Below are 72,089 nucleotides of genomic sequence, written 5' to 3'. Positions count from 1 at the left end.
TAGAAAAGAAAATTACTAAGCAACCCTCAGCGCAAACAGTGACACTCCGCCCAGGAAATACAAAAAAGCCTTCACCAAAGGCTCAAAAAGACATAGGATACAAACAGAGTTATTTGTAAATCCACTGGCGAGTGTTAACACAAGATAAATATGACCACTTACACAATGGTACATATACTTTAGGGTAGAGCTTCCTTAGATCTAAAAGAAAACTCAAACACAGAAAGAAACCATAGTGTAGTATTGTTGAGATATGAAATGAAATGGTGCTGTTTGATCAGGTCACTCACATTTCATAAGTAAATATGCGCATATCAACAAGGTCTTTATCTCTCTCTCAATCCAACATGTTCCTCCAATTTAACGTTCCCTGGGGACTCGATAAGAAGGTATATAGTGCAACACCGTTTGTCAAAATTTAAAATAACAATTTATTAGTTACACTCACATGTGATCGATAAAAACAAGGCAAAATACCCAATCAGGGTGACAGGATCCAAATACTGTGCCGCGGAGATCACGCAAACAACCCTCTGGATATCCGACCAGCGGTCCTCAGCGGGGATGCAGCTCCTTCCAATGGCCTCAGGATAGGGTCCGTTCGGTGGTGTTCACTTAACTTATATATTTTCGTATGTAATACATTCTCTTTAGTGTATAGACAAAGATCCAAAAAACATATTTGGTCTTTACTTTGGGAGAAGGTTAACCTTATATCATAATCATTTACATTTAAGGTTTCACAGAAGGAATCTAAATCTGTACGACTACCGCTCCATAAAAATAGAACGTCGTCGATATATCTACGCCAAAGCACCAGGCCTGCCCCCAGCTCCTCCCCATGCCATACGGATTGCATCTACCAGTATGACATGAAGAGGTTTGCATAGCTAGGGGCAAACCTGGTGCCCATTGCCGTCCCAACACGCTGTATATAGTATTGACCATTAAAATAAAAGTAATTATTCTGCAAAATAAATTTAATACTGTCAATGAGGAAGTTTTTAAGATCTTCTGTATAAGAGGTCTGATTCAGGAAATATCGAACTGCCTCTACACCTTTCTCCTCTCGGATTATGGTGTAGAGGGTAGATACATCAGCCGTAACCATTGTATAATTTTCCTGCCATTGAACTTCATCCAATAATTGCAATACTTCATTTGAATCCTTGATATAAGCTCGAGTGTTTTTTACCAAAGGTTGCAGATAATGGTCAACCAGCGCTGACAGGTTTGAGGAGATACTATTTGTCCCAGATATTATGGGTCTGCCTGGCGGGTGGAGGGGGTCCTTATGGATTTTTGGGAGAACATAGATCGTTGGGGTGGATGCATCTTTTATATTGAGAAATTCAAATTCTGATTTTGTAATTACATTTTTTTCTAAGGCCTTAGTTGTTAAGGCTAATAATGACTTTGAAATTCGCATTAATGGGTCATTTTTTAATTTTTCGTACGTTTTTCCATCTCCCAACTGTCTATCTATCTCCATGATGTAGTTCTCTACATCCATAAGGACCACCCCTCCACCCTTATCGGCTGGTTTTATTATAATCTCTTTTTGTTTTTTTAGAGACTCCAAGGCCTGCCATTCCTTTTTTGTCAAATTACAATTTTTTCATTTCTTTTTCATAGTTTTTTCTACCTCATCCAATACTACTTTATTGAAGCATTCAATGAATGCTCCTTTTTGATGCGCAGGGTAAAATGTGGATTTTGGGCGAAAATTATGAGCCCGAGTATCTTGAGGTGCCTCTATTTCTGTATTATTCTTACTTAAGAAAATTTTGTATTTTTTTTTTTTTTACCCTCTACACCATAATCCGAGAGGAGAAAGGTGTAGAGGCAGTTCGATATTTCCTGAATCAGACCTCTTATACAGAAGATCTTAAAAACTTCCTCATTGACAGTATTAAATTTATTTTGCAGAATAATGACTTTTATTTTAATGGTCAATACTATATACAGCGTGTTGGGACGGCAATGGGCACCAGGTTTGCCCCTAGCTATGCAAACCTCTTCATGTCATACTGGGAGATGCAATCCGTATGGCATGGGGAGGAGCTGGGGGCAGGCCTGGTGCTTTGGCGTCGATTTATCGACGACGTTCTATTTTTATGGAGCGGTAGTCGTACAGATTTAGATTCCTTCTGTGAAACCTTAAATGTAAATGATTATGATATAAGGTTAACCTTCTCCCAAAGTAAAGACCAAATATGTTTTTTGGATCTTTGTCTATACACTAAAGAGAATGTATTACATACGAAAATATATAAGCTAAGTGAACACCACCGAACGGACCCTATCCTGAGGCCATTGGAAGGAGCTGCATCCCCGCTGAGGACCACTGGTCGGATATCCAGAGGGTTGTTTGCGTGATCTCCGCGGCACAGTATTTGGATCCTGTTGTGAGGATACGAGTTCTTCAATCACTCAGACACCGAGCAGATGAAACCAGAAGAACGGTTTATTTTCCACAGCACGCACAAATAGACAATAAACAGTGGCAAAGGTAAATTGCAGAGTAGAAAGATATTCAGGTAGCAGGCCCAAACAGACAGTCCTTGTATAGTCACAGTCCCAGATCAGTTCCACAGGGCAAACTATCACTTATCCACACAGCTGTGATAGCAGAAAACTGTATAAGTCCACAAAACACTGGCAACTCCACAGAAGCGAGGATGAGGCGTTCCACAAGACACAGGTAGAGCATACCTCTGAACCTTAAGACTGCGACTAACCTCCTTCCTCCTCTCTTCTCCTTCAGCTCTCTCTGGTCTGACCCAAAAAACACTTTTTAAAACATTTCAAATTCCCACAGTGATCGCATCATCTGTGGGGTTGCCCAAGTTCCTGATTGGTGGATTCAAGCATAAGGTATATCCCACCTTCAATCCACAGTTGTCCAACTGCTGCTCCCAACCCCTGCTGTGTCTGGTTCCACAAAGTCTGCTAGAGCCCAGAGGTTTACAAAGAATTGTAAACCCCCCTGTGGAGATGGTTCCTCTGCTATCTCTTTCCAGCACAATAGCAGGGTAATTGGATCACCCCCTGTGGAGATTGCCTTTTGGGAGGACAGTTTATGATAACCCTTTTCCTGTAAGGGCACGGGCAAATGGTATCAATGGTATAATGCTTACATGAATAAAGTCCTGGGAAATACAGACATACATAGGGAACAATAGGGCTAAAATGTACATTAATTACTGTGGAGTAGAGGATGTCACAATTCACTTTTATCGCCAATGCCATTCCTTCACATTATTCCTTCACACCTGTCACCCTGATTGGGTATTTTGCCTTGTTTTTATCGATCACATGTGAGTGTAACTAATAAATTGTTATTTTAAATTTTGACAAACGGTGTTGCACTATATACCTTCTTATCGAGTCCCCAGGGAACGTTAAATTGGAGGAACATGTTGGATTGAGAGAGAGATTAAGACCTTGTTGATATGCGCATATTTACTTATGAAATGTGAGTGACCTGATCAAACAGCACCATTTCATTTCATATCTCAACAATACTACACTATGGTTTCTTTCTGTGTTTGAGTTTTCTTTTAGATCTAAGGAAGCTCTACCCTAAAGTATATGTACCATTGTGTAAGTGGTCATATTTAGATAAGAAAATTGCAAGAATTGTATGCTACTGTCAGTGGTAAAAATCTAATACTAGGGACATCTGTAGTCCATTTTTTCAGAGTTGTTTCTCAGAGGGTTAACAGTTACATAGATAAAGATGATAACGGTCCATATAACAAGCTCATTTTATAAGGGATAGAGGAAATGATTTTAAGAAATGAGAGAAAAGTTGCTACCCTATTATCAGTAACTGGAGGGCTAGGGAGAGACTGGATATCATTTTGGAGGTACATGTAGAAATTTGGAAAGGTAAGTGGTGTGTTCTTAAGAGGACAGGAGCAGTTAGGCAGACTGGGGTGGTAAGACCCTCATCACCAGACTGGGGTGGTGAGCCCAGCATTAGCTTACATAGTCCCTCAGCACATTCCTCTGCACCTTCTCAGTATCTTCAGCCCTTTTCAGCACATTCCTTAGCCTCCACATTTTGCAATGTGACCAGGATTCCAAAATGTAAGAATTCACAGCCATTAAGAGTAGATCAAGCATTTTCTTTTACTAAACCATTTTTTGTGTAAACCACTGGCGAAATATACATTTTCTCAGTTTTCTTGCACAATCTAAAATAGAAAGAACTTTTACATCCACCTACGTAGCTGTCATGTTTAGCAATAGTTCTGTACAGTACAGCGTCCAGGCGACTCAATAATTTTACCTACAGTAAATTTATAAGAGATTTTCTCTTTAATCTTTTACCTGAATCAAGAGATAAAAATGATATACTATGTAAATGATAGTTTCCAAATATTTCTTTCATGCTGATTTCAGATGTCTAATGTGGCATTTGCCTTTCGATCTTCTTGGTGACAAATGATCAGTTGTTTTTACATCAAAAGGATATTTTGATACTATTCGACATTCATAAATGTTTCAGTTGAGTTGAAGTTCACAAATGCTTTAATGTTCCCCTACAAACTAATTCTGAATATGCTCAGAAGCCGTTTGATAACCTTTATGCAAATGTCTCTATATAACATTCTCTTTTTCATTTCCTGAGAAAATAAATGAGCTATTACCAGACTTTATTGTCAGTATTTAGAACCATTTTATTCTTAATTCTACATTTATTTATTTTATATGTTGCTAATCAGTATCAATTTTGGATGTCTGGATTACACCAGGTACTTTTTTAGCTACAGGGAAGCCAAATTATTCATATCCTGAAATGTGACTGTTTTAACACAATACACTATGGGCCAGATGTATAAAGCTTCAAAAAGTGATATAAAGGAAAAGTGATAAACAATCAGCTCTTAATTGTCATTTTCAAACCCTGACTGTAATGTGACAGTTAGGAGCTGACTGGATGGTTGTTTATCACACTCCATTTTATCACTTTTTGAAGCTTGATACATCTGGCCCATTGTTTTGATTATTTTCCTTGTGAAGCAGAGCTGTGTATTTACTTATTACAATCATGCCCTACTGTGCTTTTCTTTATGCTTAACCCTTTGGGTGCCAAGTTAATTTGTCACAATAGGTGTGAAAATTGCCAAGCAAACATTTTTAGGTACTTGTTTCCTAGCACGGCGCCCACGATATTAAGTTGTATGGCATCTTATCGCATCGCATTGCATGCGGGCATATGGCATGCGATTTTAAATTGTATAAGCCTCTATACAATTTTTAATTGTATAAGCACCCTAATGGGTGCTTACAATGTTAAATGCACCCCCACTATCAATGCCAACCCGAAGCGTGGCGAGCGCAGCGAGCCCGCGAGGGGCGGCGGTATGCGTCCTCCGACCTTTTCATACCCCCACTATCCACGTCAGCGTGGAGTTGATTTTATATAGTGTGGCGAGCGCAGCGCACCACCGAGCACGAAGCGTGGCGAGCGCAGCAAGCCCCGCGAGGGGACGCGCATCACTTCACATATATTCCGCGTCCCCTCGCGGAGCTCGCCACACTTCGGGCTCGGAGGCTCGCTGCGCTCGCCACACTATAAGCCTAAACAAGGCACCACTGAACCATCAACTGAACCCTAAGAGCCCAGTGCTGGTACTTTAAATACAGGGGAATTGCACAAAACCAGCATCTAAAAACTTAACAGCAAAATAGGAATGACTTCACTATCTAAAAAAACAAATCCTACAATCAGGACAGCTTAGTAAAATACTGGAATTCAAGGAAAAAACAGTGGATGACATGCTGCTTTCATAAATGCTGGCTGCCCCAATCCCTCCCTGTGAACTCCTCTGCCTGTCAATCAGGCATAGGTGACCGTGTTTGTATTAAAGCAAAGCGATCACAGGACCCATTATACACATGCTTATGCAATCCAACCTGAATTAGGCCTGGGTTTGATACAAAAGTTTGAGGACTTGTTAGTAGGAATGTCCACTCCAATATTTCAAAATAAAACAAGTTATTTATTAAAAGGATGTTGGATAACATATGGATTACAACAAATGCATATTGAAGCAATTCCAAGGCAGAAATGCTTCCCTCAAAATGGCATCGATGTTTTTTAGTGCTAATTAAGTCAGAGTAACCTCTGAAGAGAGCTGCCAATATTCTGTATAAATGTAAACCCATTCTCCAAATGCAAAGACATCATTAATTAACTTCCACTTGATCTTATCAGCAATCAAATATCTGAATAGCCTAAAGGTGCATACACACGGGGGAGATATATTGCTCAGCAATATATTGCTTAGTTTCTCCTTTTCATCAGCGACCAAAGATGGTCATTGATGAAAGGGAACCTCTGCCGGGGGAGCCACAGAAGGAATCAGCAAGCTCCTGCGACCAGCGATCATAAGAGTGCTAAAAACGGGAGCGCGCACCCGGCGATTTATCGCCGGTGCACACTCCAATCGCTGGCAATATAGTCGCTCAGCCCGTGTGTACGCACCTTAAGACCGTCGCCAATTTATACCTACTAATACAGGTTGAGTATCCTGTACTGTGTGTATGCACCTTTAATATAATGCAAACAAACATAAAGTGCACTATAAAGAAAGGAGCAAAACTTAAGCTGTGTACACATGGGGGAGATATATTGCTGAGAATATATTGCTCAGTGTCACCTTTTCATCAGCGACCAGAGATGGTCGCTGATGAAAGGGAACCTCTGCCAGGGGAGCCGCAGAGGGAATCAGCTGGTCGCAGGAGCAAGCTCCTGCGACCAGAGATCATAAGGGGGCTAAAAACCGGAGCGCACACCCGGTGATTTATCGCCGGTGCACATTCCAATTGCTGGCAATATGGTCGCTCAGCGACCATATTGCCAGCGATAAATGCCCGTGTGTATGTTAAGACTAGGGATGAGCGGGTTCGGATCCTAGAGATCCAAACCCCCACGAACTTACCTTATCCGAGGACAGATCTGAGGAGTTCGCCGGGTCCCGCCATTTTCAGGAGTCCAAATCGAGGCCAAAACTTCATCGTCCTGCGTCGGATTTGGATCTCTATAAAAGGTCAGGCTCCGGTGCCATCTTCATTCTGCATGTAGAAGTCAGACAGCACAGATGTTGCCGTGCTGTCTGCACAGAATATAAACCTATGGGGGACAAAAAAACACTGTGGGGGGATATACTAAGGAGGTGCAACTAATGGGGGATCAAATAGAGGCTGCATAAACTGAGTGGGGCTGCTCAAGGGGGACAACTGTAAAAGTCGGGAATCTAAAGGTACATTTACTAAGGGGGAACTAATGGTGCAGGAACTTTTGTACAAAAAGAAAAAAAAAGGTGTTTTATTTTTTATTTTTACTTCAAGGGCTGTTAAATGTGCTGTATCAGTCCAGGGGTGAGCCAAGAGTGCCGTATAATTCAAGTGGTGTTACTAAAGTCTGCCGTATTATTCCAGGTGTGCTGCTCTTTTTTTTTTTATTAAAAGAATAAAAGTTTTTCTTTTTTTTACTGCAGGAGTGTCGCCATGTCTGCCGTATAATTCCATGCCTGCCGCCATGTGTGCCGTATCAGTCCAGGGGTGCCGCCATCTGGGCCGTATAATTCCATGTGTGCTGTATCAGGTCTGGGGTGCCCGCATGTGTGACGCATAATTCCTGGAGTGAGCCAAATGTGTCATATAATTCATGGGTTGCTGCCAAGTCTTCTGTATAATTCATGGGGTGCTGCCAAGTGTGCTGTATTAGTCCAGGGGTGATGCTGTGTGCCATATCAGTCCAGGGGTGATGCTGTGTGCCATATCAGTCCAGGGGCGATGCTGTGTGCCGTATCAGTCCAGGGGTGCTATTAAGTGTGCCGTATCAGTCCAGGGGTGATGCTAAATGTGCCGTATCAGTCCAGGGGTGATGCTGTGTGCCATATCAGTCCAGGGGTGATGCTAAATGTGCCGTATCAGTCCAGGGGTGATGCTACCTGTGCCATATCAGTCCAGGGGTAATTCTAGGTGTGCAGTATCAGCCTAGAGGGGATGCTAAGTGTGCCATATCAGTCTAGTGTTTGTGCCGCACACTTGTGTGGCTTATCATAGTTATCCAGCTACCTCGGTGCAACCTTTTGCCCTAAAAACAATATTGTAAGGTGTGAGCTGTTCAGAATAGACTGGAAATGAGTGGAAATAAATGTTATTGAGGTTAATATAGCGTAGGAGCAAAAAATAAAAACCAAAATTCTGCGATTTTAGCAGTTTATGCTTTTTTAACAAAAAAATCAGAACACAAAACCCAAACACAAAACACTTAGGAGGTGTTTTGCCAAAACCCATTAGAACCCAAAACTTCAAGGTAATCAGAACCCAAAACCCAAAACGTGGCCGGTGCACATCTCTACTTAAGACCGTCACCAATTTATACCTACTAATACAGGTTGAGTATCCCATATCCAAATATCCATTATCCGAATTATTCCGAAAACCATACATTCCAGTGTATAAAAAAAATATTCTTTTTTGCTAAAAACTCACTGGGGACATTTGTAACAGCACTACTGAGGACATGATCTGTAACTGGCACTATATATGTACAAGAAAATGATTGCTTGGCATTCAAATTCAATATCTGATATAGCACACAAATTTTGTTTCATGTTTTGAAACCTTGTTTTTTGAACAAATAAAATATATTTAAGTGCATTTCATGTGTTTATACAGCATAAATGCAAGATACTTCAAAATACATCATTGAAATATTAATATATTCCGAAATACGGAATAATCCGTTATCCAAAACTCTCCTTGACCCGAGCATTTTGGATATGGGATACTCAACCTGTATTTCCAGATCATCCGTAAAGATTTTAGTAATTGAGGGTCAGATGTACTAAGCTTCAAAAAGGGATAAAGTGGACATTGATAAACCACCAGTCAATAAGCACCTAACTGTCTTGTTACATGCTGTGTTTGAACAATGGACGTTGGGGGCTGATTGGCTGATCCTTTATCACTCTCCATTTTATCACTTGATGAAGATTAGTACATCTGGCCTTTTTATCTGGAAAGCCTGCTAAAGCATTGTATAGGCATGACTAACTATTCATAGTGGCCATTTTAAATATTACATTTTACATTGTTTCCCTCCATGATTCAGATTATATGCACGCCCCAAATCTATTTTAAAGACGACAATAGTCCTCTTTCTCTAATCACTTCACTTCATAAAATCAGAGGAAGAGAGGGTTTATATATAATTGTCAATTCATTTAGATTGCTGTAGACAATACAAGGTCATGACCAGCCATCTCTCCGAATATATGTATGTATCCAGGTGATTTAGAGAATCTAATAAAAGACACATGCACATTTTTTATTATACTGTATATTTTCCAAATCCTAAGACTCAATGCTGGAACGTGAGTTTCACTTAAGGAAGTTTTGGACCAGAATTAGTTATCGGAATGGACAGGAGGCTCCTGAAAATCAGTCCCCCTCCCGGCCACCCAGAAGGTTGGGCAAGCCTCCGGCTTCCCCCACATCTTCCTACACTGCCGGTAAAATCCTGCAATTGGTGTGTGTACGCGGAGGGGAGGGGCTAAAATAACAATTTGCTAATCGTGGGATTTTATGCAATGGGGAGGGGCTTGAGGACGTAGGGCTCCCTCCCCACACCCCTTATGGCAGCTGAAAGTCTCCTCTCCAGAAGAGGAGACATTAAATGTTGGCAAATGTTGGTATATTTGTAAGACATGTAATAGCAATACTGGCGAGGATCAACATTGTTCTTCATAATTCACTTAACCTATGAGAATCACTTTCCATGCAAGCTACAGATGAGACTTGGCAGTGCACTCTCATCACTTACACAGCACGATCTTTACTGCAAATGGTACAGTACTTTGCAAAAAGATCAAGGCAATGCAATTAAGACTTGGACCTCATCTGTCTGTATACTGCATTTGTCTTCTCTCCGGGTGTGGTATGGTGGTCCAACAATCATGATCCTGACGGTCAGTATCCCAACATCCGAATCCCGACTGACGGTGCTCCAACATGAGGGCAAATGCAAAGAAGCCCATTGTGGGCTCGCTATGCTGCGGGCTCATTACAGGTTCTATTCTCCCTCTATGGGGGTCATGGACCCCCACAATGAAGAATAGTCCCTGTCAGTTGGGATCCCGATTGTCGGGCATTTAAACAGTCGGGATTCTGATGTCTGAGTATGGACCGTTGGAATCCCGACCTTTGGTCAGTCACCGGGCACCCCTTGTCTCATACCAATCTTTGCGCAAGCAAGTTGACATGTATTTTTCTCTGATGGTGCCTCAAGAGACTTGTTTTATTTGCTTGTGTATAGGCTTCATCCTTCATGGTTCTACTTTCTCCAGCAGCAAGACTGAAGATTAATTTTAAATAATGATTATATTATTATTATTATGTGAGGAATGAGTATAATTTACACCTTTCCCTAAGAATTGCTAGTATTTGTCTGCAAAAAAGTCATATGGGATGTAGTCAAGAACTTGGGGGTCAGAATCCTGATGTCAGAATTCCGACAGTGAAATATGACAGTTATAATGTAGAGTGATATCAACGGTAAGTATTAGGGTGATTGTTAAGGTTATTTTTAGGACTGGGCTTAAACACTTGGGAGTGGGTTAGGCTGCAAGAGGGAATGGGTAGGGTTAGGATACCAAGGGGATGGTTAGTATTAGGATGCAAGAGAGTTGGGTAAGGGATAGGGTTAGAAAACTCACAGGTGATCTGTCAGCATTATATTAGGAACCCTTCAGAGGAAACCGCCAAAACCTCTGACAGCGGAGAAACGCGTTAAGGATCCTAGAGTTCTTATCATCACAATTTCTATTGACTAGGCGCTCTCCCTCCCTGAAATATTGTGAGTATGGTCTCTCTCTGATACTCTCACTGGCAGCCCCACTGCAAAGGTGATTCACGGACAGCTTCACTGATGGCTCTTTGTATCCGAAGGCTACTGCTGACTCTGACTAGCAATTGCTACCTGAATACAGAGCACACATTGGAGTGAAGCTGTTAATTATCTCGGGGAGTAGCCACAGTATCATCACACAGCTTTCTGCCAGCCTTATGCTGTTTTCTATCTGTGTGAGTAACCACATCATTGCTGGCCAGCTCTCTGCCAGCCCTAAATCTACCTGAATAGGCAGCACACCATTTATTGCAACACCAGCTCCATCCTTTAGTGGTGGGAGTGTGACATTAGCACCAGGCTGTATATGCCTGAATTCATCACAGCTGCTAAGTAAGTCCAGGACTACACAGCACTTGCAATGAGTGGTGACCAGTGTAAAAATTATTGGATGGTGACCGGCTAGCGATGGGATTTGTACAAATGTTTCACTCGGCTGCAAATTCTTTGCTAGCTGTACTCATCCAATCGCACAAGTCACATTAATTCATACGGTGGGATTTCAATTTAGTGTGGTGGCAGCTACCTGTTCACTGGCCTACAGTACAATACTCTAAAGCAGTGGTTCCTAAACTTTTTCGGTTTAAGGCTCCCTTTGGGTATCCATGATTTCATCAAGGCATCCTTAATCCAAATAATTACCAAACTGTCCATTTTTTTAAGCATTTGGGTCAAAACAATGCTTTTAGTATTTAGATCAGCGAAATATTTTTGCAAGCAAGTTAACATAAATCCAAGAAAAAAATTATATATTTTATATAGTTCCTGACATATCCAGCGGCACCCCAGCTACGTGTCTGAAATGCATCACCATCCTTTAGTATGGTGAGTGCAATTCATGAAGGGATGGAAAGTTCTGCTTTGTACTTCTCCATGGCATTCAGATTCGCCATCTCAGGATGGTGGAAATCGGAACATCAGTGGGAAATTGCAAGCAAGCTAAAGATATTTCTGCAGCCTGCGCGCTATCATACTGACGTAATCCCTTACCCTGCGGCCTGCGCAATATCACACTGACATACTCCTTCACCCTGCAGCCTGTGCAATATCTCACTGACGTAATCCCTCAACGTGCAGCCTGAGCTTTATCACACTGACGCAGTCACTTACCCTGTGGCCTGTGCAATATCACACTGATGCACTCCCTGACCCCATGGCAAGCATTCTATCACATGGACACACTTCCTCACCCTGTGGCCTGCTCTCTATCACACTGATGCAATCCCTCACCCTGTGCTCTATCACACCGATGCACACCCTCACTATGCGACCTGCCCTCTATCACACTGACACAATCACTCACCCTGCAGTCTGCACCATATTACACTGACGCACTCTCTCACCATGCGACCTGCACTGTATCACACTGACACCCTCCCTCATCCTGCGGTCTGCGCTATATTACACTGACGCACACCCTTACCATGCAACCTGCACTGTATCACACTAACACTCTCCCTCATCCTGCGGTCTGCCCTCTATCTTCCTGACGCCCTCCCACACCCTGCGCCTGCCCTCTATCAGATTGATGCCCTCCCTTACCTTCAAAATAACAGTGAAGTCTGGCTGGGTGGGCAAGTAAATACAACAGCATCACCTTTCCCTTTTGCAGAAAGCAGCAGCTGCTCTGCCTGATTCATCTCTAGCTTCGCCCCGAGTCCCGCATAGCTCCGCCCCCCAAGGCCTGTGAAGGTCCGGCCCTGTGTAGCCCAGCGATTGCGAACCCAGACAAGGCATTCTTCCCCCCGCCAGGTGTTCCAGGCAGGTGACTGAGGCTGGAGGGAGGATAGTTGAGGTATTGAGTGGCGGGAGCATGCCTGCTTTGGGTGCTTCAGCTGATTCCACTCAAATCCCCTCACAGCACATCTGCCCGCCTACCTGTTACATCAAGACTCTAGTCATGTGAGTGCATCCCGCACGCACATAACCCCTGGTGCTGACCGACTCAGCTCAGTGCTGGACTGGCTCCCTCCACAGAAAAACATGTGGCTCCCAGCAGGCTGCCATGTTAGTCCAGTCAGGCGCGGCTCCCTTGTGACATCACTGCGACACCCCAGGAAGCCAAACTTCGGGAGCCACTGCTTAAGTAATGAGTATTTGGAACATGAAATTGTGATAAATATATATATATATATATATATATATATATATATATTAGGGCGAAGTGAAAAAACTGAAATTGAGAAATTCAAAATCGGCTAGTGTGGAAAAGTTGTGACTTGACTTAAATAAGAAACGTGCAAAAGCATTTTGATCTGAGTCAACATCTTCTGTTCTGGCAAGAGGCCTGAAGTTTCACTTTTTTGGTGAAAATGACGAAAACTATGAAGATGCTCCGATCTAGTTAAAATTATGTCAGGATGTCTTAGAGTGGTTTATTAATATACTTTAGCATAGTAAAAGAGAGTACGAGCTTGTCCTAGTGCATAGTGAATGACTTTGGTGGGAGAAAAAATCCCTAATAATTGACCCATTTTCATGGTCACAATTGTGAATATTGTGTGTTTTCTCCTGAACGTGTTTATAATAGAAGAAGCACAAATACTCTAAATGGAATTTCAGTGACACTGTGTGAAATATAACACTGCATAATGGCCCTTAATCAGACCTGATCCCAGTACAAATTTGTTCTCAAAATGGGCAAAACAAATGCTGCATTGCAGGTGGGGCAGATGTAACGTGCTGAGAGAGTTAAATTTGGGTGGGGTGTGTTGAAACTGAAATCTAAATTACAGTGTAAAAATAATGCAGCCGGTATTTACCTTGCACAGAAACAAAATAACTCACACAAATCTAAAGGTGGCCATACATCTACAGATTGATTGTCAGATTGGGCCGGTTGGAACAAACAGCTGGTAATATCTGAATGACAGTTTTTTAGCATTTCAAAGCAAATGGTCAACTGTCATTTGCTCTCATCTTTTACCAGTATTTTGTTCCAACCAGACAGATCGGACAATAAATCTGTAGATGTATGGCCACCTTAAATCTCTCTGCACATGTTACATCTGCCCCACCTGCAGTCCAGCATTTTTTTGCCCATTTTGAGAACAAATTTGTACTGTGATCAGGTCTGATTGAGGGCCATTATGCAGTGTTATATTTCACACAGTGTCACTGAAATACATGAAATTGGATTTATGCTGCTCTTTGCAGTGCATATACAAAGATAGACAATCCTGTGTATATAAATAAGAAATAACTGTTGCAGTCTGTTATTGAAAAACAGTAACTGTTACAATAAGTATTACAAGTAAGTGTAAACTGTCTAATGTATCATTTTACATATCACTTCTGTTTATTGACAGAAAAACAGTGTTGCATCCCCTATACTGGGTACATGATTGGGCTGCATTACAGCATATAATTATGCCAAAGATAAGCCAATATATTAACTGTTAAATACGTTGAAGTGTATTATGATGTCATAAATTGTAAGCTTGCAGCAGGGCCCTCTAACCCCCAAGTCTGTCTGTCATTACCCTGTATGTTTTATCACTGTCTACTATTGTAAAGCGTAAAGGAATCTGCTGAGCTATATAAGAAACTGTAAATAAATAAATAAACAAATACAACTAATGTTTAGGGGGAAAAAAAATAAGAACATTGATTAAAAAAATAACAGGTTAATCATTCTATGAGTGGTGTCCAGCAGTACATATATGCCAATCACTGTGTTCATTTCTACGCAGCAGGGCCGTCTTAACAGCAGTGTGGGCACCTGGGCAAAGCAATGCACTGGGGCCCTTACCCATTCTCTCCTCCTAGGGGTGGGGGGTGGTATCAGCAGCAGCTTTGATGTCCCACGGGTGGCAGGGGGTGCTCTATCTTCCATTCAACATGTAGGACCTGGAGCAGTAACTTCTGCTAATTACTCCTTTACTGCACAGGTGGTGGGAGGGAGAACACAAACGTGTGGAAGGGGGCACTGAGCTGAATGAAGGGTCCCTTGTAAATGACTTCCAGGGAGGTAGGGGGTGTTTTATACACAGGGGAGGGTTGGATAATGGAGTGGGCTTAATATCCGTCATTTTCCGGTGGAAGGGCAGCTTGTTTGACTGCAGATATCGCCATTATCTGGAAATAGATTTCTTAGCCTAGTATAAAAACCTAGAGTCCCAACTTTCAGGAGGTGCTGGGAACTTGGGTATCAGAGCTCAGGAGCCAGAGCAATCCATTGACAAAAATATAAAACTACACCAGATGTTTGGAGCTGGAGCAGGGACCGGCTGCTTGAAGGCTGATATCTCTAGTTCTGGGCATGATAGAGACAAGCCACTAGTGTCAGAGAGAACCTGAGAAATATGACTGGAAATTGTAATTAACAGGTCGGATGTGGACTGCTGGTTTGAAGTTGGATATCTGCAGTTCCCCAGGGCCGATTTTCAAAATTTTGGTATCCCTGGAAAAAGGGGATCCTCAGCTATCAACATACAGCCCTTATACGCTGGGGGCCCCTGGGCAAGTGCCCATTAAGCCCATACAAACAGACAGCCCTGCTAGGCAGGATTGATCAGCAATACTTATTACAGCATAATGCACTTTAATGTATTTAACTGTTAATATATTGGCTTATCTTTGGCATAATTATATGCTGTAATGCAGCTGCAGGTGGGGCAGATGTAACATGTGCAGAGGGAGTTAATGTGGCCATACATCTACAGATTTATTGTCCAATCTGTCTGTTTGGAACAAAATACTGGTAATGGATGAGAGCACTTTGCTTTGAAATGCTGGAAAACTGCCAAAAACTGTCATTCAGATATTACCAGGTATTTGTTCCAACCAGCCAGATCTGACAATCGATCTGTAGATGTATGGCCACCTTTAGATTTGTGTTGAGTTATTTTGTTTCTGTGCAGGGTAAATACCTGCTGCAATTTAGATTTCAGTTTCAACACACCCCACCCAAATTTAACTCTCTCAGCACGTTACATCTGCCCCACCTGCAATGCAGCATTTGTTTTGCCCATTTTGAGAACAAATTTGGGTACTTGTGAGTTATCCGGGCTGCCGATTTTTTCATCGCGCCCGAAATCGTGGGCATCGCGTCGGTCGTGGCCGTTATAAGGAGCCGCGACGCGATGCCCACGATTTCCCATAGACAGTAATGTTAAAAGACACGATGGACCCGATTTCCGACCCGATTTCCCATAGACAGTAATGTTAAAAGACGCGATGGACCCGATTTCCCATAGACAGCAATGTTAAAATAAAATGACCATGTGAAATTGGCCAATATGGCCATTTCACATTGGATATGTTTTAAAAAAAAAGGGTTTCATGGACCCCCACCACCGTTAACGCCACCCCGCTATTGACGCCAACCCGAAGCGTGGCGAGCGCAGCGAGCCCGTGAGGGGCGGCGGTACGCGTCCTCCGACCTTTTCATGCCCTACTATCCACTAGGGCGTGGAGTGAGAATAGAATAGTGTGGCGAGCGCAGCGAGCCACCGAGCCCGAAGCGTGGCGAGCGCAGCGAGCCCCGCGAGGGTACGCGGACACCTTCACAGGTATCCGCGTGCCCTTGCGGGCTTCACAGGTGTCCGCGTCCCCTCGCGGGGCTCGCTGCGCTCGCCACGCTTCGGGCTCGGTGGCTCGCTGCGCTCGCCACACTATTCTATTCTCACTCCACGCCCTAGTGGATAGTAGGGCATGAAAAGGTCGGAGGACGCGTACCGCCGCCCCTCGCGGGCTCGCTGTGCTTGCCACGCTTCGGGTTGGCGTCAATAGCGGGGTGGCGTTAACGGTGGTGGGGGGCCATGAAACATTTTTTTTAAAAACATATTGGCCAATTTCACATGGTCATTTTATTTTAACATTGCTGTCTATGGGAAATCGGGTCCATCGCGTCTTTTAACATTACTGTCTATGGGAAATCGGGTCCATCGTGTCTTTTAACATTACTGTCTATGGGAAATCGTGGGCGTCGCGGCCCCTTATAACGGCCACGACCGACGCGATGCCCCCGATTTGGGGCTAAATCGCGGGCATCGCGTCGGTCGGGTGTCCTTAAGTTAACCAAACTTAAGGACAAAATCGGCAGCCCGGATAACTCACAAGTACCCAAATTTGTACTGCGATCAGGTCTGATTAAGGGCTATTATGCACTGTTATATTTCACACAGTGTCACTGAAATTCCATTTAGAGTATTTGTGCTTCTTCTATTATAAACACGTTCAGGAGAAAACACACAATATTCACAATTGTGACCATGAAAATGGGTCAATTATTAGGGATTTTTTCTCCCGCCAGTCAGTCACTTTGCACTAGGACAAGCTCGTACTGTTTTTTACTATGCTAAAGTATATTAATGAACCACACTAAGACATCCGGACATAATTATAACTAGATTGGAGCATCTTTATAGGTTTCGACATTTTCACCTAAAAAGTGAAACTTTAGGCCTCTTGCCAGAACAGAAGATGTTAACTCAGATCAAAAAGCTTTTGCACGTTTCTTATTCAGGTCAAGTCACAACTTTCCCACACTAGCCGATTTTTAATTTCTCAATTTCAGTTTTTTCACTCCGCCCTAATATATATATATTTATGTCACCCCAAGGGCACCATGTGTAGCCTACCAAGATCTCAATTAATGAGGGTAAAAAGGATTAATTCCAATGATGTGACAGCAGAGAAACAAATGTCGAAGATGGTGGAGAAATTTAGTAAAAGAGGGTACAATAAAGAGTTGCTGAGAGAGACCAAGAACCAGGTAATGAAGCTAGATAGAAATTCTTTGGTACTTGTTTCCTAGCACGGCCACAATCTTAAGTAATCGTGTCCCTTAATTAAGGGACACGATTACCCCGATGGACCCGATTTCTTTTGAAATCAGGTCCATTTTGCCGGCTAGGAAACAAAAATCGGGTGCATCGCGTCGGTCGGGACCATTAACATTGGTCCCGACGCGACCGACGCGATGCCCCCGATATTTCCATTGACTTCAATGTTAAAAAAAATTTTAACATTGAAATCTTGTCGGGAAGTTAAAATATCGGGGGCATCGCGTCGGTCGGGACCATTAACATTGGTCCCGACGCGATGCGACGCGATGCACCCGATTTTTGCATAGGATTCAATGTTAAAAAAAATTTTAACATTGAAATGGTGTAAAAATGTCAAAAAATGTGAAATGGGTCAATATGACCCATTTCACATTATAAATGTCCCCGTCGTCGCCCCACGATACACGCCAACCCGAAGCGTGGCGAGCGCAGCGAGCCCGCGAGGGGCGGCGGTACGCGTCCTCCGACCATTTCATGCCCTACTATCCACTAGGGCGTGGAGTGAGAATAGAATAGTGTGGCGAGCGCAGCGAGCCACCGAGCCCGAAGCGTGGCGAGCGCAGCGAGCCCCGCGAGGGGACGCGGATATCTTCACAGTTATACGCGTCCCTTCGCGGGCTTCACAGGTGTCCGTGGCGACGCGGACAGCTGTGAAGCCCGCGAAGGGACGCGTTTACCTGTGAAGGTATCCGCGTCCCCTCGCGGGGCGCGCTGCGCTCGCCACGCTTCGGGCTCGGTGGCTCGCTGCGCTCGCCACACTATTCTATTCTCACTCCACGCCCTAGTGGATAGTAGGGCATGAAAAGGTCGGAGGACGCGTACCGCCGCCCCTTGCGGGCTCGCTGCGCTCGCCACGCTTCGGGTTGCCGTCTATCGTGGGGTGGGGTTTACGCGCTTGAATTTGGGGGGGTTGGGAATTTTTTTCATTCAATCCAATGTAAAATTGGGTCCCAGGGACCCAATTTACATTGGATTTAATGAAAAAATCGGGTGAAAAATCGGTCGGTCGCGTCGATCGCATCGCATGCGACCAAATCGCATGCGATGCGATCAACCCGATTTTTTTCAGCACGATCACCCCGATCTTAATCGGTGTGGCCGTGCTAGGAAACAAGTACCAATTCTTTATTATTCCTAAAAACAAACAAACTGAAGGGTCCAGTCAAAAAATCATACCTTGGGTTAGTACATATACTAACTAAAGTACAGAAATTACCAAAGTTATGAAAAATCACTGGGATATTGTTAGATCAGACCCTGATCTCAAACTATCTGATACCAAACTCTTACCATGTTACAAAAGGTTGAGAAATTTAAGAGACATGTTAGTAAAAACATATACCCCTGCAGATGTGGATGAGAACAGTAAACGTAAGATACTGGGCTGCATACGATGTACTTGTGTAACATGTAAATTCCTAATTCCAGGAGCAGTGTTTAATCACCCCCAGTCGGGGAAGCCAATTAATATTAGACACACTTTAAGTTGCAATTCTTGATTTGTCATTTATCAAATTTTTTGCCCCTGTGGAAAAAGTTATATCGGGAAGACAGAACGCGCGTTCAAGGAACGCATGAGTGCACATCGCTCAGCAATAAAGGCAGCGTTAGTGGCAGGGACTAGTCCACAACCAGTGGCCCGTCATTTTGCAATGATGGGTCACAGTTTGTTAAGTATAAAATATATCACATGATAGACCAAGTAGAGGAATCCATTCGGGGTGGCAACAGAGGGTTGCGCCTTTTACAGAGAGAAAGTAAATGGATCATGTTTCTTGACACATTGGCCCCGCGGGGTTTAAATGAATCAGCAGGGTTGGGAGTCCTGTCATAACTTTTACCTTTATTGTTTTGTGTAGGAATTTGGGTATTTACTTATTCATTATTATACAGGCAAGGTTATTAGAAGTGAGCCGCCTTGTAAGATATACAGTGGCTCCGTTTTTCTATCAGTCATTTTTCTATCAGTCATGTCTTTGTAATTATGTATTGTGCCTATGTAATGTCTTGTTAGCTGGATAGTATAGTTTAATGTAGCACTGCAAGCACTTTAAATGTTTAAGGCCATGTCACTTTAAGGAGCGTGGCCGGATAAGCACCATGACAACCGTTGTACACTGTGTTGCCGCAGCGCGGCTGATTTGAATGACGTCACTGGTGAGCGTCAGGGAATCCTGGCGTCCACGCCGTGGATGAGACACGGTTTTGTTATAAAAGGTCAGTAAGTTGTTATATTCTCTAGCCTGAGGAAAATACACCATGTATTGAAACGTTGCTGTTTGTATGCAGTGACTAAATTAAAGCACATTATTTTTCAAGGCTGGAGTGCTGCGTCTACACTAGAACTGTCTATTTAGCTGTAATTCAGCTGGGAGCAGGCACCCGCCGAGGAACTGTTTAGGAGGAGTTGCCGGACCCCCTACCCTCTCTCATTATATATATATATATATATATGTATTCTACCAGTGTGTGGACATTCGTTATTTGGAGTGCCGCCATCCCCCAGAAACATATATACAGCAGCCACAGTGCTGCATACCGGAGGGCACCCAGTTTTTTCCTTTAATAACAAGCTTTGCCAGCATTTGCATTTGCCACAGTTGGAGTGCCGCCCATCATCGCATATATATATATATATATATACTGTATATATATATATATATATATATATACATACACACATATACACACACACACACACATACAGGGGGGTATAATAGGCGGCACTCTCGGATTTCGTGATGAAAACGAACTCCTTTATTGGTCCGACATGTTTCGGGCGTCTGCCCGTCCTCAGGGATCAATATCAACACACACTTCTAAGAACCCGCCCCCAACACCTTTACATTACCTGGCGCCCGTTTCACCTGTGATTACCCGCGCGGGCTCCGTCTCCCGGCGTCCTTCCCCTCATCGCCCCGGCCGTGACGTCATCAGGCGTGTCCGCCTCTCAGCGTCCACCACCCTTCCCGTCATACGCCGCTGCTCCCCGCTGGTCAGGACTTCCGGGATCCAAGCCTCACTCTGAGCACCACTGTGTTCGGTTGCCTAGGCAATTTGTGCTGTCTAAAAATCACAAAAATATATATTAAAGAAATACATGTTAAAAAGTGCAACTTTGGGGGCGTGACCTAGACTGGAAGGAAGCAGGACGCTTCTCTGAAGGGCTCCTGCTTCTGCACTCCAAAAGTGCTAATTTTCAGAACATCCCTACACCTGCTGCCTCTCATAGTGTCCCCCTGTCCGGCGGGGACCCTCCGGTACCAGCGGGAGCGAGCTGCGGAGCCGGGGGACTGAGAAATCAGTCCCTGCAGGTTGCGGCCTAGCTCCGGCCTCAAGCCGCGGCCTCAATTAATAGCCGCACCCGGCGGCGGAGCTCCAGGGCCGACTCGCGGCCGCGAAACTACCGCAAACACGCGGTTTTTGCCCACAAATAGACCCAGCCCTGCCGCTCTGCCCACCCAGCCTGCCCTCATTACCCTCTGCTGCCCTGGAGCTGTATTAACAGCGCTGGAGCCCGGGAATCGCCCTCTCACTGCACAGACGGCGGCCATCTTGGATGTGGCATCTGATGCTGTGGCTGCTCTGCCTCTGAACAGCCTTGAAAGCACCAGTGAGGAGGGTCAGTCTCCTGCAGCTGGGCACTAGGGAATTGGGGGACCCCCACCTGGTCTGCTGATCCACCCCAAAGCTTTATTCCGGAGTGTCTCTCCTGTTTCAGGACAAAATGTACGGTTGCCATATGCAGTAATTACCTTCTCTACACCCCTCGGCCCAAGTGATTACTCGGATGGACTGATTCCAATATATATGGATCCATACTGACAGTACTCTTGATGTAATATCTTTATTGACTCCTCACGCTTCTATTGCTTTATTTCCTGGAGGGCGATCTAAAATCTCGCCGCTATGCGACCTCGAAAGAGCAAAGTCTCTAAATCGGTGTCACAAGTAGCCTTCTTCAAGCCGTCACCTAGATCCTCTACCTCCGGAGGCATTCCACCCTCTACTTCAACTTCGACACTCCCCCACGGATGTCTGCTCCTGATCCTGTCTCGGCCCCTACTTCGGGGACCCCAGCTCGGAGGGAGATTCCTGACGATGAGGCTCTAACAGTGGGCACTCCTGCAAAATCCTGCTGACGCAGATGAAAGACGAGGTTTCTGCAGAGATTCGTGCCTCCCTTCAATCGTGCCAGCGATCCATAGATGATTTGGGAGAACATACAGACGCGCTGGAGACGAAAATGGGAGAGGTGGTTGCCTCCCACAATGACCTGATCGATTCGCATGCTACCTTGGAAGGAGAGGTCGCATTGATGCTGGATAAACTGGCAGATTTGGAAGATCGTTCCCACAGGAACAACCTCAAGCTAAGGGGTATCCCCGACAATGTTTCTAACAGCAGCCTTTATGACGTGGCAATGGACATCTTCAAAAAACTCCTACCTTCGGCCTCGTCCTCGGACTTACTCCTGGACCGGATCCACAGACTGCCGAAGGCTAGGAACGCTCCTGAAGGTGTACCTAGAGATGTCCTTATGAGGGTACACTTTTACCACATTAAAGAAGCGCTATTGAAGGCTGCTAGACCTTTTTCTGAGACTGCCGATGCTCTGGGACCATATCAGTTGTTTGGTGACCTGTCACAAGCGACTCTTGCCAAACGGCGCTCCCTACAACCTATTACCGCAGCTCTAAGGAAAGCTAATATCCTTTATCGCTGGGGTTTCCCGACCCGCTTGCTGATCGTGCGTGAGGGGTCCTCCATCGCTATCTCCTCAGTTGATGAGGGCTTGAGAATCCTCCAAAAATGGAACATTTGGAACCCTCCCCCGGAGGCATCTCCAACCCGCCGGCTCCAGCAGGACTGGTCGACAGCAGAGTAGTGCCCCGTCAGCGAGGGCCCATATACATGTTATTGTCTATCTAATCCTGTTGGGATTATATCTCCTTCTTATTTTTTACTGCTCTGAGATATTACACATACCAGTAAGGTTTCTTTATATTTTGGTATACAGGTTTCTTAGAAATTAGGATAGTTTATCTCTCGATTGTTTGACACATTTTTGCTCCCACTGAATCATATATGTGTGCTGTGTGTTCCCCCTGGGTGCATCCTGGAACACCTATCGGTGCTACGGGATGATTGGTTTCTGGGTGCCGGTGGTGCGCCGGAGGGCGTGCGGCGGGATCGCTGTTAACGATGGGATTTGGAGAATAGATGCCTGTTTTTGTAGACGCTCACGATATAAGTTACAGAGTTGTTAATGTCTTCATACCGTGTCTTCTCCCTATTTTATGTTTTTTTTTGTATTCCTCTTTTCTCTTCTATGCTTCTATCATTGGTCCTGTGTAATTGCATGTTCTAGACTACAGTCCATCTGATGCTCAATACTGTCACTGTTCTTGGGCGGCTGGGGGGTGGACGGTCGCTACCCCCTCCTAGAACCCTGGGTGAGGCGCTCCGTCTATGGCGCCTCTCTACGACTCTCTTCAGAGTCGCTATCTTTCTGCTTTTTCTTTCCTTGCTTCCCCCTACTATATCCTGTCTGTCTCTCCCGTCCCAGTGTGTGAGCGCGTCTCCAGTGTGGAGCACCATTCAAGTAGAGTAGCACCCCTCCTTGACCTAGATCATGGTTAATATTATCTCACTGAATGTGAAAGGGCTGAATTCCCCCCAGAAACGTAAAGTAGCTTAAGCCTCTTTCTACAAATTGAAAGTACAAATTGAAAGCATAGTTGCGATCCAGGAAACGCACTTTAAGAAGACGTCCCCTCCAAAAAATTTTGATAACAGATTCCCCCAGTGTTACACTGCTAACGGGCCCCTTAAAAAAGCAGGTGTGGCAATATTGTTCTCGGCTAACTGCTCTTTTACAGTTACCTCCCAGCACGCGGACCCAGAAGGAAGATTTATTATTTTAGTGGGCCTACTGGATAGTGTTGAGGTCACCCTGGTCTCATGCTATGCTCCAAATACAAGACAGGTAGCGTTTTTTAGGAAACTTTGCGCATCAGTACAGAGACATGCTAGGGGAGCTCTCTTGATCATGGGGGATTTCAACATGGTTTTGGATCCTGCCGTAGACAGGTCTCGACTTGGCTCAAGTAGAGGCCCTCAAGTAATAGATCACTACCATAGATTTAGACGGATTATTAGTGAATACGACCTTCACGATGCATGGCGCGTTAGACACCCAGGGGTCCGCGATTATACATTCTTTTCACATCCACATCAGACGTACTCTAGGATAGACATGGTGCTAACCGACAAATGGACATTAGCCTCTCTACATAAAATTGCCATTTTGCCCATTACATGGTCAGACCACTACCCTATACTGTTCTCTTGGGATCAGAGTTCCTATAGGATGCCCCCGGTTCCATGGAAATTGGGCAAACTGGCTTTATCTCACCCCGAATCCCGTAAATTCATTAAAGATTCCCTTTCTTTATATGTCTCCACCAACCTACCAGAGGACACTAATGTGTTCAACCACTGGTGCTCGCTTAAGGCGGTTGTACGTGGCTCCGCAATACAAGCAGCATCCAGGTTGAGAAAGGCCCAGACAAGAGATCACCTATTGGCCGAAGAGGAATTAGCTAGATTGGAGTCTGCCCACAAGGCAGACCCCCTAGACAGAGCTTTGTTTAAATTACTTGTTCAAGCTAGGGACAAGGTCAACATGTTCTCCCTTCAGGAAGTGCAAAGGAATATAGCTAAAATGAATCAGCGCTTCTATACTTTTGGGAATAAAGCAGGCCGCCTTTTGGCTAGAAAACTGAGGGGACAAAGGGCTAGGGCAAGAGTCAGTCTTTTATATAATTCTCATGGGGCTAGGGTAGTTGATCCTTTCAGTATTGCGGACACCTTTGCGGAGTACTACTCGCAGCTATATAATCTTAACTCTGACACACTCACTCCTCAACCATCGACAGCTGACATAGACGCTTTTCTGAATAGCATTAACCTCCCGAAGCTGGATTCCGTGACCTGTCTGTCCTTGTGCTCTCCCTGGTCCATCTCTGAAATAGAGGCTGCCATTGATACATTGCCAAGTGATAAAGCCCCTGGCCCTGACGGCTATCCTTTTAATTTTTATAAATGCTTCAAGTCGGATCTAGCCCCCTTATTAGTTAACGTCTTCAATGAAGCATGAAGGGAAGGGGAGACAGGAGTTGGATCAGTGCACAGGCTGTAGAAATATAGGTAATGCGTATCAGTGTAAAGGATTCACAATTCAAGAATGGTCTAGGAGTCCTGTATGGACAGGGTCTCTTGAGATAAGTAGCGTGGAGGTGCACCCTAGAGAGTAAATGTAGATGCAAACAAGGGAAGAAAAAGACTCTCTCTGTTTTGGGGCACTCTTAGATTAAGATTACAGACTGTAATCTATTGTAACATCAGGTTAGGTATATATTAGTGAAGTATCAACGGTAAGTTGTACATGAAGACACAAGTTATAAGGGTGACAGGAATGTTTGCACCACTCTTCAGAAAAGGTTCTGACCGGGGGCCAGTGTCATTAGAATGGGATAAGCTGTAATAAGTGCTAGTTACACATGGAGAAGTGGGGTGGATGATTCCATCCCAGAGTATGAATGAAATATTAAAATTTAGCTTTTATTAATCTTCTGGTATTAGAAACAATTGTATTGAAAGTACCTACTTAGCTGGTGGCCTACGCGGCATAGATACTGTAGAAAACAGATTTATGCAATGGATACATAACAAGTGTTGTTTAGAACAAAGATTCCACAGGACTGGAATCCATCCAATACCTTTAACAGATCATACTTTCTTGGCAACTAAATAGCAAGACAAGTGTCTAGATTATACTTCTTCCTCCACAGAACTCTATTTGGCTACAATCACCTGTCACAGCAGACCCAGGATTTCACCCACAGGCGGTGAAACTCTGCAGGGAAAGTTTACCTTTGGATACACGGTTCTGTTACAATTACTTGTTTCAAGCAAACTCCAGATTTGATATATTCTGAGAGCTGAACCAGATAAATATGTACCTCCTGGTAAACTATACCCACTGCTTTGTGACAGACAGCCTACGCTTCTGAGTTAGAGGATTGTATGCCCATAGGGCAAGAGGTGCCCACAGGGCACTAACTATCCAGTGTGATACTGTATATATGTTATATGTTTGTGTGTGTGAACGCCTAAAAAACGTTCTTGTCTAGTGTTTATTTTATTGAAGATTAATAAAAGCTAAATTTTAATATTTCATTCATACTCTGGGATGGAATCATCCACCCCACTTCTCCATGTGTAACTAGCACTTATTACAGCTTATCCCATTCTAATGACACTGGCCCCCGGTCAGAACCTTTTCTGAAGAGTGGTGCAACCATTCCTGTCACCCTTATAACTTGTGTCTCCATGTACAATTTACCGTTGATACTTCACTAATATATACCTAACCTGATGTTACAATAGATTACAGTCTGTAATCTTAATCTAAGAGTGCCCCAAAACAGAGAGAGTCTTTTTCTTCCCTTGTTTGCGTCTTCAATGAAGCCTCAGAATCCACTGGATTCCCGAAGGAAATGCTTGAAGCACGAATTGTGGCGATCCCTAAGCCCGGTAAACCCTCTACATCGGTTCAGAATTTCCGCCCTATTGCCTTATTAAACACCGAACTTAAATTGTACGCAAAGCTAGTGGCTAATCGTTTAGCACCTTTACTCCCCTCCCTTGTTGCGGCAGACCAGGGATTCGTTCCGGGCAGACAGGCCCCGGATAACACGAGAAGGGTTTTCAACATTTTGGAGTACTGTGACTTCAAACAGGACCCCCTATTACTGCTTTCTCTTGATGCTGAGAAAGCGTTTGATAGGCTCCACTGGGGTTACCTTAGGGCCGTTCTGTTACGTTTTGGTATTAGTGGTAGATTCCTGGATGCTATATTTGCTATATACTCATGCCCTTCCGCGAGGGTGTTTGTAAACGGTTTCCTTTCCTCTAGTTTCCAAATTTCCAATGGTACCAGGCAGGGCTGCCCCCTGTCCCCGCTCATCTTTGTACTGGCCATAGAACCCCTAGCTGAAAAACTTAGGTCAAATAGTCAGATTAAAGAACCGATTATTAGTGGGATTCCCCATAAAATTTGTATGTTCGCAGACGACATACTCCTATGTCTATTGGATCCTGAAAATTCCCTCCCCGCTCTCCATATGATCCTCGAGGAATATTCCAGGGTTTCCTTTTATAAATTGAACACTTCTAAGACGGAAGCCCTCCCATTAAATATCCCCCCAGCAGCAGTTGCGCTATTAAAAGATAAATACCGCTATGCCTGGCAAACGAAATCATTAAAATATTTGGGGGTACATGTGACTAGAGACATCAATATAGCCGACTGTAATTTTATACCATTACTGAACTCCTTTGAAAAATTAATTCTAGAATGGTCCATCCATGAGATCTCTTGGCTGGGCAGGATTGCAGCCTCTAAGATGATCTTATTGCCTAAACTTATGTATCTTTTCAGGGCTATCCCTAGACTTCCTTCCAAGTCTCTGATATGTAAATTCAACACTTTGTTTTCTAGGTATATCCGAAAGGGTTCTAGGCCCCGAATATCCAGGGGGGTTCTCTCGCTGCCTAAAGACTTGGGCGGTACCGCCTACCCAGATATTGAGAGATATCAAATGGCGTGTATACTTAGCCAGGCCAGAGATTGGTTTGAGCTTCACTCCCCTAAGCCTTGGGTGGTGATGGAACGCTCCTTCTCCCCAAAAATTTCTCTACCTGATTTACTTTGGGTCCCTTCACATGCATCCCCATCATGGTCTGGTCCAGGCGTGGCTATCAGAGCCACTCTATCGGTCTGGTATAGAACTATATCGGATGATACTAATGTCTCCCTGCCGGGCCCCGACCTATCAATAAAATCTATAGCCAGGCTTATTCCCAACTTACAGTTGGACTCTTGGATTGAGGCAGGAATTTTATACCTGAGACAGTTGTACCTCGATAGCACCCTTTTACAATTCTCCGCTCTGCAGGCGCAGTTTGGGCTGCCCAAACAGGATTTCTACAAATACCTCCAAGTCCGCCATTGGTTATCCGCTACCTTTAAAAATGCTACAATGGGCCTATCCTTCCCTAAATACTTATTATCTTATCTGTCTTCTCAGACGCATAGAGGGGGGATATCAAAATGATACTATTACTTACTTACAAAATTGAAAAAAGGAAAACTGTCGGCGCAGCTAAAATGGGAAGTGGATCTCTCCATCACTTTCACTGAGGAGGAATGGGACTCCATTGTCTACTCTGGCTTTAAAATGTCCAAATGTCTACACCATTCTGAGATGTTTTATAAATTATGCCAGAGGGCATACTTCATCCCTCAGCGGCTACATGGGATCTGGCCTGCCGTCTCCAGGCTCTGTTGGAGAGGTTGTGGTGATGTTGGTTCAATCTACCACATTTTCTGGGATTGTGTACTGATACGTCCGCTGTGGTCTGAAGTATTCTCTCTCATCAGTGACGTCCTGAGACTACGCGTCCCTCCGGACCCGATAGTGGCGTTACTGCATCGTAACATGTTACTTTCTTGGGGGGATCTATATATACTTAGGCATATCTTGATTTCAACTAAGGCAGCCATAGGCCAACATTGGAAATCTCCAGTTGTACCTTCAATCTTGCATATTGCTAATACTACTCATAAACATTTCTTATTTGAGACAGCTAACGTTAAATACTCATCCTCAGCCTCGTCGATCCATATCAAATGGCTCAAATGGAGCGAACACAGAGAAACACGAGGCCTATCACTCTCCTATACTGAACCCTTAGATTTATCAGCCCTCTCCTCACCTCCACATTCCTCGGCTAAATAGTTTCATAATGGGTGCATGACCCCTCCTGGGGGTCAACGCAGTGTCCTTATTTACACTACAGCACACATTGGGATCCACCCCCTACCCTCCCCCATCCCTCTTGGGCCCCTTTCTATTCCTTCTCTCCTTCTTCTCACCTCTTCTTTAATAAATATTAGTCTTGCTTATTTGACTGAAATTTAGCCAATTTTTTCATAGTGTATACTTTGATGTTAAAGGTCTCCTTTTATCTGATTACTCGTATTTGTACATTAAGTTTCTACGCAAAATGTTTTCCTGTATTTTGTACTTGTGCAGGACTTAATAAAAATTTATTATTGAAAAAAAAAAAAGTGCAACTTTAAGAGGTCATTATCTAGCCATTTTAAGAGGCTCCTTGGAGCCATAAAAACGTGAACATACAAGTAAAAATCATAAAAATCACAAGTTGCCTAGGCAACCGAACACAGTGGTGCTCAGAGTGAGGCTTAGATCCCCGAAGTCCTGACCAGCGGGGAGCAGCGGCGTATGACGGGAAGGGTGGTGGACGCTGAGAGGCGGACACGCCTGATGACGTCACGGCCGGGGCGACGAGGGGAAGGACGCCGGGAGATGGAGCCCGCGCGTGTAATCACAGATGAAACGGGCGCCAGGTAATGTAAAGGTGTTGGGGGCGGGTTCTTAGAAGTGTGTAAAAAATGTATCACAGTGTGTGTTGATATTGATCCCTGAGGACGGGCAGACGCCCGAAACATGTCGGACCAATAAAGGAGTTTGTTTTCATCACGAAACCTGAGAGTGCCGCCTATTATACCCCCCTGTATATCCAAGGCTGACCAAGCACTACAGGAAGGCACCGGATACAGAACTTGCATATTCGACAGAGGAGTGCCTGGCCCAAAAGTCTATACAAAGGTACGGAGGACGGGGTGATTCCCATAAGCCAAGATACCAGCCAAGGCACCCCAAAGAATTTATTATTAACACTCAAGGGGAGAACACTGCGTCTTACTGGCAAACAGTTAACAGCTAAGGGAGCAATATAATAGCAGTATAATTGCACAGTATTGCAGAAATGGAAACCCAAATCCCGGGTGTCAACTTCTCGCAAGTCGACACGGGGGATCATTTCAGCTTCTCGGACAGTGATGCAGATACAATATTGCAAGCTGCTGTGGCACAAGCACAAGTACAAACACCAGGCATAGAAGCTGATGATATTTACAAAGATTGGTATGCCCTAAAGAAAAGGGAAGTGGACTACATGATGCACACGTCGACCCTGGCCGAATACTATAAAGAGAAGCAGATTCCAAGAGGCTTTAGGGTAAGGAATGTGCCCACTATCGGCAGACAAAATATTGCATTCTGTAAGAAGTGGGTAAGCATACTCAATAAGTGCTCCATGGACTTGCTGCTACTAGTAGTGGATGAGTCCACAAAAGAGCTGATATCAGTAAGGAGCAAAATACAAACATTTGAGCAGGCACATGCAGCGATCCTCACAGGGGAAGAAAGTGTGGACTGGAATCAAAAACTGAAAAAGCAGATTGATCAGTATCAAAAAGAATTGGTTCGATTTAAAAGGGAGAAGCGCAAAAAGGTGTCATTAGATTATGAGCAAAACCGGGTGTACCAGTGGCTCAGCACCACAGGACCCCAGGGAGCTTCATATTCAAGTAACAAGCAAAGGCGACAGAGATATAAGCATGTCGACTATGAAGCTACCAGTACCTCAGCAAGTGACACAGAAGGCCAACAAGCAACGACATCTAAAAAGGCCCTCCCTTTAGGCGTGACGACCTGGACGGGTCCAAAACCAATAAGAGGCAGAGGAGGCGGACGCGGCGAGGCGGACAAACAGAAAGGCAAAGGAAGCCAGAAAAGAGGCCGCAAATAAAGAACAATCTGGTGTTCAATCTGTCTAAAACCCCACTTGAAGAACATGAGACATCCATCCTCTCAAAGGGGCTTTCTTTCATACCCAGCCACAACACAGACAAAGTCAAATGGAAAGTGGACAGTTATAAATTTGGAAGATCCCTCCGTTTGAAAGAATTCTTCCATGGTAAACCTGTGCAGGAAACAACCAAAAAGGACATACCCATCCAAGTAAGAAAATTACAACCAAGGTCAAAATTTGACCCACCAATTGTGAACCCCTCGATAAAGACATTTTCCCAGGTGATGGAATCTGTGGAAGAACAAGATACTAAGAACATCAAGAGACCTAACAACTTGTCTAAAGAAGAACGTACCACTTTACAAAATCTGCAGAAAAGAACAGATATTATAATTCGCAAAGAGGATAAGGGGGGGGATCAGTTGTGGTGCAAGACCTCTCAGATTATTCAGCTGAATGCTACAGACAGCTTAATGACACGGAAATCTATGAACATTTATCAACGGACCCAACCACTATTTACAAAAAGGAACTGGACATGGTAATTATGAGAGCTATTAATAACAGTGTAATATCTGAGGAGCTTGGCAAGGCCCTTACTACTGACTTTCCAGTTATACCATTGTACTACACATTACCGAAAGTACACAAGCGCCTGGAGAAACCCCCTGGTAGACCCATTATATCTGCCAGGGGGTCTCTGTTTCAGGTGGTATCAACATATTTGGATGCATATCTAAATCCCTGTGTACAGTCGACACAGTCATATTTGAAGGATACTAATATGTTGTTGACTAGATTCAAGAGCATGGGAAACGTACCTGATGATGTAATTATGTGTAGTGCAGATGTTGTGGGATTGTACAAATGCATTCCCCATGAGGAGGGGATGCGAGCGGTGGAATACCTCATCAAAGATAATACAGCATACACAGGACCAGAACACTCTTTTTTCCTAGAACTCATGACACTTGTATTGCATAGAAATTACTTTTATTTCAATGGTAAGATGTATCGCCAGCGCCTTGGCGTAGCGATGGGGTCCAATGTGGCCCCATCCTACGCCAATGCGTATATGAATACGGTGGATCAAGATCTGATTTTTCAAGCACCATATGTAGCGAAGGTATTATTATACCTTCGCTACATAGATGATTTGCTCATCTTCTGGACAGGCAGTGAGCAGGAGCTGAGAACTATACTAGAAGAACATAATGCCAGCTCCAGCCCTGCCAAACTAACATATAACATGAGCAGCAAAGAAACAATTTTTTTAGATGTGAGAATAATTAAATCATAACATCCATATTTGTAAAGGAGACGGACCGCAATACCCTGTTAAGACAGGAAAGCTGTCATCCCAGGGCCTTGCGACACGGTCTCCCACATTCTCAAATGCTCAGGGTGAGAAGGATCACTAGTAATGAGGAGCAGGCAAAGGAGGATTTGGATTTGATGCAGTTAAAATTTGAAGAAAGGGGATACAGTAGAGAGGAGTTACTTGCAATAAAAAAGAAAGTAATAAATCAACCCAGAGCAGACCTGTTAAAGCCAAAGATAAAGAATAGCTCACTAGAAGAGAGAATACCATGGGTGACACAATATGCAGCCGACAGTGACAATACCACTAAACAAGTTAAATTGCTGTGGCCCATTGTGTCGACAGACGCCGATTTAAAAAGCTTAAAGAATAAAAGAATTATGCCAGCCTACAGGAAAGGGCGCAATTTGGCTGACATGTTGGTTAAAACTGACATCACTAAATTAACCAAGACAGTGGCCCCCACACATTTTATGTCGCGCCCAAAGGGTTGCCATAGATGTGTGGGGTGTACCACCTGCAGCTCGATGATGACAGGTGACACTGTAAGTCATCCGCACACAGGGCGTAAAATCCCCATAAAACACTCTGTAACATGTTCAACCAAGTATGTGGTTTATATTCTGTCTTGCCCATGTGGATTATACTACGTGGGCAAGACAGAATGCCAATTTAAAGAACGCATGGCGAACCATCGCTCTTCCATCAGGCAGGCCTTAAACACAGGAACCAGCGATCAACCAGTGGCTAGGCATTGCATACAAAAAAAGCATAGCATTGTTAGCATGAGGTCCAAGATCATAGACCATATACCCCAAAATATTAGAGGGGGCAACAGGAGTAGATTACTGTTGCAGGCAGAAGCCAGGTGGATACACATCCTGGACACTCTAGCTCCGAGGGGCTTAAATGAGCAACATGGGATGCAAAACTTTATATGAAGGATTTTCTGTAATATATAAGGATAGCATATAAGGCTTTTTTAGCATTGCTCATATGATTATAAATATCCGCTAATAGCAACAACTGACAGGAAATAAAAGATAAAAGATGATGGACCTTAACTAATACATAATAATAATATTATTAAAATACTTCAACACAGTAAAATAGTGATTGCACTATAATTATAATAACTATATATTTAGAAACTGTGTAACAAAAGAATGTATTAGAGCTTGTCCAGCGTCTATTCACATACAATGTATTGTAACGTGTTGCAATGTATCGTATTTTTATGATTTTTACTTGTATGTTCACGTTTTTATGGCTCCAAGGAGCCTCTTAAAATGGCTAGATAATGGCCTCTTAAAGTTGCACTTTTAACATGTATTTCTTTAATATATATTTTTGTGATTTTTAGACAGCACGAGTTGCCTATTCAACCGAACACAGTGGTGCTCAGAGTGAGGCTTGGATCCCGGAAGTACTGACCAGCGGGGAGCAGCGGCATATGACGGGAAGGGTGGTGGACGCTGAGAGGCGGACACGCCTGATGACGTCACGGCCGGGGCGACGAGGGGAAGGACGCCGGGAGACGGAGCCCGCGCGGGTAATCACAGGTGAAACGGGCGCCAGGTAATGTAAAGGTGTTGGGGGCGGGTTTTTAGAAGTGTGTATAAAATGTATCACAGTGTGTGTTGATATTGATCCCTGAGGACGGGCAGATGCCCGAAACATGTCGGACCAATAAAGGAGTTTGTTTTCATCACGAAATCCGAGAGTGCCGCCTATTATACCCCCCTGTATATCCAAGGCTGACCAAGCACTACAGGAAGGCACCAGGTACAGAACTTGCATATTTGACAGAGGAGTGCCGGGCCCAAAAGTCTGGCAAAACCTATAGGCTTTCAGTATTCCCTAATATTCTGGAAGCCATATATTGTACCAAAACACCGCACTTGAGGAGTTCTATGTTACTATGCATAATTACCACTCCCTCAATGTGAAAGTAAATTTCCCTAATAGTCTTTTGTGCTTCTTCAACATGAATGGTCAACTGCCACAGTATCACTTGTAAACTGTATTCTGGAGTAAATTTTGTGAATGTTATATTTTTATTTGGTTGAATCGCATCTCTTGTTTATACAAAGGTTTACATTGTCAGTTTCTATGTAACTTAATATGCAGGTATATATTTATTTGCCTATGTTTCACCTGCTGCAAGTGACCTAAATCCCAAAATACAGAAAAAGGATTCAGGGTTATGGTCACTACGACTAGTGTATATTCAATAGATATTTTTAATAAATGAAATATTTATTTTGAGTTGGCATGCTCCTTTAATCATTAAATATTCCCTTATTCATATACTGGTCAAGACTCAAAATAATAAAATACACAACACATGTTAACACAAACAATTAAACAACAATGTAATAAAAATGTATTATACTTTCTTGTATAGTATTATTTTGTTGTTTCAGTTGCTGTATAGCAGTAATTTGTAGAAAAGCACGTTCTCCCAGTTTAATGGAACGGATGTCCCAAGCCAAATAATATTAGTGTGCAAAAAGCAAAAAAATAAAACTGTTTGGTAGAGTCTTCCATTTATAACCGGCATCCCAGTATGAGAAGACTACAGATTAGTTCATTAAACTGTCACTGTATAAAATGCAAATGAACAATATGTGCGCGCATAAATGACAAATAAGCTGTTTAAGGCAATATATTATCAGTCGATCCACTAGATACAGCAAATATCTGCATTTTGATATTTTGGGCTAGTGAGTTATCTAGCAACTAAAACACAAAATAGATACTATAAAAGAAATACATTTGTATTACATTGTTGTTTAATTGTTTGTGTTAACATGTGTTGGGTATATTACTGCTATGAGTCTTAACCAGTATATGAATCATCTATAGATAGATATATATGTCTAGTGTCCATTAATCCAGGGCCAGATTAAAGCAGGGGCAAAAGGGGTCAGTACCCCTGGGCCCCCATCTAGCTAGGGCCCCCCTGTGGTTGGCATGTATTTAAAAAATATATTTTTTTTTAGCTAAAGGTTTTGTGCATGGGAGTGGGGTAGTGCTGCAGCTTCACCTATCTGCCAATGTGACAATGATTAATGGTCTTTAGCATGGGGTGCCAAGACACACTGTCTGCACAAGTGTGCAGTGCATTACTGGGAGTTGACCAAGTCCCATGACACTTTGCACAAGAGGGCAGAGGCTGAGATGGTTGTGCTGTGCTCTGATTGGTGGAGCTCATTACATGCTTCTCAGGCCCATGGAGGACAGCAGCAGCAGCCTAGTCATGGAAGGGTTTTTATTCAGAGGCAGCACTGGGACTGTGAGGTCTCCTACAGTCCTACAGAGTAAGGTGCAGTGGGACAAACACATGCTTTTCATGTGGTGTGTAAATATATATATATATAACCTGAGGGATCAATTGGTGGTAACAGATATTTCTCCAAATATCCAGAATTCCAAAACCTGGCTATCAAGAAAACCTGGAGTCTATAAGTGCTCAGGTTGTACAAACTGCAGCTTCTTAGTCACTGGGAATGAATTCGTTAACCCAGCAAATGGACAAAAATACAAGCTACACCACAGTATGGACTGCAACAGCAAATTTATTGTGTATGCTTTAACTTGCCCCTGTAATCTCGTCTATGTCGGGAAAACAACTAGAATGATCAAAGAAAGATTAGGGCAACATAGATCATCGATCAAAAAAAGCTATATAACCTCCAACGTGGACCTGGACCTCAAACACCTTCCTGTGGCCAGACATTATCTGGAAAAAGGACATAACATTGGACAACTCAAATGCCATCTTCTGGACCATATACCGCCACTTAGGCGAGGCGGAGACAGAGACAACCTTCTATTACAGCGAGAATTAAAATGGATTTACCGTCTGAACACCCTCACCCCGCATGGCCTAAATGAGGACTTTAAAATGGGGTGTTTCATTTAAGGGAACACCCTACGCACAGTACCTGAGTGTACTTATCATTCTTTGCTTTGCCACACAGACCCAGCCCCTTTTTTGCTTGTATTAATACATCACACATATGGTTAAGATCAATGCACACAAACAGTGTTGGAAACGGGCTTGATAACTTTTTTGATATCTAAGCCGGTAATCCAATACTTTTAACTGCACATCAGACATACACTATGACCCCGCCGTGGGTTCTAAATGCTGGACTTTATGTACCTCTATTCCTCTGCCTAAGCATGCACCGCCGAGTGCTATTGCCATAACTGCAAGAATTGTTTGACTTTGCTCCAAGTGTATGGACATTAGTGCTGACCTGAATTGTGATCGACACCGCCGTGTGTCTGGGTGCCATTATGATCTGATCCTTCGGTATCTATGTATCAAATCCTGTGTAAGCCTCAGCATTTATTGATATTGACACCCGCTCAGCCTTGACCTTATATTCTGTGCCCCCGTATTTAGATACATGTATAATGCATACTATGTCTTCATGCACCAGACGCCAATTAATCCATTTCCTTCACCGTTCACTAATCATTTAGTGATACGCTGTCCCAGCTAGGTAACCCCATACACTGGCACCTTACTGCTTACTATGCACGCAGTCAGCCCGCAATGTTGACTCGCTCTCCCTGCCCCGACATCAAACAGCCCTGCTGACAGCTAGCAGCAGCTGATGCCGGGATTCCCGAGTGACGCGTCACTCGACCGAACCCCCTCACCCAGTTACTTAGCAACAGGACGCTCTCGCACACCCCGTGGTGCTGAGTGACAGCGCCTGTTTGAAATCCTAAGGGCGGACTTGGCGCCTTTACCTAATGTATAAAGTAACGTCTATTGCGCACTGTCAGTACCCCTGAAGAGATCTGGATAGGATCCAGTTCGAAACAGCTGTCGGGTCAGCTGTGATGTCATGTATCTTCCATCATGCTGTAACCTTGCTGTAACCACGATGTTTTTGCTGTGAATACACGTTTTTTTCTATTTCAAACTGAGTGCTGGTCTATCTCCTTCCCGCTGCAAGGCAGGGTAAGTGCTACTTCTATATATATATATATATATATATATATATATATATATATATATATATATATATATATATATATATATATATATGTATTTTGGATGAGCGGCGCCACTTGTGCTCCTCTAGGAAACAATAATATCACCAGCAATTTTCCCTTATATTATAGAGGGTGTCTGCCAATTCTTTAAGAGTTAGTGTCGGTAGAACACTTAAAAGGTATAAAAGAAGTGGATAAAGATAGCGGCGACTAATTGCTGAGCTGGGTATAGTAATAAAATATTTATTTTAGATGACAATATAAGACAAAAAAGTATGTATAAAAAGGAGGACAATTTTTAAGATGTAAAGATAAAAAATACAAAAATACAAGGAAAAAATGGAGGAGAATAAAAACACAATCTTCCTAAAATCAAATAAAAAGTGTATAAAGATATAAAGGAGATTTGCTTAACTTAAAAAGGATGGAGATCAGAGGTTGCCCAACGCGTTTCGTCGATGTGACTTCATCAAGGGGTAACAGGCAACTGAGACCAGACCGGTATTTATACCTGTATGTCTGTCTCCTGGCTATATGACATCACTTCCTGTGATGAATTGGTATGCAGGGCTATAAGGCTATTTAAATAGTTATTTTCTTTATCAAAATGCTGTTAATATTATTAGCTATGTATAATCAGACAATCGCTATATTCAGAAAGAACAGAAAATGTACATAAACATTTATACAAGTCCCAGATGCGTATGAAACGGTAATTAGCGGCACTTCCGCCACGTTTCCGGCATCCAGGCAATCATACCGCGCATGTCCAAGTTTGTGTAAGGCTTGTTTTGACCTTCTTTGCGCATTGCGCATGCACCGACCGTCAAATGACCAGATAGAGTCTTAGGCATTCTCAGGATGTAGTGTCCGTTTCCCTGGGTGTCGGCGGCCATTTTCTAGTAGATCTTGGTAGCTTGTTAGAAAGATTGATTTTATACGGTGGCCATCTTGGTGGAGGTAGCTTGTTAAATTCCGCGATATATAAAAGCAGATAAAGGGGGACATCGTAAATATATAAAACATACTTTCATATCTGTGTATTCTGCGCTTATATGGTACACTTAATAGGGGATATTTCAAACGTTAATGTTCAGAATAAAGTGCTATAGTGCTTAAATTGATAATACAGTACATTGCGGCGGCCATCTTTGTTGAGGCACCTAATCAGAGATATATTTTACTTCTAGGTAAAAAGGGGGGACCGTGGATACTTATAATAAAATCTATATTTCAGTAGTGTTGCACATATTAGTGCCTATGAAAACAAATAAAGAGTGAGGATGCTCCAATTTAGATGGATAATTTAGACAATCTGCATATTTTTATTCTGATGCAGTGAAATTATTCTAGGTATTTATGCATGAATAACAGGATTTTTCCAAATTCATTTAAAATTAAGAGGTGTATTTGGAAAGAAAAGGAAAGTGATGTTTAAGAAGCGTGAGGACTAAACAATATTATTTATTTTGTATGTGCATATATACATGTGTTTACTAGCTGTGGTATATATAGAAATGGATGGTGCTTATATGTGAAGATAGGTTTATAAGAGTTGGTGATACTTAATAGGTGAGAGTAATTAATGGTGTAGGTTTAAAAAAGAGATAATTGGTGATACATTAGGACAGCTGATATATATTAACATCAAGGTCAGTCGTCATTTTTGTCACTACAGCACCTGGTTTTCCCAAGGGGTCTCCCTTCTTGGTACTAGCCAGGCCCAACACTGCTTAGCTTCCAAGATCGGACGAGATTGGGCGTCACATAGTGTGGTATGACTGTAGATAAATGCCATGACAATTTTTTAGATGTTTAGAGACTTTATTTTATTAATAATTTAAAAGATAGTTTTTAAAAAAAGTGTGTACAAAAGTTGTGATAGGAGAAGTGCCAGTAAGAAAGTTACGTTTTGACCTTATAAGAATGGTGCTATTTCGTAGCTGTCATTGAAACCCTGTGGATGCATGGTATCCAACTCGAAGATCCAGTACATTTCTCTCTGTGATAATCTTGTCGCCAAATCTCCACCTCTAGGTCCCATTTTGACCAGTTCGATTGCCTTAAAGGTTAGTCCATCAGGATTGGCGTTGTGGTGGCTTTCAAAATGTTTGTAAATGGCGTGGCTGTCTATCTTGTTCTTGATATTTCGGTTGTGTTCCTGGATCCTCAGTTTTAGCGGTCTCTAAGTTTTTCCAACATACTTCAGGTTACAAGGGCATTCCAGAAGATAAATTACTGAGCTTGTGTTGCAGTTGATGAAATCTTTTATGGTGTAGTCCTTTGTGTTATTGTGATTGGTGAACTTTTTTCTGTTTGGATGAACGAACTTGCATATGTTGCATTTCCCACATTTGTATGAGCCTACACACTTGATTCCTGTGTTTGTTTGTGGATTCTTTAGAAGGCTTGGTGCTAGGATATCCTTCAGGTTTTTAGATTTTCTGAATATAACTTGGGGGTTTGGTGGTAAGATGTCCTTCAAGGTGGGATCCATCAGGAGTACGTTCCAGTGTCTTTTAAGGCTCTGTTTAATCTTACATTCGTGTTGGTTATAGGTGGTGATGAAAGATACTGTTTCCTTTCTCTCTTCTTTTTTGTTATATTCCAGTAAGTCATCTCTTTGGATGTTGTTAACTTTAAATAATGCATTATTTAAAACTTCGGTGGGATATTCTTTTTCTTCAAATCTTTGTTTGTACAATTCAAGTTGGGTGGCACATTCTTCTTCCTTGTTGCAATTCCTTTTAATACGGTTAAACTGGGAGAACGGAATGTTCTCCTTCCATTTCCGTAAGTGATTACTTTTATAGTGGAGGTAGCTGTTTGTGTCAACTTGCTTGATAAAATTCTTTGTGTGCACTTCGGTACCCTCACCTACCAGTATCAGATCCAGAAACTCGATCTGGGTTTTGTTAATGCTTGACGTGAATTTGAGGTTCATTTGATTGTTACTGATGTATTTGAAAAAATCGGAAAATATAGCTTCATCGAAGTGCACACAAAGAATTTTATCAAGCAAGTTGACACAAACAGCTACCTCCACTATAAAAGTAATCACTTACGGAAATGGAAGGAGAACATTCCGTTCTCCCAGTTTAACCGTATTAAAAGGAATTGCAACAAGGAAGAAGAATGTGCCACCCAACTTGAATTGTACAAACAAAGATTTGAAGAAAAAGAATATCCCACCGAAGTTTTAAATAATGCATTATTTAAAGTTAACAACATCCAAAGAGATGACTTACTGGAATATAACAAAAAAGAAGAGAGAAAGGAAACAGTATCTTTCATCACCACCTATAACCAACACGAATGTAAGATTAAACAGAGCCTTAAAAGACACTGGAACGTACTCCTGATGGATCCCACCTTGAAGGACATCTTACCACCAAACCCCCAAGTTATATTCAGAAAATCTAAAAACCTGAAGGATATCCTAGCACCAAGCCTTCTAAAGAATCCACAAACAAACACAGGAATCAAGTGTGTAGGCTCATACAAATGTGGGAAATGCAACATATGCAAGTTCGTTCATCCAAACAGAAAAAAGTTCACCAATCACAATAACACAAAGGACTACACCATAAAAGATTTCATCAACTGCAACACAAGCTCAGTAATTTATCTTCTGGAATGCCCTTGTAACCTGAAGTATGTTGGAAAAACTAAGAGACCGCTAAAACTGAGGATCCAGGAACACAACCGAAATATCAAGAACAAGATAGACAGCCACGCCATTTACAAACATTTTGAAAGCCACCACAACGCCAATCCTGATGGACTAACCTTTAAGGCAATCGAACTGGTCAAAATGGGACCTAGAGGTGGAGATTTGGCGACAAGATTATCACAGAGAGAAATGTACTGGATCTTCGAGTTGGATACCATGCATCCACAGGGTTTCAATGACAGCTACGAAATAGCACCATTCTTATAAGGTCAAAACGTAACTTTCTTACTGGCACTTCTCCTATCACAACTTTTGTACACACTTTTTTTAAAAACTATCTTTTAAATTATTAATAAAATAAAGTCTCTAAACATCTAAAAAATTGTCATGGCATTTATCTACAGTCATACCACACTATGTGACGCCCAATCTCGTCCGATCTTGGAAGCTAAGCAGTGTTGGGCCTGGCTAGTACCAAGAAGGGAGACCCCTTGGGAAAACCAGGTGCTGTAGTGACAAAAATGACGACTGACCTTGATGTTAATATATATCAGCTGTCCTAATGTATCACCAATTATCTCTTTTTTAAACCTACACCATTAATTACTCTCACCTATTAAGTATCACCAACTCTTATAAACCTATCTTCACATATAAGCACCATCCATTTCTATATATACCACAGCTAGTAAACACATGTATATATGCACATACAAAATAAATAATATTGTTTAGTCCTCACGCTTCTTAAACATCACTTTCCTTTTCTTTCCAAATACACCTCTTAATTTTAAATGAATTTGGAAAAATCCTGTTATTCATGCATAAATACCTAGAATAATTTCACTGCATCAGAATAAAAATATGCAGATTGTCTAAATTATCCATCTAAATTGGAGCATCCTCACTCTTTATTTGTTTTCATAGGCACTAATATGTGCAACACTACTGAAATATAGATTTTATTATAAGTATCCACGGTCCCCCCTTTTTACCTAGAAGTAAAATATATCTCTGATTAGGTGCCTCAACAAAGATGGCCGCCGCAATGTACTGTATTATCAATTTAAGCACTATAGCACTTTATTCTGAACATTAACGTTTGAAATATCCCCTATTAAGTGTACCATATAAGCGCAGAATACACAGATATGAAAGTATGTTTTATATATTTACGATGTCCCCCTTTATCTGCTTTTATATATCGCGGAATTTAACAAGCTACCTCCACCAAGATGGCCACCGTATAAAATCAATCTTTCTAACAAGCTACCAAGATCTACTAGAAAATGGCCGCCGGCACCCAGGGAAACGGACACTACATCCTGAGAATGCCTAAGACTCTATCTGGTCGTTTGACGGTCGGCGCATGCGCAATGCGCAAAGAAGGTCAAAACAAGCCTTACACAAACTTGGACATGCGCGGTATGATTGCCTGGATGCCGGAAACGTGGCGGAAGTGCCGCTAATTACCGTTTCATACGCATCTGGGACTTGTATAAATGTTTATGTACATTTTCTGTTCTTTCTGAATATAGCGATTGTCTGATTATACATAGCTAATAATATTAACAGCATTTTGATAAAGAAAATAACTATTTAAATAGCCTTATAGCCCTGCATACTAATTCATCACAGGAAGTGATGTCATATAGCCAGGAGACAGACATACAGGTATAAATACCGGTCTGGTCTCAGTTGCCTGTTACCCCTTGATGAAGTCACATCGACGAAACGCGTTGGGCAACCTCTGATCTCCATCCTTTTTAAGTTAAGCAAATCTCCTTTATATCTTTATACACTTTTTATTTGATTTTAGGAAGATTGTGTTTTTATTCTCCTCCATTTTTTCCTTGTATTTTTGTATTTTTTATCTTTACATCTTAAAAATTGTCCTCCTTTTTATACGTACTTTTTTGTCTTATATTGTCATCTAAAATAAATATTTTATTACTATACCCAGCTCAGCAATTAGTCGCCGCTATCTTTATCCACTTCTTTTATACCTTTTAAGTGTTCTACCGACACTAACTCTTAAAGAATTGGCAGACACCCTCTATAATATAAGGGAAAATTGCTGGTGATATTATTGTTTCCTAGAGGAGCACAAGTGGCGCCGCTCATCCAAAATACATAGACATTTCTTCCAGGTATCTTTTGAGAGGCTGCCTGGTGCTATTTCCACTCCAAAAGAATGTTTGGAGCAAACGTACGCACCAACAAAAGACAAGATTGGTGTCAAAAGATCTTTAATGAAAATGAGGTAACAACTGCACCCTCAGACACATGTGATCTAGATGACAAATTCTGGACAATTGAACGTTTACTAGCCAAGGAAATGAAAGCATGGTGGGACATTAAGGGACTCGAACAATACATCTCAGTTGGACGCATCCCGAGAGGCCTCAGGTTGACCAAACAACCAACATTTGGCAACATGGACACTGATTTCATTGGTAAGTGGGATGCGATCCTACACAACTGTTCCATCAACCTAATGAAACTAATAGTTGATGAGAAGAAAAAAGCTCTAACAACGTTAGAAGAGGAAATAAGAAACAAAGAGGCCGCACTTGAACCATACAAGGATAAGGAAGATTACAAAATAAATGAAAAAGTCTTGAACTTAAAAATCGACAGGATGGAGGAAGAAGTGATCAAAACAAAGGAAAAGAAATTCCTAAGAGATAAACATGACTACGAACAGGGCAAGGTGAAAAATTGGAGCAGATTCTCCAATGCACCGTACCAACAAAGAAATTATCAAAGACAATCCAATCAAGTAACCAGAAACAAAATAAAAGTTTACAACTCCCCGAAAACACCACAACTCAGAACATTCAACCGGTACACACCACTACAGAGATTAAAATCCACTGGGGATGATCTTTTATCCACAGATACAGCCACCAGGATACGGGAAACCACGAGACAAAGCGTCAAGGAGGATGTAAAACTAGCATCCCCCCTCAAAAGAAGATTTGTAGAAGAAGAGGAAAGAGGGGCGGCAGGAGGGAGAGACCCCAAAAAACGAATCATTCAGTAAAATCACAACCTAAAGGAATTTTTAACCTTTCCAAGCATACACTGAGTGAGGCAGAAACAACACTTCTAAATAGGGGCTTATCCTTTGCCCCAACAGGAGGAATGAACAAATTCGAAACTTATATAGATTTGAACAAATTTGTGAGAAAATTGACATTAAAAAGACATTTTGCCAGGAAAGAAAACGCCAGCATCCAGAACTACGAGAATCAATCAAAATCAGGATTAAAACCGGTATCTAAGTACTATCCCCTAGAATCGAAAGGGAACAACATTGGGATATTCTATGATTTAGTCAAGAAGGACCTTTGTGACAAAGAAATAGAACCCATCGCACACAAGAATCTATCAAACTCAGAGAGAGAAGCATTGAAGAAACTCAAGGATAACCCTGATATTATCCTAAAACAAGCTGACAAAGGGGGAGGTTTGGTCATTATGGATCGGGAGGCCTATGTACGCGAAGCAAACAGGTTACTGAATGACAAGACTTCATACATGACTCTGAAACAGGACCCAAAAGAAGGTTTCATTGAAGAACTCAGAATACTGCTACTGCAAGGCCTACGGGACAAAATAATAACCAAAGAAGAGTATCAATACCTTATGAGGTCCAACCCCATCACCCCTATATTCTATTTCCTGCCAAAGATCCACAAATCTTTAGTCGATCCACCGGGACGTCCAATAGTGGCAGGAATAGATTCCCTGACCTCTAATCTCTCTGAGTATGTAGATATTTTTTTACGTAAATATGTGATGAACCTACCCGCATTTTTAAAAGACACAACCTCAGTTTTAAATCTTTTTAGAAGTTTCACATGGAAGGATTCTTTTTATTGGGCCACGATAGATGTCCAGTCGCTGTACACATGCATAGAACATGAAGTCGGAATCAAAGCATGCAAGGAATTCCTGGAGGAGGACGACACAATCACCCCTCAACATAAAACTTTTATATGTGACATCATGATGTTCATTTTAAGTCACAACTATTTTAAATTTTTAGACCAGTTTTTTCTACAGAGATGCGGTACAGCGATGGGCACTATCTTTGCACCAAGTTTTGCCAATCTTTTTATGGGGTACTGGGAAAAGCGTTTTATCTACACAGACCATGCTTTTAAGGACAATGTCAAGTTTTACAGAAGGTATATTGATGACATTTTAATCGTGTGGGAAGGCGATGAAGCTATATTTTCCGATTTTTTAAAATACATCAGTAACAATCAAATGAACCTCAAATTCACGTCAAGCATTAACAAAACCCAGATCGAGTTTCTGGATCTGATACTGGTAGGTGAGGGTACCGAAGTGCACACAAAGAATTTTATCAAGCAAGTTGACACAAACAGCTACCTCCACTATAAAAGTAATCACTTACGGAAATGGAAGGAGAACATTCCGTTCTCCCAGTTTAACCGTATTAAAAGGAATTGCAACAAGGAAGAAGAATGTGCCACCCAACTTGAATTGTACAAACAAAGATTTGAAGAAAAAGAATATCCCACCGAAGTTTTAAATAATGCATTATTTAAAGTTAACAACATCCAAAGAGATGACTTACTGGAATATAACAAAAAAGAAGAGAGAAAGGAAACAGTATCTTTCATCACCACCTATAACCAACACGAATGTAAGATTAAACAGAGCCTTAAAAGACACTGGAACGTACTCCTGATGGATCCCACCTTGAAGGACATCTTACCACCAAACCCCCAAGTTATATTCAGAAAATCTAAAAACCTGAAGGATATCCTAGCACCAAGCCTTCTAAAGAATCCACAAACAAACACAGGAATCAAGTGTGTAGGCTCATACAAATGTGGGAAATGCAACATATGCAAGTTCGTTCATCCAAACAGAAAAAAGTTCACCAATCACAATAACACAAAGGACTACACCATAAAAGATTTCATCAACTGCAACACAAGCTCAGTAATTTATCTTCTGGAATGCCCTTGTAACCTGAAGTATGTTGGAAAAACTAAGAGACCGCTAAAACTGAGGATCCAGGAACACAACCGAAATATCAAGAACAAGATAGACAGCCACGCCATTTACAAACATTTTGAAAGCCACCACAACGCCAATCCTGATGGACTAACCTTTAAGGCAATCGAACTGGTCAAAATGGGACCTAGAGGTGGAGATTTGGCGACAAGATTATCACAGAGAGAAATGTACTGGATCTTCGAGTTGGATACCATGCATCCACAGGGTTTCAATGACAGCTACGAAATAGCACCATTCGGTACTTGTTTCCTAGCACGGCCACACCGATTAAGATCGGGGTGGTCGTGCTGAAAAAAATCGGTCGGTCGCATCGCATGCGATTTGGTCGCATGCGATGCGACCGACCGATCCGACCGATTTTTGACCCGATTTTTTCATTAAATCCAATGTAAATTGGGTCCCTGGGACCCAATTTTACATTGGATTTAATGAAAAAAATTCCAAACCCCCCCAAATTGAAGCGTGTACACAGCGCCCCACGATAGACGGCAACCCGAAGCGTGGCGAGCGCAGCGAGCCCGCGAGGGGCGGCGGTACGCGTCCTCCGACCTTTTCATGCCCTACTATCCACTAGGGCGTGGAGTGAGAATAGAATAGTGTGGCGAGCGCAGCGAGCCACCGAGCCCGAAGCGTGGCGAGCGCAGCGAGCCCCGCGAGGGGACGCGGATACCTTCACAGGTAATCGCGTCCCTTCGCGGGCTTCACAGTTGTCGGCGTCGCCACGGACACCTGTGAAGCCCGCGAAGGGACGCGTTTACCTGTGAAGGTATCCGCGTCCGCTCGCCACGCTTCGGGCTCGGTGGCTCGCTGCGCTCGCCACACTATTCTATTCTCACTCCACGCCCTAGTGGATAGTAGGGCATGAAAAGGTCGGAGGACGCGTACCGCCGCCCCTCGCGGGCTCGCTGCGCTCGCCACGCTTCGGGTTGCCGTCTATCGTGGGGCGACGACGGGGACATTTTTAATGTGAAATGGGTCATATTGACCCATTTCACATTTTTTAACATTTTTACACCATTTCAATGTTAAAAATTTTTTTAACATTGAATCCTATGTAAAAATCGGGTGCATCGCGTCGCATCGCGTCGGGACCAATGTTAATGGTCCCGACCGACGCGATGCCCCCGATATTTTACAGTTCCCGACAAGATTTCTATGTTAAAATTTTTTTTAACATTGAAGTCAATGCAAATATCGGGGGCATCGCGTCGGTCGCGTCGGGACCAATGTTAATGGTCCCGACCGACGCGATGCCCCCGATTTTTGTTTCCTAGCCGGCAAAATGGACCTGATTTCAAAGGAAATCGGGTCCATCGGGCTAATCGTGTCCCTTAATTAAGGGACACGATTAGTTACGATTGTGGCCGTGCTAGGAAACAAGTACCCACCATTCTTATAAGGTCAAAACTTATTTTTCTTACTGGCACTTCTCCTATCACAACTTTTGTACACACTTTTTTTAAAAACTATCTTTTAAATTATTAATAAAATAAAGTCTCTAAACATCTAAAAAATTGTCATGGCATTTATCTACAGTCATACCACACTATGTGACGCCCAATCTCGTCCGATCTTGGAAGCTAAGCAGTGTTGGGCCTGGCTAGTACCAAGAAGGGAGACCCCTTGGGAAAACCAGGTGCTGTAGTGACAAAAATGACGACTGACCTTGATGTTAATATATATCAGCTGTCCTAATGTATCACCAATTATCTCTTTTTTAAACCTACACCATTAATTACTCTCACCTATTAAGTATCACCAACTCTTATAAACCTATCTTCACATATAAGCACCATCCATTTCTATATATACCACAGCTAGTAAACACATGTATATATGCACATACAAAATAAATAATATTGTTTAGTCCTCACGCTTCTTAAACATCACTTTCCTTTTCTTTCCAAATACACCTCTTAATTTTAAATGAATTTGGAAAAATCCTGTTATTCATGCATAAATACCTAGAATAATTTCACTGCATCAGAATAAAAATATGCAGATTGTCTAAATTATCCATCTAAATTGGAGCATCCTCACTCTTTATTTGTTTTCATAGGCACTAATATGTGCAACACTACTGAAATATAGATTTTATTATAAGTATCCACGGTCCCCCCTTTTTACCTAGAAGTAAAATATATCTCTGATTAGGTGCCTCAACAAAGATGGCCGCCGCAATGTACTGTATTATCAATTTAAGCACTATAGCACTTTATTCTGAACATTAACGTTTGAAATATCCCCTATTAAGTGTACCATATAAGCGCAGAATACACAGATATGAAAGTATGTTTTATATATTTACGATGTCCCCCTTTATCTGCTTTTATATATCGCGGAATTTAACAAGCTACCTCCACCAAGATGGCCACCGTATAAAATCAATCTTTCTAACAAGCTACCAAGATCTACTAGAAAATGGCCGCCGGCACCCAGGGAAACGGACACTACATCCTGAGAATGCCTAAGACTCTATCTGGTCGTTTGACGGTCGGCGCATGCGCAATGCGCAAAGAAGGTCAAAACAAGCCTTACACAAACTTGGACATGCGCGGTATGATTGCCTGGATGCCGGAAACGTGGCGGAAGTGCCGCTAATTACCGTTTCATACGCATCTGGGACTTGTATAAATGTTTATGTACATTTTCTGTTCTTTCTGAATATAGCGATTGTCTGATTATACATAGCTAATAATATTAACAGCATTTTGATAAAGAAAATAACTATTTAAATAGCCTTATAGCCCTGCATACCAATTCATCACAGGAAGTGATGTCATATAGCCAGGAGACAGACATACAGGTATAAATACCGGTCTGGTCTCAGTTGCCTGTTACCCCTTGATGAAGTCACATCGACGAAACGCGTTGGGAAACCTCTGATCTCCATCCTTTTTAAGTTAAGCAAATCTCCTTTATATCTTTATACACTTTTTATTTGATTTTAGGAAGATTGTGTTTTTATTCTCCTCCATTTTTTCCTTGTATTTTTGTATTTTTTATCTTTACATCTTAAAAATTGTCCTCCTTTTTATACGTACTTTTTTGTCTTATATTGTCATCTAAAATAAATATTTTATTACTATACCCAGCTCAGCAATTAGTCGCCGCTATCTTTATCCACTTCTTTTATATATATATATATATATAACAATATGGTCAGGAATTGCGCTAAACATGGTCTTTCGACCAGCTGCACCTCTGGAGCGACTCTCCTGTTAGTGAGAGACAGAAAATAGAATACACGGATGGGGGGTGTCCAGAGTGCGCTCAAGTGATACCACTTAGCCACAAACTAAAAGTCCTAAATAGATGTGATCCTGGAGTCACTTTTTTTCTCAGACGGAGTATTCATAAACTTCAGAAATGAAACCGAGGACCTCGGATATAAAAAGCACTTCTTTATTGGAATCCCAACGCGTTTCGTCTACACGACTTCATCAGGGGCATGGCTAAAAAGTGGTAAAAAAAGGAATGTTGGCACAAACAATGCACAAAACAAATTTCATATATATCGGATGCACAAAAGTTACATCATACACAATTTGTACATACCATGGCCTAATACGGGCCAGAAATCCAGAGAATAATGGCAGTAATGGACAATTTTCCTTTATACGTACAGTCAGTTAAAATCTGCAATAATGCATTTAAACATCAAATCAATTTAAAAATTAATTCAATTTAATAAAAAACTAGAATAGAAAAAGAGGAGCAAGCAATGAAAGATGAGTCTAAAAATACACATACCAGAATGAGTAGGGACGAAGAATAAAGCCAAGGATAAAAAATCCAAGGTTGGGTATCCAGAGACACTTCCTTCAAAGATGAACAGGAAGGTGCATATAGCCTACAGGTAATAGATATTCATACGTAAATCCCAGACATCACGGAAGATGGACTTATTACATAGATAAAAAAGAAGGGGGGGTTGACCGTACATACCCAAGGGGTGAGATCCAGAAATGTGGATATAACCTACAAGCTTGGAGGTAGGGACTTCCTTTCTCACACTCAGTAAAAAAAGTAGTGGTAAAATCCTATAAAGTATAGTACTCCATTAGTAACCTCCTTAGGTCCATCAAAAATATATATAAGAGAAAACAAAAAAGAGGAAAAGAAAAACAAAAAAGAGCCAGGGGGCGGAGTCACCATTATAAGGGTGTCATAGGTGAATACATGATCGTGAACACAAGCACAGGTGGTAACAGTATAGAAAAAACTGTACACGAGAAGGAAAGCTCAGACTATGAAGCGTCCCAATATCAGTAAATATATCATTAACATGCCCGCATAGTGAGAGATTTTTAACAAGCCAACAAGGTAAGAAATCATTTCATATATTTCAATGAAATGGATAATATTATCACCAGAAACCATGAAGCAAGGAATATAATACAATATAATAAAGCGTGCTACTAATTACATAACAGTTCACTTTAGAGTGTTTTAAGGTCCTCCAGATCAAAAGAAAAGCATAGATTTCTCAATAGTACAAAAAAGTTCACATATACACCCAAACTGTTAAGCACTTACCGCAGTAGGGGAGTGTAGATGCTTACTCCACTGCAACCTGGACAGAATGAATGGACATATGCTGCCTTCTTATATAGGGGAGGGATTATAACCTCATATCCGGTCAAAAGGTGACCATAATCAGTCTCTCAAAAGGTTATATAACGTGCTAAAGGTCTTTGATGACAGGGAAGACCTTCAGAGATAATAGATATAGGTAAACGGGGGGAACAGCCCCATTAAAGAAGCTAATAATTCGTTGTAGGTATATAAAAGGGTGCTGGAACGCAAAAAAGCGATCCATGCGTTCCACCTGACAATATCCGGAGGCGGAAGTGACCTATAATATGTGTGGTACAATGGTACCAGAGCGTGCATGGAACGCAGACTTCTGCTATCTGCGTTCCATGTTAAGTGATACCCGGATGTGCTGACGTAAAAGGGACTCGTGGAACGCAGGCTACCGCTGTCTGCGTTCCAACCTATTAAAGTGACCACCCGGAGTTATTAGAAATGCCGGAATAATGGTAACCAACGATCGTGGGGCACAAATTTCTAAAATACATGCGTTCCAACTGGGGCAACAAAGGGAAATACCACTATTATGTGCCAGTGGAGCGCAGATTTAAGACATATATGTTTTCCCTCATGTGCGCTCTATAGATTAAACTTAGTTATAAATATACTGAATGATTCTAATGAATCAATTAGTATTGCAGTGATGTAAAAACAAAGATATATTAAGGGAGTGAGCTGTGAGAACACCTATATAAAAGGCAAGGTGATTCTTAATGTTTATTTAGGGGTGATGAGTGATGCCCCCTTTAAATGAGGCACAAGGTTAACCATAGGATATATAATAATATTTAAATATTTTAAATATTCCCAAAAAATATTTTTATAATTTTTAGAAGTGAAATGGTTCCAATAGGAGCATAAGTGGGGTGTGGAAAAGTAGGCGCTTTTATTAGCAGTGAAAAAGCTCCAATAGGAGCATAAGTGGGGTGTTGGAAAGTACCCCTGATTTTCGTGGTTACTTGACCAGGTTAAACTGGATAAATAGAAAAACAGTTTGGGTGTACATTTACAATAATCATAATTAAGATACACGTGTTTCTATTCTAGTTTTTTATTAAATTGAATTAATTTTGAAATTGATTTGATGTTTAAATGCATTATTGCAGATTTTAACTGACTGTACGTATAAAGGAAAATTGTCCATTACTGCCATTATTCTCTGGATTTCTGGCCCGTATTAGGCCATGGTATGTACAAATTGTGTATGATGTAACTTTTGTGCATCCGATATATATGAAATTTGTTTTGTGCATAGTTTGTGCCAACATTCCTTTTTTTACCACTTTTTAGCCATGCCCCTGATGAAGTCGTGTAGACGAAACGAGTTGGGCTTCCAATAAAGAATTGCTTTTTATATCCGAGGTCCTCGGTTTCATTTCTGAAGTTTATGAATACTCCCTCTGAGAAAAAAAGTGACTCCAGGATCACATCTATTTAGGACTTTTAGTTTGTGGCTAAGTGGTATCACTTGAGCGCACTCTGGACACCCCCCATCCGTATATATATATATATATATATATATATATATCTCCATATCCCCTGCAGTTACCCATTGACCAAGTTTATACTGCCTTTACTCTGTGTTTTGACAGTGTAATATTCACTACCATGTAGTTTGCGGACAGTTATGACAAGTGCAAGGGGGCCCTTCTGTCTAAAGCAGTGATTTTCAACCTTTTTATCTTGCGGCACATTAAATAAGATTTTAAAATTGCCAAGGTACACCATGAGATCCCCACAGGGCAAAACACATTGGCCCCCACAGGAAAAAAAACAAACCTTTTGGTCCCCATATAAAAAAACAATCACACTGGTCCCCACAGGTAACAAAAATAAAATACATAGGTCCTTTACATGAAAAGAGACCAGTAAATAACAGTTGAACTGGTGGTGGCTGTAATCTGGTTTGGGAATCTCTAGATCTGGGGGCACACTTGAAAACAGCTCAAGGCACACTAGTGTGCCACGGCACAGTGGTTGAAAAACACTGGTCTAAAGTGAGGTTGGATAAACATTTATTAGTTAAAAACATCCACGGGTACAAATAAGTAACATAAGCTGTCTTTAAAATATCGGAACATACTATACAACAAGGGATAAACTATTATAAACATAGGTTGAACTAGATAGATGCAAGTCTTTATTCAGCCTCACCTACTGTAACTTTGTAAAGTGCCCCAGGCCCCCGGAAGGCTTAATCTGGCATTGCATTAATCTCTAAAACACTGGTATCTACTGGCAGAGAGTGAAATTACACATCTTACTTACAGGCCCTTATTCAGATCTGATCGCAGTACAATTTGTTCTCAAAATGGGCAAAACCATGTGCACTGCAGGTGGGGCAGATGTAACATGTCTAGAGAGTTAAATTTGGGGATTCAGTATGAAATCCCGGCGTTCAAAATCCCGACGCCGGAATCCCGACAAGGGAGGGGGGACGTGGATCATCCCCCTTGCGGGCTCGCTAAGCTCGGCACGCTAATTTATTCTCCCTCCAGGGGTGTCGTTGACACTCACGGAGGGAGAAACTGTCGGGATTTGGGCATCCCAAATTTGGGTGGGGTGTGTTGAAACTGAAATCTAAATTGTAGTGTTCAAATAATGCAGCCAGTATATACCCTGCACAGAAACAAAATATTTCACACAAATCTAACTATCGTATACATGTTACATCTGCCCCACCTGTCGTTTACATGGTTTTACCCATTTTGAGAACAAATTTGTACTGCGATCAGATCTAAATAAGGGCCACATGCAAAAACACAGAAGGCAACAGACTCGCGTTCAAAGCTTTTGCTTCGAGCAGACTCACTAGTAAGGCAATATTTATTGATTAAAGGAGCATGCTAACTCAATATAAATATTTTATTTATTAAAAAATAAAACAAATCGTTCTTTTTTATATCTATTAAATATACACTAGACCAGGGGTCCTCAAACTATTTTGCTCTGGGACCCCGTAAGACTATAAAAACTATTACGGGACCCCAGCAAATTATTGCAGAAGGTTATCACATAACATGTGTAGGCAGCAGACATGGCAGAATTGTGGAGGCACAAAGTGATGGAAGGAGTCTAACCTAACAGACAATTAAAAATACTTTTCAGACTCCTTGAATCACTGACTGAGATTAGAAAAGTCATCAGCCTAATGGTCAGCAACATGGAGTCGTGACGCCATGCTGAGAAGGTCAGGACCCACCGTTTTAGAACCGCTGCACTAGTTGTAGTGACCATAACCCATGGTTGCCTACCTACATGATTGCTATCACCTTTCTTATCAATTACCTAGCTTCCCACAGGTGATGGTAATCGTAGTTTACCAGGGAAGTCCAGGAACAGAGCAGTTTCTCCCTGAAGGAGAAGGTCAGGTGGGCAACCTTGCCATAACCCTCCATCCTTTAACAAGAAAAATGTACTACTGTTATTTGTAGTGTATGTGTCTTTTATTCATTGAGAACTATATGGTTTCAAATATATGAGCTCTGTTTCAATAAAGTCATATCACGAAATGAACAACAAAAAAGACTTCTCTAAAACGAATTAAAAAGAGATGAATTACTCAGGCAGGGGGGATGGAAATCTTAAAGGGAACAACTGCTGAGGTAATTAGTTTACTATATATGTAGGAAGTGATCATACAGCTACAGGTCTGTGAATTAGAAATTAATTTCCCCACTATGTAACTATAGGATTATCAGCAGGTCTCATTGCTGCCAAGTAACAAGAAAGTGTAACTTAGTGGAAATACACAAAAATGCCATGGCACTTTTGTATATTTTCCAATTTTTGTGCCAATTTAAGTTCAGATAGAGGAGATGCATTGTGTGTAAATACAAATAGGTAAATTTACTAAAAACTCAATACGAATAGAAATACAGTAGATGGCCTATAAACCATCAAACCAAATTGCAAGTACCTTCCACTCAATTGTAGAAAATAGAATAAAATATTGTCACTGGAAGACTGCCACTTGGAGAACCAGCATGCCTGGACACCTGTACTCCATGTAAGGAAATATTTAAGAAAATAACACACAGGAGTCCCCCTGCTACCAGCATCTCTACTAAGGCGGCCAAGGCCGGATTTACAATGGGCCTGATGGAGCTACAGCTCCAGGCCCACTTTCCAAATAGGAAAGTAGCTGAGGGCCAGGGCTTTCCAACGAGCTTGGCCCCGTGTCGCTAGCCCCCCGGGAACCGGAGATACCACCAGCTTTTTCCCCATAGGATATCATGGGACCTGCTAATTCAGACCACCAGCCAGTTCCAACGGATGCTAGTTCCCCCACCGCCATTACAGAAGCTCTACGTTGATGTCAGTTGGACCCAAATCGCTGGGCCTTCAATCTCATACCAGGCTGGTCTATATGGGTCCATTGGTTCTAGAGGTATTGCATTTAAACCGATTTTTCATTTCTGAAATGTAATTTCATGGCTGTTCATGTTGTTTGAGGACAGATTTCTCTGGAACCAAACTGCCGAGTTTCATGGGACCAAAATCATTTGAATCCCACATGTAAATGGGTCAGTTGGTTCTGAAGATATAGCTGGTTGTTTAAAGGGGGGGGAGGGGTGGTTTTCTCTGCAGAAAATGCAGGGACTAGGCTGTTGTAAAAGGGGCCAGCCAGGAAATGTCCCTGCATGATCCTGGGTCCATATTCCTGGGAAAGTCCCTGCATTTTCTGGTGTGAAAGGGGTATTATTTCAAATAGCCGGGAACTGCAGTGCTCTGAATACAGCCACGCAGCCCCCTGCTCTCTGAAATCTAAAAAACAACCCAAACGCACACTTTTTAAAAGGTTTTTAATGGTCTAATTTTGACCTTTATTATTGTGGAGTTTATATTGTTTCTCTTTTAATCACAACTAAACATATAAAATAAAAATTTTAGTGGTACTAGCATCGTTTAATTATTCATTTTTAAGTCTTATTGGATTCACTAGCGCAGTCTTTGTACTGCAGCTTGACCAAGCAACCCACACCTCTGCACCTCCAATAGGTAACTCTAACCCCATCAGCCCCCTGCTCTCTGACCGTCTGTCATTTCTGCCAGACGGCGGCTGTCCCCCAGTTACCGCGAGCATGTATTCCCCCTTGGCAATTAGCATGTAATCCAACATGGCAATGAGCATGGAACCCTGGCAAAATGCATGTAGGTAAGCAGCACTTATGTAGCATCATTTTTAATAGGCATTATGGTGTTTGACATAATACGCAATGGACATTATGGTGTGTGGCTTAACATGTAATGGGCATTATGGTGTAAATGTTTAATGCACACCTTTGGCGCGCAATGTCCCTGTTTATGAAGCATATTGTGCATTATTGCTCAATCTGTTTGGTATAGTGTGTATTTTGGCTCAATCCATGTGGCAAAATGTGAATTTTGCTTTAATCTGTGTGGCATAACGTAAATTTTGACTCAATCTGTGTGCCATAGTGTGAATTTTAGCTCAGATGGTGTAAATTTTGGCTCATTCCATGTGGCATAATGTGTAATAGGCAAATACAGTATAAGGAGGTTACTATTGTGTTGCATGATTTGTATAAGGGGTATATGGTGTGGTAACTTAGGTGACCCGCCTCACCCCACAAGTATCTTAAAACATCAGCATCCTGTGGTTGCACCTTTGGAGGGCACCTGCCAATATATCTCCATGCATTTTTCATATGCCAGCCCCCTGCCTTTTCCATGCATGTATAATTAGTTGAAAGTATTTACACAAATAGAGACACACCCATGAGCAGACCACCCAACCAGAACACAGGTCACACCTCCCACATTATTAGGTGCTGGAAGGGCCGGTGCAAGAGTTCTTGGCACCCTAGGCAAAACCTCTGCTGACTCCCCCCCATTAACCCTTAAGAAAGAGGTTTTATTTACTTACAGTTTCTTGTATAGCGCAGCAGAATTCGGTTGTGCTTTACAAATGTTCACAACCACTGGGTAAAACAGACATTCATGGAGAAAGGAGGGCTATGCTGTACACAGCCTTGAGGGGAGGAGTGTAATGCGGGCGCTGCCAATCCAGATCCACGGGCAGTGGGGTGGGGGTGTTATGCGCGCGGTGGGCTGCCACTCGCCGATTACATTGATGAGCTCCAGGGGGCAAGGGGTGCGGGCGCTACCACCCGCCAATTAAATAGAGCAGCTCCAGGGAGCGGGGGGCGGCTGCACCTCCCGCTGATGACACCACTGACCAGCCTCCAGGTGTGTGTGTGTGTGTGTGTGTGTTTGGGGGGGGGGGGGTTGTGGGCTTACCTGCTGCTTCCCTGAAGGCTGGGATGGTTACTGCTTTTTTCCTGTTCCTCCTGCTCCTTGCGCGTCAGGCAACTGGTTTCCTGCTTCTTTTCTGCAGCTCTGTAGTGGCCCCCCCAGTGGCCGGCGCCCTAGGCAAATGCCTTAAGCGGCCTAGTGGTGGCGCCGGCCCTGGGTGCTGGCCACAACCCCTATTATTGCGCATAATAGGCCCTTGAAAATTTTTAGCTCCAGGCCCATTTAGACCTTAATCTGGCTCTGAAGACGGCGAGTACCCCCTGCTCTACTAGCTCACATACTGTAGCTCTGACCATGCCCCCCAAGGCAGATAAATGGGGGAAGCATGGCCTCACTAGAGCACCATCCCCCACAAAGCCATGCCCCCTTTTGAATAGACCATGCTTCCTAAATATTTATTGTCAGATCGGTCTGGTTGGAACAAATACCTGGTAACTTTTAGGAGCAAACGACAGTTGACCATTTGCTTTGAAATGCTAGAAAACTGACAAAAAAAAAAAAAAAGGTCATTCAGAGATTACCAGATTTTTGTTCCAACTAGCCAGATCGGACAATAAATGTTTAGATGTGGGGGGGCGGACAACATGAGCACATAAGAAGGGCAGGAGGGGAAGAAGGGACACAGGCTATAACAGAACAATGGCACTGCAGCCAAAGAGTTGGGTTGGAGGAGCCAGCACTGTGGGGGCGCATAGTTTCTGGGAAGAGTATATTGCTACCTGCAAGTTACAGATTCTGGGGAGATGAATATATATATATATATATATATATATATATATATATATAACGACGATGACAGAATAGGCGGCACTCTGAGGATTTTCAAGTAAAGTTGTATTAAAGTATGACACCTAATTAATTAGTTAATACAACTTTACTTGAAAATCCTCGGAGTGCCGCCTATTCTGTCATCGTCATTGTTCTATTCCTCTGGAAGGCACCGGGGTACGTTCCTGGAGGGGAGAGTGCCGGACCGCACACCCACACCATATATATATTTTGTTAAAGTCGAGTTACACACACGCCATTTTAGGATAGTATGGCCGTCATTTTGGTTCGCAGAGTTGCGCAAATAAAGTAATAATACCCGAGTCCAGGTGTAATACTTTGCCCCAATCAATGAGGACTGGACATTCGAATCCTGACCAATAGGAATGGCCTTTGACCTCCCCCTTCTGACCCTATAAGATAGCTAACCCTGGGCTGCCTCGGTCACTTTGGCACTGCTGATATCCCCTCACCAACCCGGGCTATAGTTCTATTTGAATATAGCGAGCTCCGACCGGACTGCGCTGCGCTATTCCTTAACGGTAACATTTGTATTCCCGTTTTATGTAATGTGGCTGATTATAATTGTATCTGTTCCTTTGTAAGTGTTTTAAAGTATTTATAATTGTTAGATAATTGTATCACGTGTTACCCTGTATTTTCTTCTTTCTGTAATCCCCTTATGTCCTCTAGGGACTAAATACACTGTTTACGGAGAATCTATCTCCTCACTTGTTTTATCGTGGTCTCGTCTAATTATTCGCATCTAGCGATAAGGTGTATTACGGACCTTGTCCATAAAGTGTTTTCGCAGATTAGAGACTAAAGGCCCCCATACACTAGCCGATTTTGGTCAGATTTCAGCCAGACCAGTCGGATCGTGCGCATTGGATCTGCGTCGGGTGGTCGGACCTGCTGCACTTCCGACCACCCGACTTGGGACCTAGTGGGGCGGCGCGGCGGTAGAGGGAGCAGGGGGGGCTGGGGACGCTGCGGGGGACACAGGCGGCATAGAGCCGGGCAGGGGGAGCCGGCGGGAGCTGTCAGTACGGAATAAAAAAAAAAAGCCCATACAATGAATGGGCGGCCTGTGATTGGCTGAGCGCTCTCTCAGCCAGTCAGCAATTGGCTGAGAGAGCGCTCAGCCAATCACTAGCTGCCCATTTATTGTATAGGCTTTTTTTTTCTAGCACTGACAGCTCCCGGCTCTATGCCGCCTGTGTCCCCCGCAGCGTCCCCAGCCCCCCTGCTCCCACCAGCAGCCCTGCTCTGTAGGCCCCCCCCCCTGCTCCCCGGGTTTTTTACATGTGATAAATCGAGACGATGCCAATCTAATCAAGCTCCCCCGGGGAGCAGCCGGGGAAGCTCAGGGGGAAGTCGGGGGCGACTTGTCCTAAGGACAAGTCGCCCTAGTGTATGGGGGCCTTAAGTACTGCGAAGGGATCTCCTATTACTGCATTGATTCATCCATGTACAATACACGGTAAAGGTACGCTACGCTTTGTTCGCATGTAGCTAGGAATAAAAGGTACGCAAGTTATGGAAAAAGTACGTAACCTACGCTTTTCACTTATTGTTCTTTGGTCATATAAATATCAGTATTGAGATATATATATATATATATATATATATATATACTTGCAAAGTAAGCGGCACCCGGAGACTGGTAAATCTAAATCCAGTCTCCGGGTGGCACTTACTTTGCAAGTGTGTTGGGACACCGCGGTATTCTAGAGCTTGGCACCGGAGCCAGTTCACTATTTGTGTTTGGAAGTGCTGCCCTACCACATATATATATATATATATATATATATATATATATATTAAAAGTAATGTATAAAGATATCGGCGACTAATTATTGTAAAAGAGCTAGGATATATATATATATATATAAAAAGGCGGGTTTATAGATATAAAAAATTTTTTAATAGTTGACAAATTCGATATAAAAGAGAAACAAGTAAACAATGATCGCTAAAAGAAAAAACAATTAAAAAAAAAAAAAAAAAAACTTTTTGGTATAAAAATTTTTTTTAGTAAAAAGACAGGATTCTAAAATAAAATAGAGAAAGGTGCTTATCTTTGGAGTAGGAAGGATTGCCCAACGCGTTTCGTCTTATGTGACTTCTTCAAGGGGTAGGAGACAAGTGAGACCGGGCTGATATTTATACCTATGTACCTGCTCAGATACTTGGTGACATCACTTTCTGTAATTAACTAATCTAAACTGGCTATTACTGTTTTAACCTAACCTGGGGATACATCTAGAGTTTACTTAAACACATATAGGGACTGAGAGCATAAACGCTATATTTAAAACAAAAATAGAGTTCTCAAAATGCTTTAAAAACATTTATATATACAAAACTCGGCCCTTCCGCCACGTTTCCGGCATCCGTTTCGCGCTACTGCGCATGCCCGGCTGCAGGAGCTTCAGAGAGGAGAGGAGGCGACCTTCTATGTTACTGCGCATGCGTCGGCCGGAGATGGTCAGACGGGGCTTCAGTATGCAGCTCTTGTGAGCGAGTTTCTGAATTCTTTTTTTGCTTGCGGCCATTTTCTTGGAGATTAGGCTGATCTCTGCTGATTCTCAGTGTGCCGTTTATTAAATACATAGGGAACAAAGAGGCAAATTAATAGATTGTTTGTGGACATGTAAACTACTAAATAAACGGGTTGACTTAGTATAATGTTTATGGACATATAAACAATTAAATGGACAGGTAGACTTATTTAAATGAGGTTCGTTACGTGAGGTGATTCTGATGCTAATTAACAGTGTACGAGAATGTGAATAACAAGTTTATTAGTGCACCCAGTTATGATATAGCATACATTGGTGTGCAGAATAGTATACGAGTGCAAAGGGGGATCATTTAATTTGTGTCAGTTCGAACTAGTATGTTCAAGGTGCTGGTGTGTTAAAGTGCTACAGTTGGAGTGCTAAAGTGCCTTTTGAAAAAAGGCAGTATTGATTAACCTTAATTAGTTAATAATAATAATAAATATTGATTAAATAAATAAATAAATAAATAATTAGAGTGCTACAATTAGAGTGCTAGAGTGCATTTTATTAGTTGTAAAGTGCATAATACAATCAATAGGTAATTTATATAAGATTTAGGTATATCATTCCCTCCATTGGTTGTCTGTCTTTAAATTATTGCTACAGCACCAGGTTTTCCCAAGGGGTCTCCCATCTTGGTACTAGCCTGGCCCAACACTGCTTAGCTTTCAAGATCGGACGAGATTGGGCGTATCAACGTGTGGTTTGACTGTAGGTTATTATGACGACAATTGGAGTTTGGATATTGGTTGCCAGATATCAGTTTTAAAACAACTTTTTGAATAGTATTACGCACTTCATGAATAAAAGAAAGATTGTGTGGAAGAAAGATAAAAATTCAGTTCATTCAAGATTGACCTTATAAAAACGGTGCTATTTCATAGCTGTCATTAAAACCCAGGGGATGTAGTGTGTTCAATTCAAAGATCCAGTACATCTCCCTCTGGGAAAGCTTGTTAGCTAGATCGCCACCTCTTGGTCCCAATTTGACCCATTCGATGGCTTTAAATGTCATTCCTTCTGGATTCGCATTGTGCTGGGTTTCGAAGTGTTTGTATAGAGCATGATTGTCAATCTTGTTTTTAATGTTCCGGCTATGTTCTTGAATTCGCAGTTTTAGAGGTCTTTTAGTCTTGCCCACGTATTTCAGGTGACCTGGACATTCCAGAAGATATATTACCGATGAGGTGTTGCAGTTCATAAAGTCTTTTATAATGTATTCCTTACTGTCATTGTGGTTAGTGAATTTTTTCCTGTTCGGATGAACATACCTACAAATGTTGCATTTTCCGCATTTGTAGGCACCTGTGCATTTTATTCCAGGATTCGTTTGTGTTCGCTTTGATGTAATTAGACTGGGTGCCAGGATGTCCTTCAGATTCTTTGATTTTTTAAAAATAATCTCAGGGTTGGGTGGGAGTATTTCTTTCAAGATAGGGTCCATCAGCAGCAGGTTCCAATGTTTCTTTAAACTTTGTTTGATCTTAGTTTCATGTTGGTTGTATGTAGTAATGAAAGCTACTGACTCTTTTCTCTCATTTTTTCTCTTGTATTCCAGCAAATCTTCTCTTTTGACCTTATTGACTTTGGTTCTTGCTTTCTGTATGATCTCGTTAGGGTATTCTTTCTCTTCAAATCTTTTTCTATACATCTCCAGTTGCATCTCACAGTCCTCAGCCTGGTTGCAATTTCTTTTGATGCGATTGAATTGAGAGTAGGGGATGTTCTCTTTCCATTTGCGGAGGTGGTTGCTCTTGAAATGCAAATAGCTGTTAGTGTCCACCTTCTTAATGAAGTTTTTTGTTATTACTTCTGACTCATCTCCTATCAGAACCAAATCTAGGAACTCAATCTTTGTTTTATCAATGCTGGATGTGAAGCGTAGGTTCATGTTGTTATCTTCTATATATTTGAGGAACTCTAAAAATGAATTTTCATTACCTTCCCATATAATTAAAATGTCATCAATATATCTTTTGTAAAATCTGATGTTGTCCTTAAAAGTATGGTCCGTGTAAATAAAACGTTTCTCCCAACTTCCCATAAAAAGATTCGCGAAACTGGGCGCAAAAGTAGTCCCCATTGCAGTACCACATCTTTGGAGATAAAACTGGTCCAGGAATTTAAAATAGTTATGGCTTAAAATGAATTTCATTGTATCACATATGAACGTCTTATGTTGTGGAGTCAAAGTGTCGTCCTCTTCCAGAAATTCTTCACAGGCTTCAATTCCTAGTTTGTGGTCAATGCAAGTATATAGCGACTGAACGTCTATTGTGGCCCAATAAAAGGATTCTTTCCATTTAAAATCTTTTAAAAGGTTTAAAACAGTGGTGGTATCTTTCAAGTATGCTGGCAATTTCTTTACGCATTTGCTCAAGAAGATATCAACGTATTCCGACAGGTTCGAAGTTAAGGAATCTATCCCCGCCACTATCGGGCGTCCAGGTGGATTTTTCAAAGACTTATGAATCTTCGGCAGGAAGTAGAAGATGGGGGTAATCGGACTTGACCTCATTAGGTATTGGTACTCCTCTTTAGTTAAAACTTTCTCACGTAGTCCTTGTAATAAGAGGGTTCTGAGTTCCTCAATGTATTCATCCTTTGGATCTTGACTAAGGGCTGAGTATGAAACTGTATCTCCCAGTAGTCTGTTGGCCTCTGTTATGTATGCTTCACGATCCATAATGACGAGTCCTCCCCCTTTATCTGCTTGTTTCAAGATTATCTCTGTGTTGTTTTTAAGGTGCTTCAGTGCTTCTCTTTCTGTATTGGTTAAATTCTTTTTTATAATTGGTTCCATTGCTTCTTCACACAGGTCTTTCTTCACTAGGTCATGAAAGATCCCAATGTTGTTGCCCTTGGATTCGATGGGGTAATATTTAGATACAGGTTTTAGGCCCGAATTCGATCTGTTTTCATAGTTTTGTATACTAGCATTTTCTTTCCTCGCAAAATGTCTTTTCAGCGTTAGTTTTCTTACGAACTTGTTCAAGTCAATATATGTCTCAAATTTATTCATGCCTCCCGTAGGGGCGAAGGATAGACCTCTATTGAGAAGGGTGGTTTCTGCTTCGGTTAAAACATGCTTTGAGAGATTAAAAATTCCTTTTGGTTGTGTCCTTATTGTAGTGTTCTTTTTTTGGGGTCTCTCCCTCCTACCGCCCCTCTTTCCTCTTCCTCTAAAAATCTTCTTTTTAGAGGGGATGCTATTCTTATGTCTTCCTTCACTGTCTGTCTCATTGTTTCCCGGACCCTTGTTGCTGTGTCCGAGGATAAAAAATCCTCCTGTTCTCCTGTGGATTTGAGTCTCTGTAGAGGTGTAAATCTGTTGAAGGTCCTCCAATGTGGAGTTTTTGGAGATTCGGTATTCCTAGTGTTGAATTTTCGATTCGTGTTCTTGGTTAGCTGGTAAGTAGGTCTTTGATAATTTCTCTGCTGGTTAGGTGCATTAGCAAATCTGCTCCAATTCTTAACTTTGCCTTGATCGTAATCATGCTTGTCTCTTTGGAATTTCTTCTCCTTATTTTTAATTACTTCCTCCTCCATTCTTTCCAATTTTTTGTTCAGCACTTTCTCATTGATTTTGTAGTCCTCATTGTCTTTGTGTGTTTCTAGTGTACTTTCTTTGTTTTTAATCTCTTCTTCAAGTAGAATTAGGGATTTCTTTTTTTCGGTTACTATTTATCTCATTAAGTCCATTGAGCAATTGTGCAAGATTGCATCCCATTTGTTTATAAATTCTGGGTCTGTATTGCCAAAAGTTGGTTGCTTATTTAATCTAAGACCCCTTGGGATTCTGTTTACTGAGAGGTATTGCTCTAGTCCTTTAATGTCCCACCAAGTTTTCATTTCCTTCGCTAGCAATCTTTCCATTGACCAGAATTTGTCATCTAAATCCTCTGTATTTATAGATTCAGTTATCACTTCAGTTTCACAAAAGATTTTTTGGCACCAATCATTCCTCTTGTTGGTGCGTTCATTAGCTCTGAACATGGTCCGAAGTAATTGGCACCAGGCAGCCTTTCAAAAAATACCTGGAAAGTGTCTATATGCTATGGATAAAAGGCGCCACTTGTGCTATTTGCGTATAAAAAACAATAATATTCCCTTTGGTTATATAGGGTGTCTGCCACTCTTTAAATAAAAGTAAGGGTATGTTACTCAAAAATGAAATTAAAAGTAATGTATAAAGATATCGGCGACTAATTATTGTAAAAGAGCTAGGATATATATATATATATGAAAAGGCGGGTTTATAGATATAAAAAAATTTTTAATAGTTGACAAATTCGATATAAAAGAGAAACAAGTAAACAATGATCGCTAAAAGAAAAAAACAATTTAAAAAAAAATAAAAAAAACTTTTTGGTATAAAAAATTTTTTTTGTAAAAAGACAGGATTCTAAAATAAAATAGAGAAAGGTGCTTATCTTTGGAGTAGGAAGGATTGCCCAACGCGTTTCGTCTTATGTGACTTCTTCAAGGGGTAGGAGACAAGTGAGACCGGGCTGATAAACTCCACATTGGAGGACCTTTAACAGATTTACACCTCTACAGAGACTCAAATCCACAGGAGAACAGGAGGATTTCTTATCCTCGGACACAGCAACAAGGGTCCGGGAAACAATGAGACAGACAGTGAAGGAAGACATAAGAATAGCATCCCCTCTAATAAGAAGATTTTTAGAGGAAGAGGAAAGAGGGGCGGTAGGAGGGAGAGACCCCAAAAAAAGAACACTACAATAAGGACACAACCAAAAGGAATTTTTAATCTCTCAAAGCATGTTTTAACCGAAGCAGAAACCACCCTTCTCAATAGAGGTCTATCCTTCGCCCCTACGGGAGGCATGAATAAATTTGAGACATATATTGACTTGAACAAGTTCGTAAGAAAACTAACGCTGAAAAGACATTTTGCGAGGAAAGAAAATGCTAGTTTACAAAACTATGAAAACAGATCGAATAAGGCCTAAAACCTGTATCTAAATATTACCCCATCGAATCCAAGGGCAACAACATTGGGATCTTTCATGACCTAGTGAAGAAAGACCTGTGTGAAGAAGCAATGGAACCAATTATAAAAAAGAATTTAACCAATACAGAAAGAGAAGCACTGAAGCACCTTAAAAACAACACAGAGATAATCTTGAAACAAGCAGATAAAGGGGGAGGACTCGTCATTATGGATCGTGAAGCATACATAACAGAGACCAACAGACTACTGGGAGATACAGTTTCATACTCAGCCCTTAGTCAAGATCCAAAGGATGAATACATTGAGGAACTCAGAACCCTCTTATTACAAGGACTACGTGAGAAAGTTTTAACTAAAGAGGAGTACCAATACCTAATGAGGTCAAGTCCGATTACCCCCATCTTCTACTTCCTGCCGAAGATTCATAAGTCTTTGAAAAATCCACCTGGACGCCCGATAGTGGCGGGGATAGATTCCTTAACTTCGAACCTGTCGGAATACGTTGATATCTTCTTGAGCAAATACGTAAAGAAATTGCCAGCATACTTGAAAGATACCACCACTGTTTTAAACCTTTTAAAAGATTTTAAATGGAAAGAATCCTTTTATTGGGCCACAATAGACGTTCAGTCGCTATATACTTGCATTGACCACAAACTAGGAATTGAAGCCTGTGAAGAATTTCTGGAAGAGGACGACACTTTGACTCCACAACATAAGACGTTCATATGTGATACAATGAAATTCATTTTAAGCCATAACTATTTTAAATTCCTGGACCAGTTTTATCTCCAAAGATGTGGTACTGCAATGGGGACTACTTTTGCGCCCAGTTTCGCGAATCTTTTTATGGGAAGTTGGGAGAAACGTTTTATTTACACGGACCATATTTTTAAGGACAACATCAGATTTTACAAAAGATATATTGATGACATTTTAATTGTATGGGAAGGTAATGAAAATTCATTTTTAGAGTTCCTCAAATATATAGAAGATAACAACATGAACCTACGCTTCACATCCAGCATTGATAAAACAAAGATTGAGTTCCTAGATTTGGTTCTGATAGGAGATGAGTCAGAAGTAATAACAAAAAACTTCATTAAGAAGGTGGACACTAACAGCTATTTGCATTTCAAGAGCAACCACCTCCGCAAATGGAAAGAGAACATCCCCTACTCTCAATTCAATCACATCAAAAGAAATTGCAACCAGGCTGAGGACTGTGAGATGCAACTGGAGATGTATAGAAAAAGATTTGAAGAGAAAGAATACCCTAACGAGATAATACAGAAAGCAAGAACCAAAGTCAATAAGGTCAAAAGAGAAGATTTGCTGGAATACAAGAGAAAAAATGAGAGAAAAGAGTCAGTAGCTTTCATTACTACATACAACCAACATGAAACTAAGATCAAACAAAGTTTAAAGAAACATTGGAACCTGCTGCTGATGGACCCTATCTTGAAAGAAATACTCCCACCCAACCCTGAGATTATTTTTAAAAAATCAAAGAATCTGAAGGACATCCTGGCACCCAGTCTAATTACATCAAAGCGAACACAAACGAATCCTGGAATAAAATGCACAGGTGCCTACAAATGCGGAAAATGCAACATTTGTAGGTATGTTCATCCGAACAGGAAAAAATTCACTAACCACAATGACAGTAAGGAATACATTATAAAAGACTTTATGAACTGCAACACCTCATCGGTAATATATCTTCTGGAATGTCCAGGTCACCTGAAATACGTGGGCAAGACTAAAAGACCTCTAAAACTGCGAATTCAAGAACATAGCCGGAACATTAAAAACAAGATTGACAATCATGCTCTATACAAACACTTCGAAACCCAGCACAATGCGAATCCAGAAGGAATGACATTTAAAGCCATCGAATGGGTCAAATTGGGACCAAGAGGTGGCGATCTAGCTAACAAGCTTTCCCAGAGGGAGATGTACTGGATCTTTGAATTGAACACACTACATCCCCTGGGTTTTAATGACAGCTATGAAATAGCACCGTTTTTATAAGGTCAATCTTGAATGAACTGAATTTTTATCTTTCTTCCACACAATCTTTCTTTTATTCATGAAGTGCGTAATACTATTCAAAAAGTTGTTTTAAAACTGATATCTGGCAACCAATATCCAAACTCCAATTGTCGTCATAATAACCTACAGTCAAACCACACGTTGATACGCCCAATCTCGTCCGATCTTGGAAGCTAAACAGTGTTGGGCTAGGCTAGTACCAAGATGGGAGACCCCTTGGGAAAACCTGGTGCTGTAGCAATAATTTAAAGACAGACAACCAATGGAGGGAATGATATACCTAAATCTTATATAAATTACCTATTGATTGTATTATGCACTTTACAACTAATAAAATGCACTCTAGCACTCTAATTGTAGCACTCTAATTATTTATTTATTTAATCAATATTTATTATTATTATTAACTAATTAAGGTTAATCAATACTGCCTTTTTTCAAAAGGCACTTTAGCACTCCAACTGTAGCACTTTAACACACCAGCACCTTGAACATACTAGTTCGAACTGACACAAATGAAATGATCCCCCTTTGCACTCGTATACTATTCTGCACACCAATGTATGCTATATCATAACTGGGTGCACTAATAAACTTGTTATTCACATTCTCGTACACTGTTAATTAGCATCAGAATCACCTCACGTAACGAACCTCATTTAAATAAGTCTACCTGTCCATTTAATTGTTTATATGTCCATAAACATTATACTAAGTCAACCCGTTTATTTAGTAGTTTACATGTCCACAAACAATCTATTAATTTGCCTCTTTGTTCCCTATTGTGGAAGTCTAGGTACACACACGCCATTTTGTGATAGTATGGCCGCCATTTTGGTTCGCAGAGTTGCGCAAATAAAGTTTCCATACCCGAGTATGTGTGACAATGTGGACCAGAAGGGTAGACATACTATCACATATAAATTCATAATAACACACTTACACGAAATGAAATATAGTTAAAAGGTTTAGAACGCCACACATAGCTTAGTTAGCCCTGCACACACCTGTCTATATCGTGTTTAGTACCGTTCCGTTCAGCTCATTATGCGGAGTATTCCAATCATTGCGAATATTTCGCAATGTACACTGTCCGATAGTTATGGATTAAATCCATATCCCAGAGACAGTTTCTGTTGTAAGTAGTTAACAAAGGAAACTAGATAAAACCGGTTCTTATCCTTGCTGACGCCGAAACCACCGAACAAAGGACTCTTAAAGTTCACTCCCCTGCACCTGGTCAGACCAGGTACAGCGTCTAACCTCCAATCACAGTGGACCGGACATATGATCTCTGACCAATGAGAATGGCCTTTGACCTCCCCTTTCTGACCCTATAAGATAGGCGACCCGGAGCAGGCTCGGTCACTTCGGCACAACTACCTTCCCTGGACCTTCCTACCGGACTATCGCTCATTCCTGAACGATAGTGAGCTCTGACCGGACTGCGCTTCGCATACTAGAGTGAGACGGGTAACGGTTGCATTTTTCACGGTATTTATCCTTGTAGTATTGTTGGCTGATTGTGTCTTGTATTATTGTATTCTTTCCCCTTAGCAGAGTTTGTTAGTATTCATTGTTAGTATATTGTATCACTTGTTATACCTGTTTATTTCTTATTTCTGTAACCCCCCTTTTGTCCATTAGGGACTTTAATACAACCTTTTTATGGAGTTCTAACCTCCTTACTTCTATTCAGTGGTCGTGTCTGGTTATTCGCATAATAGCGATACGGTATATTGCGGACTCTGTCCTTTAAAGTATATTCGCAGAATTAGAGACAAAGTCCTGCGAAGAGATCTCTTATCAAGGTATTGGTTCTTAACTGTATAACATACAATTAATAGGTACGCTACGCTGCGCTACGTTTTGTTCGCACGTAGTTAGGTATAAAGGGTAAGCCAGTTGCGGACACATTACGTAACCTGCGCTTTTCACATATTGTATCTCTGGTCATAGTTTAATCACCATTAACAATTGGGGGCACGTCCGTCCGCTCCACATTCCAGAACTCAGTACCAGGCGTGCGACCCGACCTATACCAGCAAAAGGGTGGAAGTATTATCCATTGCTGGATAGGCCAGGTCCGCGGCGGTGCGGGGTTCGGGAAGTGCTAGCGCTGAACCCGGAGTACAATAGGTGAAAGCCACGTGTTTTAAAGTATATCATACCTAAGTGTTTAGTAAACTGTACTTCTGCCTGCCACAAGTAGTTTAACGGGGTATAGTGTCTTGGGTTGCTTGTTTATTACAGTATATGTACCACGTGCGATAAGGTTCGCACACGTGGAATCTGTGTTTATTATAGTACATAGAGGATCCCCTCTGTGCAAAAACTATAATTGTTTATTGTTAGCTACCGCAAAAACAGGGACTCCGCCAAGTGGCGACAAGTCCTGGGCCTTTTTGCAGTAACGTAAAGCGTCTATTGTGTATTACGCAAGGTGCGCGCGCACGTGCCCACATCGGGAAAGTTTCGCATCTTTGTACGTGGTTTACGGATTAAGTGCGGGATTTATTTCGCATCTTGATACGTAACTCTCGGACAGAGTTAAGGGATTTATTCCACATTTAGGCGCAATTACTGCGTATATCGAAACCCGAGCGCAACCTTGCAAATACACTATAGAACACGTGGGTGGCCGATTCATCGGCGGCCTGTGAACAAGCGCACGTACACACGTGGCTGTTCATTGGTACTGCACACGCAGCACACATAGGAAGAAGTGAACAGTATTTAAACCACTAGCTTTATTTAAACAGTATAGTAATATACTGCGAATGAAGCGGTGATTAAGAAAAGAAAATAAGGTTTTCTTTTTGTTCATTTTCTCATAAGCAAGCAACTCAAGCATTATTTTAATAGATTCCTATAGTTTATTATAAGGGATTTATACCTGCATAAGAATCTAGTGAAAAGCTACCAGCCTGGGAAAATTTTCTGTACAGAAATATTTCACAAATTAGCATAAGACCAAGGTGTAACTAGCGCCCAGTGTGAAAAATAACTGAGGCGAACGGGTGTGTGACGGCACGACTCAGCGCAGTGTAGTCCAGTGTAGGACAGTCCAGTTAGGACCCGGGTTCACGTGACGACGTGCCCATAGGAACTGCCCCTTCAGTGGAATTAATTCCGCTAGGAGGGTACAAGAAGATACATCGGAACGCACTTGTTTCCGATTAGCTACTTTAGAAATCCGATTTTTGGGGGTATAGGAAAGCAAGTTTGTTATACCCTGGAAAAATTGTGCCGCATCAAGCAAGTTGGCTAGAAGTTCGCTGCTAGTTGAAAGACTTGGTGATTGAGTATCATACCTCGTATCCTTCGCACCTGCTTGACTGTGGGATGTTCTAGGAAGCTGTAGAAGTGAGTGTTTGGGGAGCTCTCAGATAATTAATAACCCACCGATATCTATTAAGCTGTGAACGTTTATTCCTGTAACTATGGGTAATAACGGGTCACGCTGTGATAACGTGCAAGATAGGGAGGAAGCAAGCCGGCCAAGAGGATCGGCTGCTTTTATTATGTGCAGGAAGCACGGTGAACTCGCAGTTGTTTACCAAAATAAATGGAGAAAAATGACACAAGGCAGCAAGTTAGAATTTCCCAGTGTTGGTAGCTTCGATCCAGAAATCTTATCGGCAGTAAAAGATGAAATATGCCTACTCTCCAGTCGTAAGGAGAGAGTGAAGCATATAAATATTCTTAAATTGTGGCAGAAGGAAGGACAGGAACAATGGGGAACCAGAGGTCTGGCAATACCTGATGCAATCAGCCACAATAAAAATGCAAATGCAACCGCTGCCACACTAGAATCAGCTCCCCCACCCCCATATGTGCCGAAGGGGTTAATGTCTCATAAGAAAGACCTAAGTAATCATGTACCTGTTACTAACTTGTACCCTGTTTTATCCCCTTACAAGGAAACCCGAGAGGAAAACGAGCAGCTGTTGGCACTGGCCGTCTCTCATGCAATTAATATGATTGAGGGAAAAGCTCAACCCGCTGTTGAGGCCCCAGCACAGGAGGAGGAGACGGCTGATGCCAACAGCATAGTATTGGACTCAGGTAATGATGCACCACACAGCACAGACACAAATGACTCCCAAGCAGGTCCCAGTAATGCGAATGTGGTACAAACATACCCTGTACGCACACTGGAGGTTCCCTATGGTAAGGCAGACAGAGAGGGTGTGATACCTACCAGGAAGATGACCATGCTAAACCCATGGACACGGTTAGAGCTGCGGTCCATCATTACAGACTTCCCTGATCCTAGGAAAGATCTGGCAATATGCCGGAAATTTGTAAGGGATCTGGGAAACTCTGATGAGCCCACCAACAAGGATTGGAGAATCATGTTGAGGGCCTGTCTCCCCACTCACATTGACATCCCGAAATTCATTCAGGATAGTGGATTGAAAGTGGACAAGGAGATAAATGATGAGATCAACCAGGAGAATATACGCCTGATTAACTTACAGTTGGGAGTATATTTTCCTGCGGCAGTAGAATATAGCAAGATTTTCACCATCAAACAGAAAGATGGCGAAACTGCTGCTGATTATTTTACAAAAGCCTTACTGGAGGTATCAAAGTACACTGGTGTCTCCGAGCCTAAGGACGACCCCCACCTGAGGGAGATGATTGTCTCTGTGCTGGTGGAAGGGCTTAGGGAAAACCTGAGAGCCAGAGTCCAAACCTCTTTCCCAAATTGGCGTGGAATGACAGTGGATGCCCTACGGGAATCTGCTGTGGACCACGACCGCAACATTAAGAAGCACAGGGAACTGCAAACTGACAAACTGATGATGGTTAGCATCCAAGCCCTTACTAATGCCCCAAACAAAGCTGCATACCAACAACGAAACACCAGGGAAACAGGTAGAAAGCCAATTATCTGTTACAACTGCAATAGGGAAGGTCATTACTCAGCTCATTGTAGGTCAGGAAACCCCAGGAGTTATCAGACACATAAGCGAGAATGGGAATCTCACAAAGGTGAGACACGGAGATACCCAGCCCCTAGACAATGGGAGGAGACAGACAGGTCACGCAACATGCCTCCTCCCCATCTGATGGCTGACACTGTGCTAAGGGCAACCCAGGTCAGACCATAGGAAACAGGTCATACCTGTATCCTACAGCCAGTTAGACTAACTCAACACCTTGGAGAGGAACCTCAGGTGAAGGTTGATATAGCTGGAGTAAGGCAAACCTTTTTGGTTGATACAGGGGCGGCCAGATCTGTTCTCAACACTCCTCTTCACTTGGGTTTCACTAACCAATCAGTAGCAG

General features: G+C 42.0%; 5 pseudogenes; 3 read left to right on the top strand and 2 right to left on the bottom strand.

The window, feature by feature from the left end:
• Positions 1 to 38,483: 38,483 nt before the first annotated feature.
• LOC146037039 (5S ribosomal RNA) lies at positions 38,484 to 38,603 on the bottom strand (annotated as a pseudogene).
• A 2,280-nt stretch (positions 38,604 to 40,883) lies between these two features.
• LOC146037034 (5S ribosomal RNA) lies at positions 40,884 to 41,003 on the top strand (annotated as a pseudogene).
• A 6,073-nt stretch (positions 41,004 to 47,076) lies between these two features.
• Positions 47,077 to 47,196, top strand: LOC146037032 (5S ribosomal RNA; annotated as a pseudogene).
• A 13,159-nt stretch (positions 47,197 to 60,355) lies between these two features.
• Positions 60,356 to 60,475, bottom strand: LOC146037515 (5S ribosomal RNA; annotated as a pseudogene).
• Positions 60,476 to 66,912: 6,437 nt separating this feature from the next.
• On the top strand, positions 66,913 to 67,032 carry LOC146037647 (5S ribosomal RNA; annotated as a pseudogene).
• Positions 67,033 to 72,089: the final 5,057 nt, after the last annotated feature.

The sequence above is a fragment of the Crinia signifera genome, chromosome 1, assembly GCF_055691185.1.
Source record: "Crinia signifera chromosome 1, ASM5569118v1, whole genome shotgun sequence".
NCBI lineage: Eukaryota > Metazoa > Chordata > Amphibia > Anura > Myobatrachidae > Crinia > Crinia signifera.
This window is presented reverse-complemented; position numbering and strand designations above follow the sequence as displayed.